The sequence below is a fragment of the Engystomops pustulosus genome, chromosome 8 (genome assembly GCF_040894005.1).
Source record: "Engystomops pustulosus chromosome 8, aEngPut4.maternal, whole genome shotgun sequence".
NCBI classification, from domain to species: Eukaryota; Metazoa; Chordata; class Amphibia; order Anura; family Leptodactylidae; genus Engystomops; species Engystomops pustulosus.
This window is the reverse complement of record NC_092418.1, coordinates 79,773,685-79,831,310: the sequence shown is the minus strand read 5'-3', so window position 1 is coordinate 79,831,310 and position 57,626 is coordinate 79,773,685. Positions and strand designations below refer to the sequence as shown.

At 43.2% G+C, this 57,626-nt stretch overlaps 1 protein-coding gene across 1 annotated transcript; it reads left to right on the top strand.

Annotated features, from left to right (window-relative positions):
• Nucleotides 1-11,768: 11,768 nt before the first annotated feature.
• Nucleotides 11,769-53,756, top strand: LOC140075452 (putative methyltransferase DDB_G0268948). The gene is made up of 7 exons (XM_072121397.1): nucleotides 11,769-11,871; nucleotides 16,171-16,320; nucleotides 19,598-19,761; nucleotides 21,690-21,903; nucleotides 25,606-25,721; nucleotides 40,269-40,406; nucleotides 49,165-53,756. Exons 2-7 carry the CDS (start codon nucleotides 16,210-16,212, stop codon nucleotides 49,250-49,252), a joined length of 831 nt encoding a protein of 276 aa, XP_071977498.1. The 5' UTR covers nucleotides 11,769-11,871; nucleotides 16,171-16,209; the 3' UTR covers nucleotides 49,253-53,756.
• The last annotated feature ends 3,870 nt before the right edge of the window (nucleotides 53,757-57,626 follow it).

Here is a 57,626-nt window from a genome sequence, read left to right as displayed (position 1 = left end):
TGGGAATTTTGTTAACCCTATGAGCGTTTCATGAGGGTGAAAGATAAATGAAAGTGAAATTACAGAAATGTAATTTTATCTTACTATTGATTCATTGAACACTAAAATTTGCACCTTCACAATGGGTTAAAAAGGAAAATGCATTTTACAATGTTTAGGGCAATTCCTCCTGAGCATGCCAATACCCATTTTGTCGCTGTACCCTGCTGTACGGGCACAGGGGGGCACTTGGAATGGAAAGAGCGTTGTTTCGTTTTTGCAGGGCAAATATGGCTGAAAAAGTTTTCATGTGTCAGGATGCATTTGGAAAGCCATAATGGTACCAAAACAGAGGAAAGCCCCAACAAGAGACACCATTTTGGAAAGTACACCCCTTGGAGAGTTTAGCAAGGTGTAATTTGTGTAGTTGCCCCAACAGGTGTTTGATTCAATTAGGCCCCAAAAGGGAAAAAAGGTGAAAATATTCTCAAAAAAGTCACTTTTACCCCAAATTTTTGTAAGCCACAAGGGATAAAAGATGAAACAACCCCCATAAATGTGTAAAACTATTTCTCCTAAGCACAGAACTGCACCACTTTTTCATATAAAGTGTTGTATGGGTACACAGCAGGGCTCAGAAGGGAAAGAGGGGCGTTGGCCTTTTAGAGGCCAGATTTGACAATCATCCTTTACATGTGTCAGGATGCATTTGGAGAGCCCTAGTGGTACCAAAACAAAGGGGAACCCCAACAAGTGTCACCATTTTGGAAAGTGCACCCTTTGGAGAATTTAGCAAGGTGTAATATATGTATTTTCCCCTACAGGTGTTTGCTTCAATTAGGTCCCTAAAAGGAAAAATATGAACATTTTCCCAAAAAAGTCACTTTTACGGCTATTTTTTATATCCCATAAGGCATTAAAGATAAAACAACCCCAAAAAATGTGTACTAGCATTTCTCCCGAGTATAAAATTGGCCCACACATGCAAATAAAGTGTTGTATGGGTACGCAGTGAAGCTCAGAAGGGAAAGAGGGGTGTTGGCCTTTTAGAAGCCAAATTTGACAGACATCCTTTACATGTGTCAGGATGCATTTAGAGAGCCGTAGTGGTACCAAAACAGAGCGGAACCCCAACAAGTGTCACCATTTTGGAAAGCACACCCCTTAGAGAATTTAGCAAGGTGTAATATGTGTATTTGTCCGTAAAGTTGTTTGATTTCATTAGGACTTAAATAGGAAAAAGGTGAACATTTTCTTATAAAGGTCATTTTACTCCTAATTTTATATAGCCACAAGGGATAAAAAAATGTAATAACCCCTCAAAATGTGTGAACCTATTTCTCTCGAGTGTAGAAGTACCCCACATGTGTATATAAAATGTTGTATGGGCGCACAGTAAAAGGAAAGGGGGATGTTTGCCTTTTAGAAGCCAAATTTGACAGAAATGTTTGACATGCATTTGGAGAACCCTAGTGGTATAAAACAGATAAGAATCCGAAAAGTGACCCTAATTTTTGAACGCACACCCCTTAGAGAATTTTGCAATGTGTAATATATGTATTTGCCCCTACAGGTGAATGATCCAATTAGGCACTGAACATTAAAAAGGTGAAAATTTTCCTATAAATGTCACTTTACCCCTAATTTATGTAAGCCACAAGGGATAATACATTAAATAACCCCAAAAAAGGTGTAAAACTATTTCTCCCGAGTGTAGAAGTACCCCACATGTGCATATAAAATGCTTTATGGGCGCACAGAAGAGGAAAAGAGGGATGTTTGTCTTTTAGTGGCCAAATTTGACAGAAATCCTTCACATGTGTCAGGATACATTTGGAGAGCTGTAGTGGTACCAAAACAGAGGAAAACCCGAAAAGTGACCCTAATTGTTGAATGTACACCCCTTGGGGAATATAGCAAGGTGTAATATGTGGTGTAGGGTAATACACGTGGTGAAATGAGCATTTTGAACATACAGGTGGTTTCCAAATATGATGTGCAATGGAGTCCAAGATGGAAATTGCAATTATTTCTGCAAAGTTCAGTGCCCGTTATGTGGCGCCCCTTATGAAATAATGGAGGGGTAAAGGGAGCAACGGGACATAACAGTTGTTACAATTATTAATTTTACCTAAATGAATTCACAACAGCTTGGGCGTGAATTGTGAATGTGTTGCGTATAAGGAGATAGAATATACCAGGGGACCAACTAAACTTTTGTCACTCTGGAGTTGTCGCAGGTCTCTTAGTAGTATATAGTGTCCATCCTTAGTATATAGTGTCCATCCTAACTCCTCTTTTGGAACAGACTCTTTATTGAGTCCTACCTTTAGAAGCAGCAGAATTCACCGGGAAAATGCTGTCCTGGAACATCTAAACCAGAGGCACTGGGGCCGCGTCCTTCTTGTCCCAATATTAGTTTCCTAATATCTTCCTCTTGAAAACAGAGAAATGATACGGCAGGACATGCACATTGGAACAGCTCGTAAGAGTTGTACAGCATAATCTGTACAATGTGCACGGCCAGCGCTTTTGTACCATATCTTCGTTTTCGTAGGGAAATTATCACCAAGTGTTGCTCTTATTCACCCTAGCGATGCCCATTGTGACGAATATTGCTGCTTTTGGCTGGACCAAATCGACCAGCCAATAGCGGCAAACATGGACAGAGGGGGGCAGCAAAACCCTTCTGGACCGCAAGGCAAAATTGGTGGCAGTCAGGAACAGCCGCCACCCTGCCCGATCACCGTGTCCACAGACATGGTGATCGGTATTACTGACGTCATAAGTAAATTCGCTGCTACTGGCTGGTCTGAATTGATGAGCCAATAGCAGCGATCATGAACTGGAGGTGTGGGGGGGACGGAACCATTCTGGTCCATGGGGCAGGATGGATGGCTGTCAGGAACAGCCGCCGTCTTACCCCGATCACTGTGTCTGACCGGTGTTGGAAAGTCACTACCCGCCGCACCGTTAAATAACAACGCGCGTTGGGAATGGGCTATACAATCTTTACTTATTTTTTGAGCAATTTAGACAAATAAGGGCTTATTTTTTGCGGGACGAGATGCACTGTAAAAAAAACCCTTCATTTTAGTGGGTTTTTAGTTTATTGAAGCAATTTTATTAACTTTTTACGTGTGGAGGAAAATAAAATCATCAATTCTTGTTTTGGATTTTTAGCATTTTTTGGGGGGGATGTTCACTGTAGCATAACAATAATATATTATCTTTATTCTACGGATCACTACGATTACGGTGATACCTCATTTATATAGTTTTATTTATATTTGTCCAATTTTATTGAAGGAAAACTAGAATAGAAAAAATTGCATTTTTTTTAGTATTTCCATTTTTATAGCAGCATAACTATAGTATTTTTTGATTGACAGAGCTGGTTGTGAGCTTATTTTTTGTGTGAAAAGTTGTTGGTATCATTTTGGAAGTATTGCACTGTGTATTGTAAGACACTGAGCATGCTGCGCCAGGAGGCACGGACCCGGCACCAGGAGGAAGATCGCGCAGCCCCGGGCACCGGCAGTCCGGGGGCTGCGATCGGAGCTGCGAACCCCCCCCCCGGTAAGCGCCGCGGGGCGGTCCGATTCACTTGCAATGCTTTTTAGATGCCTCTAACACGCCGCGGTCAGCGCTACCGCGGCGTGTTAGGGGTTAACACCCGCGATCGGAGAAATCTAAAATAGGAGCCGGCGCCAGAAGCTTGACGTAATAGTACTACATTTTGCGGGAACGCACCTCCCGCCATGCAGTACTATTACGTCAAATGTCGGGAAGGGGTTAACATAGGGCATGCGACACAATTTGCATGTTTAATACTGCGCTGGGTCACATTGAGCGACAGAACACACCCTCATTTGTGTCGCATGGTGCCTGGTGCAGCCGCACCACAAAAGGGTCGCGTGCGACACAAGCCCAGCACAGACATTTTTAGCCGTTCATACTAGAAAGAACGGGCAAAGTCCATCAGAAATGCGCCGCAAAGCCCTTAGTAAATGTTCCCCACTTTGTCTAATATTAGTCAGAGCAGTAGACCTTTGAGATAGCACAGCTCATACTCCCATTTATGAAGCATCTAACTCTACAACAAAAAGTTTATCAAAGTAAAGACTGGAGTAGTAAAAGTAAAATCTTTTAGGATTTGGAAAGCATGCACAGCCTCAGAAAACTAGTGAAGAAGATCAGATTCTTCCTTGTTAGCTCTGTCAGGTGCTCGGTCACCACTGAAAAAATGTTAATGAATTTCCTGTAATAATTTGCAAAAATTAAAAAGGGCTGGGGTGCCTTCAAGGTGGTAGTTTGCGCCCACTCCAACATGGCCCATACTGAAATCATTGGGGTCAGTATGTATTCCAAAACTGAAACCTTTTGTACACCAAAAAGACATTTTTCAAGTTTTCAATAGTTTAAAGATGTTTATTATGGAAAGGATTGTCTAGTATGCCTTACATGAGAATCCCAATCAGAAGAGTCTAGACTTCTAGACTGGAGTATCTGGGACCCACCAGAGAAAATGACATCTGGGGCCCATCCATTATAAATAAAGAATGCAAGACAATGCATTGCCTTCAGAACTGCCTCAATTCTTCGTGGCATAGATTCAACAAGGTGCTGGAAGCATTCCTTTTTGGTCCATATTGACATGATGGCATCACACAGTTGCCGCAGATTTGTCGGCTGCACATCCATGATGCGAATCTCGCGTTTCACCACATCCCAAAGATGCTCTATTGGATTGAGATCTGGTGACTGTGGAGGCCATTTGAGTACAGTGAACTCATTGTCATGTTCAAGATACCAGTCTGAGATGATTCCAGCTTTATGACATGGCGCATTATCCTGCTGAAAGTAGCCATCAGATGTTGGGTACATTGTGGTCATAAAGGGATGGACATGGTCAGCAACAATACTCAGGTAGGCTGTGGCGTTGCAACAATGCTCAATTGGTACCAAGGGGCCCAAAGAGTTCCAAGAAAATATTCCCCACACCATGACACCACCACCACCACCAGCCTGAACTGTTGATACAAGGCAGGATGGATCCATGCTTTCATGTTGTTGACGCCAAATTCTGACCCTACCATCCGAATGTCGCAGCAGAAATCGAGACTCATCAGACCAGGCAACGTTTTTCCAATCTTCTACTGTCCAATTTGATGAGCTTGTGCAAATTGTAGCCTCAGTTTCCTGTTCTTAGCTGAAAGGAGTGGCACCGGGTGTGGTCTTCTGCTGCTGTAGCCCATCTGCCTCAAAGTTCGACGTACTGTGCGTTCAGAGATGCTCTTCTGCCTACCTTGGTTGTAACGGGTGGCGATTTGAGTCACTGTTGCTTGAACCAGTCTGCCCATGCTCCTCTGACCTCTGGCATCAACAAGGCATTTCCGCCCACAGAACTGCCGCTCACTGGATGTTTTTTCTTTTTCGGACCATTCTCTGTAAACCCTAGAGATGGTTCTGAGTGAAAATCCCAGTAGATCAGCAGTTTCTGAAATACTCAGACCAGCCCTTCTGGCACCAACAACCATGCCACGTTCAAAGGCACTCAAATCACCTTTCTTCCCCATACTGATGCTCGGTTTGAACTGCAGGAGATTGTCTTGACCATGTCTACATGCCTAAATGCACTGAGTTGCCGCCATGTGATTGGCTGATTAGAAATTAAGTGTTAACGAGCAGTTGGACAGGTGTACCTAAAAAAGTGGCCGGTGAGTGTATATATATATATATATATATATATATATATATATGTACAGTAAAAATCATAAACACATTAGGTATTGCCGCGTCCGAAAATGGCCGATCTATCAAAATATAATAACGGATTTTCACTGTGTTTAATAGCGTCCAAAGTTGAAAATGGCCCTTTTTTGCCATTTTGGAAAATATTACAAATTTTATAAAAAGTGATCAGAAGGTCGTACAGTACTAAAAAAACTACCCACAGCTTCATGCACTGAAGTATGAAAAGGTCTTTAGCAACAGAAGATGGCAAAATAAAATAACATTTTTTTTTGTACAGAAGGTTTTAATTTTTTAAAACCTTCTGTACAAAAAAAAATGTTTGAAAACATTATAACGTATACAAATTTGTTATCCCCGTGGTAGTACCGACCCAAAGAATAAAGTAGATATATCATTTGAGGCCATAAAATCCAAGTCCACAAGAAAATGTTTTTTTCACCAATGGCATGGAATATTTAATACTCTCACTATGAAGTGCAATTTGTTACACAGAAAACAAGCGCTCACACAGCTCTCTACATGGAGAAATAAAAAAGATATAGATTTTTGATGGTGGGGAGTGAAAAATGGAAATGAAAAAAACAAAAAAGAGCCAGGTTGTTAAGGGGTTAAAGTCACAGGACTCCCTTCTTCCCACATCTTCCATTACAGGGCCCCCCAGAACTGCCCTTACAGCGGCCTCTTTTCCCCCAGTCAGAGCTGCTATTTCATAGCCCCTTCTCCCCAGAGCTGCTATAGAAAGGGCCCCTCTTCCCCCAGAGCTGAAATCACAGGGGCCCCTCTCCCCCATCCCAGAGCTGCCTTTACAGGGCCACCAGTCCCCTCACCTCCTCAAATGGTTGCTGATGGGCAGCCCTGCATTCTGATCCGGATTCCTCTCATGCAGCACACTGCTGGTACCCAGTCAGGCACTGCACACTTCCTCTGCGAGTCCACGCTCTGATCCCGGCTGTGGCGGCTCGTAGAATAACGTCATTGTGTGAGCCGCCACAGCCGGCATCAGAGCGTGGACTTGCAGAGGAATTGCGCGGTGCGAGTGTTGGCCCTGCTGTCAAGTGCCCGGCTGAGGTCGGGCGCTGGCGGAAACAGCGTCTGTCAGCGCCCGATCATTGTGAAATTAGGCATAGGCCTTACTAGGGCCTTACTTCTAAATATAAGTGTCGGGGTTCAGGGCCCACCAGAGGTTTCTCCGGTAATCCGGTGGTCCAGTCCGACGCTGCTCGCTCAAGATCTCATTTACCAAATGCTGAAACTCATTTTACCAGATGCTGGGGAATTGCATTAACCAAAAGGCATAACAGAGTACTCAAAATGTCTCTTTGGTGTGCTAAAGGGCCACACTTTAGTAAAAGATTTCTTGACATGCTACATACTGCACAATTTGTCATTAATCATAATTCAATTTTACTTAGACTTTACTAGTTGAAGAGGTACTGTAGAATTTTTCGAAGCTGATTTTAGCTGCCAAAAATAGATAATATACAAATCTGTCTTGAGGAGCTGTTATCCTCGGATGGCCCCATTTAAAAGGGGTTTGGTCATGAGAATGTTTTTTTGGGTTTTAGAATATAACATGTTAAAGGATATCCACCACCAGGATTAGGGTTTGTAAACCAAGCACACTGACATACTGGTGTGTGCCCCCTCTGTCAGGATCTGCTCTTCTTTTACGAAAGAAGCCCCTTGAGCTCATTTGCAGAATCTTTTTTTTTTTTTTTTTTTTTTATAAAAAAAGGTGTTTAAGAAGCTAAAAAACTAGTACACACACTAGTATGTCAGTATGCTTGGTTTCCAATCCTTCATCCTGATGGTAGATGTCCTTTAAAAATGCATCACCAAAAATGTTAAATATTGGGGCAATCCCACCAAATATGTGCATGTAAGCCTTTCATCCTACAAACCCTGAAGCATAGTGAGGAGGCTGTTGGGAACATTTTTGCCAAACAGAAAGTCACCATGTACCACCTAGCTAAAAACTTAGAATTCTCTTCAACCAGAACGGTTTTGATGGAAACTTTTAAAGCTCATTTAGCTACATCCTGCCATTCCCTTAAATGAGATCTACCATTTGCTTTTATCCATTGTGAACCAAACATACCTTGAGAATGCTGTAGCTACACTGATGCAGAAGCATATCTTGTTCAATCCCTGAACTGAATGGTTTTGCTGAAAAAACAATTATACAATTATGGCGCTAACGTGATGCTACTAGTACGTGTGACCGCGGCCATACACATTCTGCCTATTTGGCACGGAAAGCTACCTTGCTGATTTCTAGTACATTTAGTACTGAATTGTTGAATATGTTGAATATGCACTGCTGAAGTTTCAACAAGGTTTTTTTTCCAACTTCCATTATAAAACATGCTTGAAATAGGGTGGATTTTCAGGGTGGCATTTTTATAAGAATAGCTGCATGGTAACCCTGTGTCATACATGAAAATCCGTAGTGCAGGGTTAATATACGAAAAATCCTGGCATTGTAACACAGTGGTAATAGAGTTTCTACGATCCGCTGTGTAGCTGCTCTGCAAGAATGCAAAAATTTTCTGTACTGCAACACATTTTGGTATGTTACTTATGCAGACCATAGACTGCGAATACATAGCATAACCAGCTTTGTCTGGGTCAGGGACGTATATATATATATCATTCAAAGATATTTCTGCATTTTCATGACTATAAAAGTAGTAGCTTCACACTTAAAGCATATATTTAACACAAAAGTGTGAAACAACTGAAAAAATGTCTTAAATTCTAGTTTCTTCAAAGTAGCCACCTTTTGCTTTCATTGATGCTTTGCACAATGACATTCTCTTGATGAGATTTAAGAGGTAGTCACCAGAAAAGGTTTTCACATCACAGGTGCCCTGTAAGGTTTAATAAATGGGATTTCCTACCTGGGGTTGGGACAATCAGTTGTGCAGTTGTGCAGAAGTCAGGTGGATACACAGCTGATAGTCCTACTGAATAGACTGTTAGAATTTGTATTATGGCTAGGAGAAATCAGCTAAGTGAAGAAGTAAAAACGAGTGGCCATCATTACTTTAAGAAATTAAGGTCAGTCAGTCCAAAAAATTGGGAAAACTTTGAAAGTGTCCCCAAGTGCAGGTTCAAAACCATCAAGCGCTACTAAGAAACTGTTTCAAATGAGGACCACCCCAGGAAAGGAAGAGCAAGAGCCACCTCTACTGCTGGTGACACTGTTGGAGATTTATTCAAAATTGAAGGTATACTGAACCAGCATAGTGATTGTGCATATAGTGATTGTGGGGGAAGTGTATACAGTGACTGGTGGGGGAGCTGTATATAGTGGTTGCTGGGAGAGCTGTATATAGTGGTTGCTGGGGGAGCTGTATACAGTGATTTCTGGGGGGATGTATATAGTGGTTGCTGGGGGAGCTGTATATAGTGATTGCTGGGGGAGCTGTATATAGTGATTGCTGGTTGAGCTGTATATAGTGATTGCTGGGGGAGCTGTATATAGTGATTACTGGGGGAACTGTATATTGTGATTACTGGGGGAACTGTATAAAGTGATTGCTGTGGTCTGTGTACAGTGATTGCTGGGGGAGCTATATAAAGTGATTGCTGGGGGGGCTGTATATACTGATTTCTGGGGGAGCTGTATATAGTGATTGCAGGGGAAGCTATATATAGTGTTTGCTGGGGGAGCTGTATATAGTGATTGCTGGTTGAGCTGTATATAGTGATTACTGGGGGAACTGTATATTGTGATTACCGGTTGGAACTGTATAAAGTGATTGCTGTGGTCTGTGTACAGTGATTGCTGGGGGAGCTATATATAGTGATTGCTGGGGGGCTGTATATAGTGATTTCTGGGGGAGCTGTATATAGTGATTGCAAGGGAAGCTATATATAGTGTTTTCTGGGGGAGCTGTGTATAGTGACTGCTGGGGGAGCTGTGTATAGTGGTTGCTGGGGGAGCTGTATGTAGTTATTGCTGGGGGAACTGTATATAGTGATTGCTGGGAAGGAAGAGAGAGGAGAGAGAGCGCGGGGGCGCTCGATGTGTAGGATTTCTCAATAGTTAGTGGGTGCATATGCTGATTGCGCACTTACCTTATCATGTTGTGCTAATGGCACAACTCATATATGTCGCATATCGGATGAAGAATGTAACTGGATGCAGCCTTCCAGGAGTTAATCCGGTCTGGGTGCCGGTTAGAACAATGGTGCAGATTGGACTCTATTGCTAGAGGCCCTTTAGGCTCCTGTTTGGACTTGGAAAAAACCCCGGCGCACTTTGTTCCAGTTTAAGGAGGTTTTATTAATAAAAAAGCATAAAATATATTTCAAAAATATATATATAAAAAGGACAAGACGCGTTTCGGATCCGGACTGGATCCTTCTTCAGTTGTAATGGATATGTTAGTTCCGGATGTTTTATATATACATCACTTTTTGGCGCGTTACCGGTAACGAGACCGGGAAGCGTCATACAGGATAACAAATAGATGGCAGGTCTGATCGATAGCACAAACTTAACTGATAGTGAAAAACTGATAGTAAAAAACAGTTAAAAGAAAACAGTACACGATTGTTGATACCAAATATATACATATTTTATAGAGTAAATACCTTATCTACTATTGTGGAGTTACTCAATAGTAGATAAGGTATTTACTCTATAGTTTTAAAATATGTATATATTTGGTATCAACAATCGTGTACTGTTTTCTTTTAACTGTTTTTTACTATCAGTTTTTCACTATCAGTTAAGTTTGCGCTATCGATCAGACCTGCCATCTATTTGTTATCCTGTATGACGCTTCCCGGTCTCGTTACCGGTAACGCGCCAAAAAGTGATGTATATATAAAACATCCGGAACTAACATATCCATTACAACTGAAGAAGGATCCAGTCCGGATCCGAAACACGTCTTGTCCTCTTTATATATATATATTTTAAATATATTTTATGCTTTTTTATTAATAAAACCTCCTTCAACTGGAACAAAGTGCGCCGGGGTTTTTTCCAAGACCAAACAGGAGCCTAAAGGGCCTCTAGCAATAGAGTCCAATCTGCAACATATAGTGATTGCTGTGATAGCTGTATATAGTGATTACTATGGGCTGTATATAGTTATTTCTGGGGAGAAGTATATAGCGATTGCTGTTCCCTGTCTGGACTAGATTCAATGGGCCCCCACCAGATTTTGCACCCAGAGCCATAAACAACCTTAATCCAGCCCTTTTGTGGACACAGATGTCTCCTGCACAGAATAGTAAGGTACAAGATCTCCCCTGTTCCCTATCAGTTCCTCCATCCCAGTCTGTGATTCTAAAGAACTTTCTTTGTCTGTCTCTGCACCTCATGCTGCTCTCCTCCACCACCTGTCATCGCCACTTGATGTGCACTGTGCAGATAAGCTATTACACTTAGTTCTCACACAGCACAGCCTATAGACTTCATGTAACACTTTTACTTATGATTACTACCACTTACACATGTTCCCTGCTCCTCCATGTGACCGAAGCTGCCAGGCTGGTCGCCATATACATCCTGTATGTGCACAGTGGAGTGTTCAGTGGATTTACTTGTTTGAAACTAAATGGATATAATGCTAAATTTACGTGAGAGAGAACACAAGGCATCATGGGATCTGTGGGCAAACTAACAAGCCTCAGCCTGAGGGCATAGACTGACAGATGTTAGTTTCCGTCCACTTTACCTTTGGTGAGAAAAATTTTTGTCAAACACTTTTAGAACAGAAAATGCCATAACTTTGGAAAGAAAAGGGGCAAGCAGCACAAAGTAGGCATTGTTCTGTTTGTATTTAATGTGGGAATCACATATAATAATTATTAAAAATTATTTAAAATAATTATAGTTATGCTTTAAAGTATGATATTTCCTTATTTCCCATTCTGACAACGTGGAAATCTGAGCCTTCTTCTCTGGATTGATTTGCATTCCCTGATTATGCAGGATGAAGTAGTGCTTTGGATTAGGTGTAGGCTTAGTATGTAAATGTGGAATGAGTCATTCATTTATATTCCATCCAAAACTCATGGAACAAGAGAAAAATTATTGAAGCCTCCGAACAGGTTTTATCCGACTTGAACTGCCTATGTAACAGCTGAATACAGAACTCCCTGGCATTGTACAAGGTAAGACATACTTATTTCTATTTGTGCAGTGTCAAACTGGGGCGCCTGGAGATCACCAGTTATATTGATAGTTATATTGATTCTGAGGGCCCAACCTAATGCTATTTCAGGGTGATTTATCAGAAGTCTTCTAGATGATTCAGTGTTCTAGTTGTCCATGGAAACCAATCAGAGCTTTGCATTCATTCTCCCTCTGTTGTTTATAAAATGAAAGGATGTAAAATAAAAAATCAATAACTTTTTTTTATTTTTCCATGTACAGAATTGAATTAGGACTTGTTTTCTGCATAACAAATTTTTATTCTTAGTGACTGTATTTTATATTCCATGCCGTGTACTAGAAAGTAGGTAAGTGTGGTGAAATTGACAAAGAAACACATTTTTGTCATTTTAATAATAGTATAATAATTACTTGTCTGTTACGATTTACAGTTTTCACATGACACCTCCCCTTTACTCTTTGGGGCAGATTTACTTACCCGGTCCATGCACAATCCTGCGGCGCATTCTCCAACGCTGATTCGGGTTCTGCCGCGGTTCACTAAGGTCGTGCGCCTGATGTCCACTAGGTGTCACTGCTGCGCTAAAGTCTGTCGGAGTTCACGTCCTCTATCTCGGTGTATGTGAATGCTATTTTTGCGACACAATTTTTTCTTTAAATTCCGCGTTTTTTCCGAATCCATCGGGTTTTGTGATGGCCACGCCCTCCGATTTCTGTCGCGTGAAACCCAGCGTCGATGAGCCACAATCCGATTGCGTGCGCCAAAATCCCGGGGCAATTCGGCGCAAATCAGAAAAATTCGGGAAACCCGGCTTAAAAACACGATTCGGACCCTTAGTAAAAGTGCCCCTTTGTGTCAGTACAATTACAGCGTACCAAATTTATATTGATTTTATTTATATTATTTATTTACTTATCCGTCCAAGGAGTTCACAGAAAGTGCATTGTCCAACGATAATGCACTCTACCGCGATTCACTAAGATTGAGCATCCAATATCCTGCATGTGTCGCTTCCCCTCTCATGTATCTGTGAAATGCTGTATTTTTTGTTAATAATAGTGAATTAGAGAATGGGGCACATTTACTTACCTGTCCCATTGCGTCCGTCGATCTGTAATGTCCGCCGAGGATTCGGAGCTGCCCCGATTAACTTACAGCGTGCACCCGATTTCTTGTATGTGTCGCTTTCCTGCTGAGGTCCGCCGGAGTTCACCTTCTTCTTTCCGGTGTATTTAAGTGCTGATTTTGCGACACAATTTGAATTTTGAATTCCGTGGTTTGCCCGAATCAGTTGGGTTGTCTGACAGCCACGCCCCTGATTTGTGTCGAAAGCAAGCCAGCGCCTATGCGCCACAATCCGATCACGTGCAGCACAATCCCCTGTATGATTCAGCGCAGAACAGAAATAGTCGGGAAACCCGACACAATCGTGGTACGCGGACCCTTAGTAAATGTACCCCAATGTGTTATTTTGTTATCCTGAGTACATATAAGAAACTCTTTTGTGGAAATACCCCTTTAATATATATAGCCTCAATATAAACTGTGAAAAATGACTCAGTAAAGTTACTTGATATCATAGTTCTGTTGTTTCTAAAGGCCAGTAAATACACAAATCTCCAATATATATTTATATATTATATTCCACAGTCCTCATTATAGGAAAATATTTTAAATACAGGCAGTCCCCTACTTAAGAACACTCGACTTACATACGACCCCTAGTTACAAACGGACCTCTGGATATTGGTAATTTATTGTACTTTAGTCCTAGGCTACAATAAACAGCTGTAACAGTTATCAAATGTGTCTGTAATGAAGCTTTATTGTTAATCTTGATTCTTATGACAACCCAACATTTTTAAAATCCAATTGTCACAGAGACCAAAAAAGTCCTGGCTGGGATTACAATGTTAAAATATACAGTTCCGACTTACATGCAAATTCAACTTAAGAACAAACCTACAGACCCTATCTTGTATGTAACCCGGGGACTGCCTGTATATAAAAGGGTTTTGCCCATGAAAGATAATTCTCAAATTTCAATCCCCTATTGATGTTTACACAATAAACATCATTTTTAATCCCATATAATTATACTCTGTTTTATTGCTGTTTTAGCTCCTATCACTCAGTGATGGTCAGTGTAATATTCTAGAGTATGGGTGGGAACTCTCTAAGCAGACACTTCATGATTCCTCAGTGCTATGAGATTCTATGTGCTGACACTGGTTAAATTACCAGGGTACAGGGTTTATATACACCTTCCTATAGCTTCTAAAGAGATGAGACAGTTCAGAGATGATGAGATCCATGAGATCCATGCATATAACACACAATTATAATCACAGCTCTGCTACATATCAGCCGTAACATACACTGTCTCATCTGCTGTGCCTCCCTCTTCCTCCCCTGGATAAAGACCTGTAGCTTGTAGATTTTCTCTTCTCACTGTTTGCTGGCAGGAAGTCTGTATGTGTGAGATCGTTTAGGAATGCAAGGGTGGGGGCTGAAGGTAGAGAGCATCTCACTGCAGCATCAGACAGGAGAAGAATATGTCCTACCCCACCCTAAAGTCAGAAGATTAAAGGTCGGATACCGGGGCTAACTAAATTGTGTACATCAGGGCTGATAGAGACTTGGAATTATATCTGTGCAATTCTCTATTTTTGTTAATAACAGTAAATTATTAAATTAGAGCAGCTCAATGTTAACACTATTGCAACATAGGAGACACCATATGTAGCAAGTATAAATGTAGTTCTTTTCTATCACACTTGGCACTTGCATTGGCAATGTTCATAAACTCACACCAATTAACAAACTCATACCAGTCTACATAGAGCACAAAGAATGGAAAATTCATGCAAGGCATAGATCGTTCATGGCTTTTGACTTTATAATGGAATAGTTATAGTGTGCACATTTTGTTGCTTACCTCAATAGATTGCAGCTTTCACAATTGGTGGACTTTACAGCAACTTTGTAGGGCCATTGCTGTTTGAGCTGGCAAGCTGTTATGCTGCCAGTCAGTTCCCTGAAGAACCAGAATTAACTATGTGCTGGAGAAACACGTAGGAAGATTGTAGGTCTAGCTGTAGCAGACTTACAATAGGGCACAGATTAGTAGTGTGTTTACTCCTGTACCGTATAAAGGTTGTCTCATAAACCAAAACACATCCTTAGTATGGAAAGGACCATTAATAACGTGGTGGAAGTAACTTGCTGTGTGAAATTAGAAACATTTAGCTAAGAAATCACACAATGTATGCCTTCTCACCCACCTGTAAGATTTTCAGAGCAAAAATTACTCTCATTACACAGTCCACATATCTAAAAATCTTTGGGGCACATTTACTTACCTGGCCGACGGAGTTCACCCGAAGTGCATTGTCCGGCCGGAATGCACTGTGCAACGATTCAATAAGATCGTGCACCAGATTTCCTGCATCTGTTGCTTCCCCACTCAAGCCCGCCAGTGTTCACCTTCTTCTTCCCGGTGTATGTAAGTGCATTGGATGCGAGACAATTTGAATATTAAATCCCACTCTCAGTCCGAATCCGTCAGATCGTCTGATGCCCCCCCCCCACATTTCTGTCGTATGAAAGCCAGCGCAATTGCGCAACAATCCGATCACGTACAACACAATCCCCAGTTAAATACTTGTCACAGCAGCGCAAATCCCGAAAATTTTGAAAAGCCAACGAATGTGTGATCTGTGGACCCTTAGTAAATAAGCCCCTTTATGTCTTAAAACACTCAACGAACAACCCCATCATACCAAATATGTTTTACACAGTATAGGGCTTTCATCAGGTGATGTAGAAGCATAATCACCCAGTGAATCAATTTAAACTTTGTAGGGTAAAATACAGCACTTACGGTTAGTTGGTGGGCATGACACACATGTTGCAAAGTGTGCGTATTCCTGGAGGGTGAACTCTTTGGAACACCATAGTTCACTAACAGAGTGGTGTACGGATGCGCACAATGGTTGTCTCACACGTACCTATGTTACCAATAGATCAGGTGAGGTTTCGCAGAGTGGAGTTAGTGCATATATGTAGACTACCCCATAGACAGTAACAAGCATACAGCGGCTGTGCCCAGCCACACGTGTGGCACCGTATTTATTGCAACATACACAAGAAAAAGATAGAACATGCTCTATCTTTTTCCGTCTGTACGGCCGCGCACTGATATACCATATACAGTATACGGATTAGTAACCTCTTTTCCATTACAACAGAAGCAGCTGATGGATACCTAAAGATAACATTTTTATTCATCTGACAGGTTTCCATATTTGAACTGCCAACAATCAAAGTCGTCATCATGGTAGTCCACCTGTACAAGAAAATAACATTTTCTTTAGCATATCAAAGGTATATGATTCCATTCTCCAATGAAGTCATGAATTTGATTTTTTCTTATGTCAAAGAAAAAGTAAGTAAAACATGAAGTTATGTTTCTGTGTGAACTTTTCCAGCTCTATTATATTATGTTGATGATAGAGTAAGGCCTCTTCCACACTAGCGTTGCGTTTCACGTCAGGGTGCAATGCGTGAAAAACTGACGTTTTTGGCTGCGTTTTTGTTCCATTTTTCCTTGGAGTAATTAGCGTTTTTGCGTTTTTCACGCACGTGTTGTTAGCGTTTTTTTGCGTTTTCGGCGCATTTTTCACGCGAGAGTCAATGGGAGAATCGAGCATTTTTCAAAGGGACCATGGTTTGGGATTAAAATGGGTTATTTAATTAAAAAATAATGTCTTCTGATAAGTTGCGAACATCTGGGATCTATTCTTCACTGTTCCCCGTGTATATTATCTCCCGACAAGTTAGCAGATGTGAAGAACAGTGAAGAATAGAATAAAAACAGTGAACACAGTGAACACAGTGAACACAGGATCATTTAAGAGAAAAACACAGTGCAGAACACAGTGCAGAATAGATTACAGATGTTCGGCACATCTGCTTACTTGTCGGGAGATACGCGCGGAACGGTGCACCCAAAATAACATGTGAAGAACAATATATATCTGTGTGAAGAACACATTGCAGATGCTTAAATACATCTGCAATGTGTTCTTCACACATATATATTGTTCTTCACATGCTATTTTGGGCGCACCGTTCCGCGCGTATCTCCCGACAAGTAAGCAGATGTGCCGAACATCTGTAATCTATTCTGCACTGTGTTCTGCACTGTGTTTTTCTCTTAAATGATCCTGTGTTCACTGTGTTCACTGTTTTTATTCTATTCTTCTCTGTTCTTCATTGTGTTTTTTTAATTAAATGATCGTTCGCGAGCAGGGGAAATACTGTTATTCTGGTCACCTAGCAACCCTTACGTTTAAAACGCATTGCACTCGCATTGCACTTGCAATGTTCGCGACTGCAATGCGTTTTTGATACGTCCCCATAGACTTGAATGGGGCGTGAAAAACGCGCGTGAAACGCAAAAATAGAGCATGCTGCGATTTTGACGCGCGTGCAAACGAACGCAAGCATGCGCGTGAAAAACAACGCTAATGAAGAAAGAGCCATTGAATACAATGGGACAGAGTGCAATGCAAGTTCTGCGCGTCAAATGCACGCGCAGAACTCGCGCGTGAAAAACGCCAGTGTAGAAGGGGCTTAAATGTTTCTTCACCTGGTACGTGCTCACCCGGGATCCAGTATGAGCAAACAATATTGCTGCAACCATGGTTTGTTACGACCTACAGGATGTCTACTTCAAGAACGCACCAAATACACCCAAACACACAATGCCGACAACCATAAGAAAGGCACAGACATTTAAAGGGTAAGCCTTCCTTTTCACGTCTGTGTCCTTTTCACAGGCTGCAAACGCTGGCAATAATCTATTGTTTGCAGTCAATGGGAGACAGGTATCTTTATTTCTGCTAGTTTAGTTGTCTCGTTTTTGCAACTTTTGTTGTTTTTACGACTTTTCTCTGCAACTTTTGTTGTCGTTTTATGCACTTATGCAGTTATGCAGTGCTTTATGCATCTTTATTTTCCAGATGTTCCGTGCAACTTTTCACTTATGTATCAGTTTTTTTTGTTTTTAGGTGCAAATCTGCACCTCATCCAACATGTAAATTAGAATTATTCCACATGCTTTAAAATTATGCACTTAAACCTGTTGGGCATTGAAAGTTTGAGGTGTTTTTTTTAAAATTCATACATTTTTGCATATACTTTTTTAAACAATTGGTTACTTTTAAGGGTTAGGTCACAACTAACACATGCGTTAACACATGTTAACACAACAGTTGAGAAGAGCAGATTTGCCTAATTACATAGCTTTGAACATGGCGTTTACAAAGTGCAATTGTTAACATGATGTTAACCACATATGGTAATGCTGTGTTAACAAACATGTTTGTGTAACACATGTACTGTGTAAACAGCAATGTAATTAAGCAAATTTCCTCTTCCCAGCTGTTGTGATGAGTTTGAAAAGATTACCTGTAACCGCCGTCTCATATGTCGCCATCTCTCTGGGGTGTGACTACAGTGTCTCAAATCCAGAACTTGCAGTAGTGCCCACTCCTGTATTTAACCCCCCTCACATGGCTTTTGTCCATGTGGATTTGAGACATTTGCAGCAAAAAGTCTAAAAAAAAAGGCAAAAGTTGCACCTGCCAGGATAGGAAAAATTAAACATGTAAAAAGACAGGATCATACATAAGGTGCAAAAAAGAGCTTCCAAAATCTCAATTATACACGAAAGAAAAAAAAACAAAGATACATGTCCGGCAATGTGTCATCGGCAATGACAATAGAAAAGACTAAGCAGATGGAACCTGCTCTATATTATGCGGTTAGGGAAGTCAGCTCATGCAAGAGGCCATGGAAATCATAACCATGTGCAGGAGTCCATAACATTTTGAACATGCATGTTGGTTAAGGGTATACTGTACAAATATTTGTGTAAATCATTATTGTTGACCTTTAATACAATATAACAATTTTAGAACATATAACATCAATAACAAGAAAAAGAAGGATTTTATGGCACTCGTCAATCTTCTTAAAATCTTGAAACTTTATTCCATAAATACTCACATATACATTACAGTAGCATTAGGGAGGGAGTTTAAGATGCCGGTAACCCATAGAGGTGATGGCTTTTTCACGCTGGTTGTAAGTTGTTGTCCATGAGTTGTACCGCACACCAGTGGCTTTGTGTATTCAAGTGCTCTGAATAAGGACCAAATCCCATGGGCAAATAAAGATGTGGAATCCAGTCACACTGATTATGAATTAAAGTGATTGATATCTTTATTCAGCTCTAGCGGTTAAACAGCCAATTCTCCAGTGCTGAACCTGCATAGCAGTCATGTATCTCCTATACCTTTGCAAACTGAGTCTGATGAAGGTCAGAGTTTAACCAAAACATCACTATATTTGTTTGCTATGTGCGATACCACACAGAACAGGATCGAAGTATAATATCTTGTAAAATTAATTTTATTATTCCTAAAAATAAAAATACAGATCCACAATCCATTTGGGGGATTATAAACTACCCCTTTGTCAAATGGAAATTCTCCTTGGCAATGTCCTGCTGAAAGCTGAGGGAAAAAAATTCTCACATATGCGTGTAGACCAAATCTAGTGTTTATGTTTTTAGGTATTTTTTGTGATAAATTAAATTATGTATCTATGGTATGAAATGTAATGTTTAATAAATGTAAATCTGTCCTTATCTACAGGCAAAAGGTCAATCTCTTGATATGGCGTTGGATGTTGGCTGTGGGACTGGACGTTACACTCTTCCTCTATCTCCTCACTTCAAGAAGGTCCTAGGAATAGACATCAGTGAATCTCAAATAAATGTGGCTAAACAGTATAATACAGCAAACAATGTGTCATACATGTGAGTATTGTTGGATTTACCAATTCTGATGATATTATTAAGGTGGGAGTGGGGGTTAAAATCATTACTAATACCTAATGATTTTAAGATTTGATGTTTTAAACATTTTAGGTAGGTTCACTGCAATAGGAAAGGACATTCAATACAATGAGATTAAAACAACTAATTTTGTAATTATACTTTAAAAACCAACAATTCTAGTTTGACAGTTTCAAAAACTGTGTAAGCCAAACAGGGTTACTCCTTTATTATTCTGTATGTCAGGAGACAATTCTTCTTAATTGGATACAAAACTTCATGATGAATTCTCTTGTTTATGACATATAGTACAATACAGCAACACCCCAAGAGTTATATGGTAGATTTCACTCAAAATCAACATAAAAATAAGCATAATAGGTATCGAGTGTAAAAAGTAACGTTACATTTTCAAGTGCCTAACTGCTTGTCACTAAAACCGAACCAAAAAAAAATGCACAATGTGAACTGGAGTGCTACCCAGGCAGGGTATAATTACTTACCCTCAAATCCCCAAATGACTCCCACCCTTACATGGTCAGTCCTGTTACTAACCCTACTTCTTTTAGTCCCCACACACACACCTCCCAAACTCTAAGTCTTTAAGTAAATGGGTACTTAAAATGTAAGCTAATATACAATACATTGTTTTATAAAATTTGGCTGGACATAGACTACAATAAAGAAGTAAAATGCTACTGCAATTTAAACAGTCTATTGATTTTATTCCTGTGGAAGGGACACAAAATAGAAGATGGCAGCTGATCACATGTCCACATCACATGTTGTGCACCTACCTGAGCAGATCATGTGATGATCACTATGTTTGGCTGTAGACGGTTGCTTGCAATACATACTGTATGGCCAGTGTTGTGGTGGGATGTCATCTCAATGGGGCAATTTGCAGTGCCGTCAGTTACATACATTATTACTATGGTAACAGAGCAAGACAGACTGTTAGATAATCACTGGGATGAAAGCATAAGAGGGTGGAGATACTAAGAACTGAGATATCATGGGAGTTGTAGTATCCTGTGGCGGCCATTCTGGAGCTACCTCTACCCACTTGAGAAAAGCCATATAATTTTGTGAATCAATAAAACAAATCATTTAAACTCTATTAATCCAATGATTAATGACATTGAGTTTTGTTGTATTCATTTATTTATAGCATAATGGGATTTTGTATCATACATTCGCACTCCCAGAATACTCCTTAAATGAATTTATGTACAACTCCTTCTCCTCAATAATTTAGAGTAAAATTGTACTTACAGCACCCCTTTATTAATTAATTTCCAGTGTTCAAACTCCCAAGTCATTATCTTGATAAGAATCTTTTCATTAAGTCATGTGTAGCACCATCACCACCTATTAATTTATATACAACACACCCTCATAACTTATAAACAATAGCACACTCCAGGACTATGATAGGGCTCTGCAAAAGTACCCAATTGGTAGGATGTCATCAAGGGGACACAGAAAGTCTTATCTCTGTTACACTACTTTCATAGTTAATTGTATCTGTGTCTTGAAGATCCATACATAATTGATTTCTATAACCTTGTAACACTTTTGTCACAGCACTAAGCAAAGGGGGCCTAATACTGGTACATTACTCCTCTGATGCAGGCCCTGCTAACAAGTTATTCTAATACTAGTGAGTTTCCACTGATTCACTTGCTGGCTGAATCATATACTGTATGCAGACACTTTAGCTATTAATCAGGGGTCTACATTAGATCTACGATTATGATGATGAGCCCAGAAAGCCATTGGGCAGCTTTTCAGTCTGGTGTTGATAGCCTTTATTGGTGGTTGCTATCAATTGAAGGTGCTCGCCTCATTTAATGCCTTTTAAAGTATTAGAAAAATGGTCACACTGGTATTTATATGTCTCTGTATAGGGTGGCTCCGGCTGAGAAGTTGCCCATGAAAAATGATTCGGTGGACCTGGTAAATGCTGGTCTAGCTGCTCATTGGTTTGCTATAAACAAATTTGGCAGTGAAGCAGTGCGTGTCCTGAAAACGAATGGATGCTTGGCTCTACATGGTTTTTATCCAGCCACCGAGATTAAATATAAAGATCTGTCACACGATCTGAACAAAGCAATGTCAGAGGTAACATACCGGTGAATTTATGCGCCTTTCATGTTTCATGTATATAGTTTTATTCAACATTATTGGCATCCCTGAATACTAAGTATACCTTAAAAATAAGTCCAGAATCCTCCAAACATAGACAAACACTTTATAGAGACAAAGAAAATAAAAAACTTTATCTTTATGGAGGTATCCAACATGTAGACATTAAATGGATGAAGCATTTGGAACACTGAATACCGTCTTACATGTATAAATGATGTAGGACTCTTAATTATATGATCTATGATCAGTGGTGTAACTAGAATCCACAGAGTCAAGGGGCAAAATTCCTAGGTGGGCCCCTACCAAATTTAAGTTAACCATAAGTACACCCTCTGCCATATTAAAACTTGAGTGTATCGCTATTTTTTTTATTTAAAACTGAGAAGGGGATACTCTGCTATTGACCCTGGTACCAAGCTAAGGACAAAGAGATAAACAGCTAGTCCAGAACCTTCCTCAGCATAGTACACTTCTTCTGTCAGGGATGACATTGGAGAAGTCAGCGCTATGCTTTGCTTGTATTGCTTTGTACCTGAATTTCTTCAGTAAAGAAGGTAACTGTTCACTGCAGACCATGACTCTCTGGACCCATTTGGGTTCACAATGCTTAACCATCCCTTTTGGAGAACAGCAACATGTGGTGACACCTTGATGGTGCCTGGCAGATCCAGCTGCTAAACGCCAACTACAACAGCTTTTAAAAATATCTAAGCGCCTCATGACATAGCTGAATTTTAATGTATGCTACACCTACCTTGCTGTAATAGTACCTCCTAGAAGAAAGCACAGCCCCATTGTCTCCACGCTCTTGCCCTCTGACGTCAACAGCCGGCTCCATCTCATTTACATATTTTGTAAAAGTTGTTTTAGCAGCAAAGTTGCTGTTTCTTTTTGCACAAAAAACTGTTCTGATTAGTGCACAAATAAACAAGCATGTCAAGGTGGATATATACCATTAGTCAAACTGACCTTTAAGAGTCAGTGCGAGTCTCAGAACGGAAGGGAGAGGGAGAGAGCAGCAATGTTCCACGTCCAGTGAGGTATGTGCAAAATGGCAGTGTAATGAGTTTATTACTCCCTGCTCTGCCGCTGCTGGTTTCAGCTGGAAAGCAGACAGAGAGCCTGTGGCTGACGCAATTCAATGTAACAGTATCTGCCGTGAGCACTGCGCTAATACAGTCCTTTTTCTGTAGCAGTACAGCGTACCCAGCAGGTTCTGTTATACTGAATTGTAACACCCATGGGCCCACCTCTACCTGCAGGCATGGTTGTGGTCACAACTCCTGTGACCGTGATTGTTACGCCCCTGCCTATGTTATATGACTGAGAGGGATGGGTAGGGAAAAACAAAGTACAATTATTATAGCATTCAAAAACAATGAACAGTAAGCCATAGTCGGTAAGAACGAGATAGGGAAGGGGTAAAGAATAAATTGCTTCATTCAGTGTCACTCAAAGTTTAGCCGGATACAGTAGGTGGAATCGTATATTTCTTTCAATCAGAGTCTTGCAGATTGAAGAGAATAATCTACGTTTCTGTGATACAGAGGCCAAAAAGTCCTGAGCCACTATCATTTTGTGGCCTCGTACTTTCAGATGTGCCACTTGTCTGAAGGCTCAAAGGATGCTCTCCTTGGTCAGGTATTGATAGAATTGAGCTATCGTGAGTCGTGGTCTAGCTGCACGGTCTCCCTGAATACTGAGGAATTGCAGATTAGATTGTCTGCTTCCAACTTTTCTTGTTTTTAGCGTAGTTGCTCATACGGTTTCTGTACCGATGATTGAAGATTGAGTGTTTGCTGTTATTTGTGCTAGAGCATTTGTGCAATACCTCCAGTCTCTTATCCAGAAGTGGCATAATGACTCTTGTAACTTCTTCTGTTGTGGCCTGGCTTCTATCTGATAACATGTTGGCACCAGGGCTCATTGGAGGGGGGGGGGGGGGGGTTAGTAAGTGGCAAGTCCGAAAGAGTTTCTCTTTGTTGGTGTTTATGTTGAGTTCATCCTGCTTGTTTAAGTTTCATCTTATGTGACTTTTGGACAGACTGAGAGGTTGTTCTGCTGGTGCAGCTTTTATTGACCATCTCTGAAGGCTTTTCCTGCAGAAATGTATCCATGCCTGAGATGAATGAATGCTTGTTGTCAAGTTATCTGTACCCGTCCCCTCTACTCTCACCCTACTGCAGGTTGTGATGTGCAGGGGGTTTAAGCAAAGCAAGGTAAGGTATGGTATGGGCTGTATACTGTATGCCCAGACACCCAGTTGATTGGTGGCAAGTATCTCTGCTAATTGAGGCCCCTTCTTTTGGAGGTAGGCCGTGGTAGGATGGTCCTGGGACACTATAGGGGCAGGATGACAAGGTTGTAGCGGGGAGATTTCACATAAAAGAGGGAATTCTAGGAAGGACATTTCATACCCTACTTGAGGGGGGATATAAGTTTAGTGGGTTTAGTGTGGAGTACACAGAGAAAACCTTAAAAACAGGGCCCAAAAAAACAAGGCACAAAATGTGTTTTTTGTCAATTTCACTGCATTTGGATTTTTTCCTTAGCTTCCAAGTACATGGCATGGAATATTAAATACCATAACTAGCAAGTACAACCAGCCTTTATTCAGCTCTGTACTTGGAAATATGAAATAGGTATGGAATTTTGAAAGTGGGGTATGAAGAAATGTAAAACAAAATTCAAGAACTGTGTTCATAAGGGGTTTATAATATCTTACTCAGGTGTTTACAAAATAAATAAGAAGGGATACCTACAGATACAGATGTGTCTTATTTATTATGGTATCAGCCAGCGTACCGTATGCTTATATATATATATACATATATACTTATATTACAATTCTGTAATTATTCTCTAAACCTGGTCATGGTGTATGACATTGGTTTCAGTGCTTTATTTATGGTATGAGCTTGGTTCTTGAGTTGTATTTATGGCAAGAGCTTGTTTGTATCCCTGGAGCTTTGTGTTGGACCTATTTGTATGGTGTGAGCTTCATTATGATGCTGTACATTATTTTCGCACAGAGTTTGGTTGTGTATTGAGTACTCATTCTAGAAGATGGATCTAGCGCTTTATTTATGCATGTGTCTAAGTTCTTTGCGTGCATTTAGAGTTTAAGCTATTTTTAGAGCTGTATTTATGTACTGATATACTATATTCATATAGCAAATTTGGTTTTCACTATGTGACTTTGAGGGCTGTTTTAAAAGTGACACATTGGGGCTCATTTACTAAGGGTCCGAACGCCGCACTTTCGTTGTGTTTCCTGAATATTTCCATTTTGCGCCGAATTGCCCCGGGATTTTGGCGAACACAATTGGATTTCACGTGACAGAAATCGGGGGGCGTGGCCTTCGGACAACTCAACGGATTCGGGAAAAACCGCTGAATTTAAAAAACAAATGTGTTGCAAGATCAAGCACTCACATTCACCGAGAAGAAGAAGGTGAACTCCGGCGGACATCGGCGCAGCAGCGACACCTGCTGGGCCCACGACCTTAGTGAATCCCGGCAGAACCCGAATCCAAGTTGGACAACGCGCCGCGGAATCGCGACAGGACCGGGTAAGTAAATGAGCCCCATTATTGTGTTAGATCCTTGGCTTGCTAAGATTCTGTTATCTAAAAATTATTTTATTTTTAATGATCTGCATATGTACTTTTCCAGATGTGGGATACATTGTTCCAGCATCTTTATGCATTAAAGCTGCCATCTGCATCAGATCACATGTTCACCCAGTACCAAAATATCTATGAGGCTATTCCACTAACAGACAAGGAATGGTAATGTATACATATTCAATTTGCTGTTTATGAATATAAGATTAACTGTTGTCTTGCCAGTTGAGTTTCCACAATGTATTGATGTTTGATAATATAAAATCATGTGGCAAGAACAAGAAGAAGTGTCATAACGACAATGAATTGTTAACAATCTTTATTAGAATACATACAAAGAACAAGAGACCAAAAATATAGATAAAAACACTCAATATGCCTTGTAGACACTTGAAAATCTGAAGGCTAATAACTCTACGATATATGTCAGAGTTGCTTCAGGAACTCACATAAATGAGCAGAAACACAAGAGCAAGAGAATTGTTTTCGGTAAATGCTGTGATCTTCTCGCATTTTTGTTCATTTGCCCTATATGCAAGAAGTAATTGGTGCCCTCAGGGCATATAATGCATGTCATTATTTTACGGTTAGGAAAATAATAACAACTGTTTAAAAAAAAAAAAAAAGTATACTGGTATACACTGCAAAGACTCAGTGAGGTGAAGACAATACAATTACCATCACAAACCCCTCTGGCTGTAACAAATTCAAGCTGTGTTTATGTAAACAATTTTTGTAAATAATGTAAACAGATGATGAGATACATCACAAGTAGAGATGAACGAGTATACTCGTCCGAGCTTGATGCTCGTTCGAGTATTAAGGTACTCGAAGCGGCTCGTTGCTCGGACGAGTATTTCCCCTGCTCGAGATCGAGCATTTAATTAAAAAACACAGTGAAGAACAGTGAAGAATAGAATAAAAACAGTGAACACAGTGAACACAGGATTATTTAAGTGAAAAACACAGTGCAGAACACAGTGAAGAATAGATTACAGATGTTCGGCACATCTGCTTACTTGTCAGAAGATACGCGCGGAACGATGCGAACAAAATAGCATGTGAAGAACAATATATATGTGTGAAGAACACATTGAAGAACACGGGGAGTAGCACAGAGACACCGGGGAGCAGCACGGAGACACCGGGGAGCAGCACAGAGACACCGGGGAGCAGCACAGAGACACCGGGGAGCTGCAGCACGGAGACACCGAGGAGCAGCAGCACGGAGAGACACCGGGGCGGCAACACGGAGAGACATCGGGGCGGCAGCACGGAGAGACATCGGGGCGGCAGCACGGAGAGACATCGGGGCGGCAGCACGGAGAGACATCGGGGCGGCAGCACGGAGAGACATCGGGGCGGCAGCACGGAGAGACATCGGGGCGGCAGCACGGAGAGACATCGGGGCGGCAGCACGGAGAGACATCGGGGAGCAGCGCAGAGAGATCGGGGACACCTCAGTGGAAGAAGAGGAGCGGATCCCCGACAAGTAAGCAGATGTGCCGAACATCTGTAATCTATTCTTCACTGTGTTTTTCACTGTGTTTTTCACTTAAATAATCCTGTGTTCACTGTGTTCACTGTTTTTATTTTATTCTTCACTGTTCTTCATATCTGCTAACTTGTCGGGAGATAATATACGCGCGGAACAGTGAAGAATAGATTGCAGATGTTTGCATACATCTGCTAACTTATCGGAAGACATTCTTTTTCAATTAAATAACACATTTTATTCCCGAACCATGGTCCCTTTGAAAAGCATCAGGAAAGTTTGTCTCGAATAACGAGCACCCGAGCATTTTAGTGCTCGCTCATCTCTAATCACAAGTCAATTGGATAGATAGGTATATACTAAAAGCCCTCTCTATACAACCTGTCAGATGAAAAGGTTTGCAAGGTGTGTCAGTCAATAAACGGACAAAGGAATGCGCGAGCGGTAATGAACACCTAACTCAGCCAGGAGGTGTGAGAATTCACCCCATGCGTTACGTCACACGAGGTGACTTCATCAGGGGAAAAGTTGTTTATGTAATATAAAATCACATAAACTCTGACAGCAATTTGAGATGTTTTTTCGAAAAAATCTGCTTTAGGCCACGGACTCATTGGACATAATTGCTCTAGTGAATTTACAGCTACCCAGCAGCAATTTACATTGATAGAATAATGGATGGGTATTATATGTGCTGCAAAAAAATTCAATGCGTAAATCAGAATATTAATTATAAGCTGCACCTTTTTGAACACATCTAAAATAACAATATTCTTCTAACCTAAGCAGTGAGATTGAACTATTTACTCAATAAAATGTGAGTAAAAATTTAGCTTCAGTGCTTTTCCATTTTTGTATTTCTGTTCAAAGGGTTCTCCGTTCTCAGAATAGGGCCTAACTTGCTGATCCACTTAGCATAGAGGTGGTGTAAGGGTGAAATAATCGATTATTGTAAAACTGTTTCTTGGCTCTCGCACATGTGTTCATATATTATCAAGCAGTATAGACAACTATACGCCGCTATTGGTCTACGCTCTCAGACTGGGGCCACCACATGTATTTAAGGTACGCTCCCTTTGGATCTAGTGATGCAGCTGTATATGATTGACTTGATGAAGCCTTTTTCTTTTCTCTTTTTACTCTAGGGTGCCACAGTATATAAACACAGTGGTTATATGTAATAGTATCACTGTAGATATAAAGTATTACACACAATGTATTTGTTTCACTTTTGATATAATAGTAAATATATGAATTTGTGATAAAAAGAAAAAAAAGCTTGTATAACAGGAAATGATGTCACTAAGAAATGGGTGTATATTAGAGATGAGCGAACACTAAAATGCTCGGGTACTCGTTATTCGAGACGAACTTTTCCCGATGCTCGAGTGCTCGTCTCGAATAACGAACCCCATTGAAGTCAATGGGAGACTCGAGCATTTTTCAAGGGGACCAAGGCTCTGCACAGGGAAGCTTGGCCAAACACCTGGGAACCTCAGAAAAGGATGGAAACACCACGGAAATGGACAGGAAACAGCAGGGGCAGCATGCATGGATGCCTCTGAGGCTGCATAATCGCACCATTATGCCAAAATTATGGGCAACAGCATGGCCATGACAGAGTGACAGAATGAAGCTAGATAGCATCTAAAACATCCAATAATTGACCCTGACACTATAGGGGACTTCATGCAGAGGCAGCGGCAGCAGCGGCAGGCTAGAGAGTGGCATGGCGACATACCCTAAATGGACTCAGGCTTCAAACCAATGGGTGGCAGAGAGGAACCAAAGGAGGTGAGCAAGAAGCGCTCAAATAATATCGGTACATGATAAAAGTTTGCCAGTATATTTTGTGGATTACACAGCAGGGTGGCGACAAAGTTAACATGGAAGCCATGAAAACAACCCAAAATTCTGCCTGACACAGCTCGTTTGATAAGGGGACCATGTATGGAGGCAGTGAACTAGTAGTAGATTAAAGGTGCTGCAGTTAAAACTATGTTAGTTGGATCTTGGCATGGAGCTGGCGCTCCGCTGCCAGGCGAGCTTTCGCCAATCCAAGCCCCTGTCTCTAGGCTACTCCCCAAACAGCACTTCTAAGAACCTTTTGTATAAGATCAAGTGTAGTAGCGTTCTTATAAGTTTAGGATATGCCGGGTGAGGGGAATGTAAACAGATGCGCAAGAAGCGCTGAAATAATATCCCTAAATGGTAAAAGTTTGCAAGTATATTTTGGGGATTACACAGCAGGGTGGCGACAAAGTTAACAACTTTGATGTGGAATGCCCTGTAATAGCTCTTGGGCGGTGTGCCTTTTATCGCCTAGGCTCAGCAGTTTCAGCACCGCCTGCTGTCGCTTAGCGACGGCACTGCTGCTGTGCCTAGAGCTACCGACTGATGGCGCCATGCCCACGGATGGTAATTCGGAGGAGGAGGAGGTGGAGGAGGGGTGGGAGGAGGTATAGTAGGCCTTTGAGACCTGGACCGAGGTAGGCCCCGCAATTCTCTGCGTCGGCAGTATATGACCAGCCCCAGGGTCAGACTCGGTCCCAGCCTGCACCAAGTTAAGTGTAGTAGCGTTCTTATAAGTTTGGGATATGGCGGGTGAGGGGAATGTAAACAGATGCGCAAGAAGCGCATGATGCGCATGGAGCTGGCGTTCCGCTGCCAGGCGAGCTTTCGCCAATCCAAGCCCCTGTCTCTAGGCTACTCCCCAAACAGCACTTCTAAGAACCTTTTGTATAAGATCAAGTGTAGTAGCGTTCTTATAAGTTTAGGATATGCCGGGTGAGGGGAATGTAAACAGATGCGCAAGAAGCGCTGAAATAATATCCCTAAATGGTAAAAGTTTGCCAGTATATTTTGGGGATTACACAGCAGGGTGGTGACAAAGTTAACAACTTTAATGTGGAATCCATGAAAACAACCCAAATTTCTGCCTGACACACCTCGTTTGATAAAGGGACGATGTATGGAGGCAGCTATATGGACGACTTTTGGAGGTAGCAATGGAGACAACGTGTGGAGGCTGCTATGGAGACAATTTAATTTGGATAGTGCCTGTATGTGGCAGTCCCAAACATTTTTCAAACCAGAGGAGCAGGTAGGTGGCCCTCCAGTAAAATGGGATAGATTGAGTGCCTGTATGTGGCAGTCCCAAAAATGTTTCAAACCAGAGGAGCAGGTAGGTGGCCCTCCAGTAAAATGGAATAGATTGAGTGCCTGTATGTGGCAGTCCCAAAAATTGTTCAAACCAGAGGAGCAGGTAGGTGGCCCTGCAGTAAAATGGAATAGATTGAGTGCCTGTATGTGGCAGTCCCAAAAATTGTTCAAACCAGAGGAGCAGGTAGGTGGCCCTCCAGTAAAATGGAATAGATTGAGTGCCTGTATGTGGCAGTCCCAAAAATTGTTCAAACCAGAGGAGCAGGTAGGTGGCCCTGCAGTAAAATGGAATAGATTGAGTGCCTGTATGTGGCAGTCCCAAAAATTGTTCAAACCAGAGGAGCAGGTAGGTGGCCCTGCAGTAAAATGGAATAGATTGAGTGCCTGTATGTGGCAGTCCCAAAAATTGTTCAAACCAGAGGAGCAGGTAGGTGGCCCTGCAGTAAAATGGAATAGATTGAGTGCCTGTATGTGGCAGTCCCAAAAATTGTTCAAACCAGAGGAGCAGGTAGGTGGCCCTGCAGTAAAATGGAATAGATTGAGTGCCTGTATGTGGCAGTCCCAAAAATTGTTCAAACCAGAGGAGCAGGTAGGTGGCCCTGCAGTAAAATGGAATAGATTGAGTGCCTGTATGTGGCAGTCCCAAAAATGTTTCAAACCAGAGGAGCAGGTAGGTGGCCCTCCAGTAAAATGGAATAGATTGAGTGCCTGTATGTGGCAGTCCCAAAAATTGTTCAAACCAGAGGAGCAGGTAGGTGGCCCTGCAGTAAAATGGAATAGATTGAGTGCCTGTATGTGGCAGTCCCAAAAATTGTTCAAACCAGAGGAGCAGGTAGGTGGCCCTCCAGTAAAATGGAATAGATTGAGTGCCTGTATGTGGCAGTCCCAAAAATTGTTCAAACCAGAGGAGCAGGTAGGTGGCCCTGCAGTAAAATGGAATAGATTGAGTGCCTGTATGTGGCAGTCCCAAAAATTTTTTAAAACAGAGGACCGGGTAGGTGGCCCTCCAGAAAAATGGAATAGATTGAGTGCCTGTATGTGGCACTCACAAAAATTGTTTCAAACAGAGGACCGGGTAGGTGGCCCTCCAGAAAAATTAAATGCATGAAGTACTATAGCAAGAGCCAGTGGGCCCTGTCAAAAAATAGCCATTTTCCTCTGCTTTACTGTACAAAGAGGAGGAGAAGGAGGAAAATGAGGAGGAGGAGGAGGAGTGGATCAATTATTCAGGTTGAGCTTCCTTCACCTGGTGGAGATTGGAAATTCTGAGAAATCCAGCCTTTATTCATTTTAATAAGCGTCAGCCTGTCAGCGCTGTCAGTCGACAGGCGTGTACGCTTATCGGTGATGATGCCACCAGCTGCACTGAAAACCCGCTCGGACAAGACGCTAGCGGCAGGGCAGGCAAGAACCTCCAAGGCGTACAGCGCCAGTTCGTGCCACATGTCCAGCTTTGAAACCCAGTAGTTGTAGGGAGCTGTGTGATCATTTAGGACGATGGTATGGTCAGCTACGTACTCCCTCACCATCTTTCTGTAAAGATCAGCCCTACTCTGCCGAGACTGGGGACAGGTGACAGTGTCTTGCTGGGGTGACATAAAGCTGGCAAAAGCCTTGTAAAGCGTACCCTTGCCAGTGCTGGACAAGCTGCCTGCTCGCCTACTCTCCCTCGCTACTTGTCCCGCAGAACTACGCGCTGTCAGAAGGGAAATACTGTTTCAGCTTGTGCACCAGGGCCTGCTGGTATTCATGCATTCTCACACTCCTTTCCTCTCCAGGGATGAGAGTGGGAAGATTTTGCTTGTACCGTGGGTCCAGGAGAGTGAACACCCAGTAATCGGTGCTGGAATAAATTCTTTGAACGCGAGGGTCACGGGATAGGCAGCCTAGCATGAAATCTGCCATATGCGCCAGAGTACCAACGCGTAAGAATTCACTCCCCTCACTGGCCTGACTGTCCATTTCCTCCTCCTCCAACTCCTCCAACTCCTCTTCTTCTGCCCATACACGCTGAACAGTGAAGGACTCAACAATGGTCCCCTCTTGTGTCTCGCCAACATTCTCCTCCTCTTCCTCCTCATCCTCCTCCACCTCCACCTCCTCCGATATGCGCTGAGAAACAGACCTCAGGGTGCTTTGGCTATCAACAAGGGAATATTCTTCCCCCGTCTCTTGTGACGAGCGCAAAGCTTCCGACTTCATGCTGACCAGAGAGTTTTTCAACAGGCCAAGCAGCGGGATGGTGAGGCTGATGATGGCGGCATCGCCACTGACCATCTGTGTTGACTCCTCAAAGTTACTCAGCACCTGACAGATATCAGACATCCACGTCCACTCCTCATTGTAGACTTGAGGAAGCTGACTGACCTGACTACCAGTTCTGGTGGAAGTTGACATCTGGCAGTCTACAATCGCTCTGCGCTGCTGGTAAACTCTGGATAACATGGTCAGTGTTGAATTCCACCTCGTGGGCACGTCGCACAACAGTCGGTGAGCGGGCAGTTGGAGGCGGCGCTGCGCTGCCCTGAGAGTGGCAGCATCTGGGCTGGACTTCCTGAAATGCGCACAGATGCGGCGCACCTTCGTGAGCAAATCAGACAGATTGGGGTATGTCTTGAGGAAACGCTGCACTATCAGATTTAACACATGGGCCAGGCATGGCACATGTGTCAGTCTGCCGAGTTGCAGAGCCGCCACCAGGTTACGGCCGTTGTCACACACAACCATTCCCGGCTTGAGGTTCAGCGGTGCCAGCCACAGATCAGTCTGCGCCGTGATGCCCTGTAATAGCTCTTGGGCGGTGTGCCTTTTGTCGCCTAGGCTCAGCAGTTTGAGCACCGCCTGCTGTCGCTTAGCGACGGCACTGCTGCTGTGCCTAGAGCTACCGACTGATGGCGCCGTGCCCACGGATGGTAGTTCGGAGGAGGAGGTGGAGGAGGGGTGGGAGGAGGAGGAGGCATAGTAGGCCTGAAACACCTGGACCGAGGTAGGCCCCGCAATCCTCGGCGTCGGCAGTATATGAGCAGCCCCAGGGTCAGACTCGGTCCCAGCCTCCACCAAGTTAACCCAATGTGCCGTCAGCGATATATAGTGGCCCTGCCCGGCAGCACTCGTCCACGTGTCCGTGGTCAGGTGGACCTTGTCAGAAACGGCGTTGGTCAGGGCACGGATGATGTTGTCTGACACGTGCTGGTGCAGGGCTGGGACGGCACATCGGGAAAAGTAGTGGCGGCTGGGGACCGAATACCGAGGGGCGGCCGCCGCCATGAGGTTGCGAAAGGCCTCGGTCTCTACTAGCCTATAGGGCAGCATCTCCAGGCTAAGCAATCTGGAGATGTGCACATTAAGGGCTTGGGCGTGCGGGTGGGTTGCACTATATTTGCGTTTCCGCTCCAGCGTCTGGGGTATGGAGAGCTGAACGCTGGTGGATGCTGTGGAGGATCGTGGAGGCGACGATGGGGTTTTTGTGGCAGGGTCCTGGGCAGGGGGCTGACTAGCAGCTGACACAGGGGAAGGAGCAGTGGTGTGCACGGCCGGAGGTGAACGGGCTTGTTGCCACTGAGTGGGGTGCTTAGCATTCATATGCCTGCGCATACTGGTGGTAGTTAAGCTAGTAGTGGTGGAACCCCTGCTGAGCCTGGTTTGGCAAATGTTGCACACCACAGTCCGTCGGTCATCCGGTGTTTCCTTAAAGAACCTCCACACTTCTGAAGATCTAGCCCTCGCCGCAAGAGCCCTCACCACGGGAGCTTCACTAGTTGACAGTGGCGCTGATGCACCAGCTCTGGCCCTGCCTCTCCGTCTGGCCCCACCACTGCCTCTTCCAACCTGTTCAGGTCGAGGACTCTCCTCCGTCTCAGAAGCACTGTGTTCACCCGGCCTCTCAACCCAGCTTGGGTCTGTCACCTCATCATCCTCCGATCCCTCAGTCTGCTCCCCCCTCGGACTTCCTGCCCTGACAACAACTTCCCCACTGTCTGACAACCGTGTCTCCTCATCGTCGGACACCTCTTTACACACTTCCACTACGTCAAGAAGGTCATCATCACCCACAGACTGTGACTGGTGGAAAACCTGGGCATCGGAAAATTGCTCAGCAGCAACCGGACAAGTGGTTTGTGACTGTGGGAAGGGTCCAGAAAACAGTTCCTCAGAGTATGCCGGTTCAAATGCCAAATTTTCCTGGGAGGGGGCAGACTGGGGGGGAGGAGGCTGAGGTGCAGGAGCTGGAGGAGTGGCGATTTCGGTGACATGGGTGGACTGCGTGGAAGACTGACTGGTGGTGGACAAATTGCTCGAAGCATTGTCAGCAATCCACGACATCACCTGTTCGCACTGTTCTGGCCTCAACAGTGCTCTACCACGAGTCCCAGTAACTTCAGACATGAACCTAGGGAGTGTAGCTCTGCGGCGTTCCCCTGCTCCCTCATCAGCAGGTGGTGTCTCACCCCGCCCAGGACCACGGCCTCTGACCCCTGCAGTAGTTGGACGCCCACGTCCCCGCCCTCGTCCTCTACCCCTAGCCCTCGGGTTAAACATTTTTAAAATGAGAGTTATAACTTTATTTTTTTTTTTACTTTTTTTTGTTTTTTTTTGTGTTTTTTTTTTTTTTTTTGTGTTTTTTGTTTTTTTTGAGTTTTTAAAACCAAACAATGCTATCCTATTGCTATGGCTATTTTCTAGCCAAGTATCAAAGGAAGCACAGTACTATGCCAGATGAGATGACACTGAGTTATTGCCTAATAGAAATCCAACCCCTACTGAATTTTGCCACTTCGGCCTTTGCTATGGATATGTGCGCCACTAAGCGCAGAACACAGCGGTCGCAAGTCCCACTACAAATTGCTCAGAATTGGCAAGTACATGCACTGCAGAAACTACAGCCACCAGCAGATCAACCAGAAATCAAATATATAGAACGCTACTGTAGGCTTCAAGATCAAGAAGCTGTTTGTATTCTCCTATGGCTATTTTCTAGCCAAGTATCAAAGGAAGCACAGTACTATGCCGGATGAGATGACACTGAGTTATTGCCTAATAGAAATCCAACCCCTACTGAATTTTGCCACTTCGGCCTTTGCTATGGATATGTGCGCCACTAAGCGCAGAACACAGCGGTCGCAAGTCCCACTACAAATTGCTCAGAATTGGCAAGTACATGCACTGCAGAAACTACAGCCACCAGCAGATCAACCAGAAATCAAATATATAGAACGCTACTGTAGGCTTCAAGATCAAGAAGCTGTTTGTATTCTCCTATGGCTATTTTCTAGCCAAGTATCAAAGGAAGCACAGTACTATGCCGGATGAGATGACACTGAGTTATTGCCTAATAGAAATCCAACCCCTACTGAATTTTGCCACTTCGGCCTTTGCTATGGATATGTGCGCCACTAAGCGCAGAACACAGCGGTCGCAAGTCCCACTACAAATTGCTCAGAATTGGCAAGTACATGCACTGCAGAAACTACAGCCACCAGCAGATCAACCAGAAATCAAATATATAGAACGCTACTGTAGGCTTCAAGATCAAGAAGCTGTTTGTATTCTCCTATGGCTATTTTCTAGCCAAGTATCAAAGGAAGCACAGTACTATGCCGGATGAGATGACACTGAGTTATTGCCTAATAGAAATCCAACCCCTACTGAATTTTGCCACTTCAGCCTTTGCTATGGATATGTGCGCCACTAAGCGCAGAACACAGCGGTCGCAAGTCCCACTACAAATTGCTCAGAATTGGCAAGTACATGCACTGCAGAAACTACAGCCACCAGCAGATCAACCAGAAATCAAATATATAGAACGCTACTGTAGGCTTCAAGATCAAGAAGCTGTTTGTATTCTCCTATGGCTATTTTCTAGCCAAGTATCAAAGGAAGCACAGTACTATGCCGGATGAGATGACACTGAGTTATTGCCTAATAGAAATCCAACCCCTACTGAATTTTGCCACTTCGGCCTTTGCTATGGATATGTGCGCCACTAAGCGCAGAACACAGCGGTCGCAAGTCCCACTACAAATTGCTCAGAATTGGCAAGTACATGCACTGCAGAAACTACAGCCACCAGCAGATCAACCAGAAATCAAATATATAGAACGCTACTGTAGGCTTCAAGATCAAGAAGCTGTTTGTATTCTCCTATGGCTATTTTCTAGCCAAGTATCAAAGGAAGCACAGTACTATGCCGGATGAGATGACACTGAGTTATTGCCTAATAGAAATCCAACCCCTACTGAATTTTGCCACTTCAGCCTTTGCTATGGATATGTGCGCCACTAAGCGCAGAACACAGCGGTCGCAAGTCTCACTACAAATTGCTCAGAATTGGCAAGTACATGCACTGCAGAAACTACAGCCACCAGCAGATCAACCAGAAATCAAATATATAGAACGCTACTGTAGGCTTCAAGATCAAGAAGCTGTTTGTATTCTCCTATGGCTATTTTCTAGCCAAGTATCAAAGGAAGCACAGTACTATGCCGGATGAGATGACACTGAGTTATTGCCTAATAGAAATCCAACCCCTACTGAATTTTGCCACTTCGGCCTTTGCTATGGATATGTGCGCCACTAAGCGCAGAACACAGCGGTCGCAAGTCCCACTACAAATTGCTCAGAATTGGCAAGTACATGCACTGCAGAAACTACAGCCACCAGCAGATCAACCAGAAATCAAATATATAGAACGCTACTGTAGGCTTCAAGATCAAGAAGCTGTTTGTATTCTCCTATGGCTATTTTCTAGCCAAGTATCAAAGGAAGCACAGTACTATGCCGGATGAGATGACACTGAGTTATTGCCTAATAGAAATCCAACCCCTACTGAATTTTGCCACTTCAGCCTTTGCTATGGATATGTGCGCCACTAAGCGCAGAACACAGCGGTCGCAAGTCTCACTACAAATTGCTCAGAATTGGCAAGTACATGCACTGCAGAAACTACAGCCACCAGCAGATCAACCAGAAATCAAATATATAGAACGCTACTGTAGGCTTCAAGAAGCTGTTTGTATTCTCCTATGGCTATTTTCTAGCCAAGTATCAAAGGAAGCACAGTACTATGCCGGATGAGATGACACTGAGTTATTGCCTAATAGAAATCCAACCCCTACTGAATTTTGCCACTTCGGCCTTTGCTATGGATATGTGCGCCACTAAGCGCAGAACACAGCGGTCGCAAGTCCCACTACAAATTGCTCAGAATTGGCAAGTACATGCACTGCAGAAACTACAGCCACCAGCAGATCAACCAGAAATCAAATATATAGAACGCTACTGTAGGCTTCAAGATCAAGAAGCTGTTTGTATTCTCCTATGGCTATTTTCTAGCCAAGTATCAAAGGAAGCACAGTACTATGCCGGATGAGATGACACTGAGTTATTGCCTAATAGAAATCCAACCCCTACTGAATTTTGCCACTTCAGCCTTTGCTATGGATATGTGCGCCACTAAGCGCAGAACACAGCGGTCGCAAGTCTCACTACAAATTGCTCAGAATTGGCAAGTACATGCACTGCAGAAACTACAGCCACCAGCAGATCAACCAGAAATCAAATATATAGAACGCTACTGTAGGCTTCAAGAAGCTGTTTGTATTCTCCTATGGCTATTTTCTAGCCAAGTATCAAAGGAAGCACAGTACTATGCCGGATGAGATGACACTGAGTTATTGCCTAATAGAAATCCAACCCCTACTGAATTTTGCCACTTCGGCCTTTGCTATGGATATGTGCGCCACTAAGCGCAGAACACAGCGGTCGCAAGTCCCACTACAAATTGCTCAGAATTGGCAAGTACATGCACTGCAGAAACTACAGCCACCAGCAGATCAACCAGAAATCAAATATATAGAACGCTACTGTAGGCTTCAAGATCAAGAAGCTGTTTGTATTCTCCTATGGCTATTTTCTAGCCAAGTATCAAAGGAAGCACAGTACTATGCCGGATGAGATGACACTGAGTTATTGCCTAATAGAAATCCAACCCCTACTGAATTTTGCCACTTCAGCCTTTGCTATGGATATGTGCGCCACTAAGCGCAGAACACAGCGGTCGCAAGTCTCACTACAAATTGCTCAGAATTGGCAAGTACATGCACTGCAGAAACTACAGCCACCAGCAGATCAACCAGAAATCAAATATATAGAACGCTACTGTAGGCTTCAAGATCAAGAAGCTGTTTGTATTCTCCTATGGCTATTTTCTAGCCAAGTATCAAAGGAAGCACAGTACTATGCCGGATGAGATGACACTGAGTTATTGCCTAATAGAAATCCAACCCCTACTGAATTTTCCCACTTCGGTCTTTGCTATGGATATGTGTGCCACTAAGAGCTAAACACAACGGTAGCAAGTCCCCCTGCTAATTCCTCACAAAATGGTAAAATATGCAAATTAAAATAAAAAAAGTAGAACGTTATTGTAGCCCTAAGAAGGGCTGTTGGGTTCTTTGAGAATCACTCCTGCCTAACAGTAAGCTAATAGAACACCCTAACGCTTTCCCTGAGCAGCAGCAGCTCTCTCCCTAGCGGCATCCAGAGACAGAATGATCCGAGCAGCGCGGCCAGCGGCTAGTCTATCCCAGGGTCACCTGATCTGGCCAGCCAACCACTGCTATCGACGTGTAAGGGTACCACGTCATGCTGGGTGGAGTGCAGAGTCTCCTGGCTTGTGATTGGCTCTGTTTCTGGCCGCCAAAAAGCAAAACGGCGGGAGCTGCCATTTTCTCGAGCGGGCGAAGTATTCGTCCGAGTAACGAGCAGTTTCGAGTACCCTAATGCTCGACCGAGCATCAAGCTCGGACGAGCATGTTCGCTCATCTCTAGTGTATATATATGTGCATGTGCACACTATGTATGCTTGACAAAGATTCATTGTGAAACGAAACGTTGAACTTTTTTCTATGCCTGTGTGAATAAAGGTTTAACCTTTTTTCATCATATTGGATGCTGTGGCCTTCCCTCCTCTTTTTATCCTTTTTTAATAATTTTTTTTAATTGCACTTTTTTACTGTTTTATTTCGGCCCAGGGTGGGACATGAACAAGTGATCATTTGATAATTTGATAATGTATTGCAGCATATTAGATAGTCAACTTATGCATTCTGCATATGCTGACAGCTGCACTGTTAGATCATGCAGAATGCACAATCCTAACAGGCTGCTACTGAAGGCAGCCCTGGGGTCCTTAGGGTTTTCCATGGCTACAATCAGCACCTCCGTGCCCTGCATGGAGGGTCCCAATCATCGCGGTGATGCACTATAGACACTGCGGTCACTATGAGAGTTAAGCAGACTATGTGCAGTTTGCCTGTAGAGTGCGACAGATAAAATGTGTGACACAATCTTCATGGATCTGGTGCCCCATGTACTTCCCCGGCAGAGTGCACAGTTCTTTCTGGTGCACTTTCTTCATGCTTTAGAATAGTACAGAACAGCACATTGGACAGATTGTGGCGCACAATCCAACTGTGCACTGGAACGCTCCGTTTGGTTCCCCCCTTTTTTGGCTTGTCGGTCACAGTGCAGCTTCGATATAAAACACTTCTTAAATAAATGTTCAAGCTGTTTGCACATTCTTTCTAGTGCAAACACTTTAATAAAGGTGGGCAGATATGTTTATGCTCTGGGCACAATGTTTCCTATAATTGTGAATACAGGCGGTCCCCTACTTAAGGACACCTGACTTACAGACAACCCATAGTTACAGAAGGACCCCTCTGCCCTCTTTCTGCCAGCTTTCTGGATGCTTTACTATAGTCCCAGACTGCAATGATCAGCTGTAAAGTGTCTGTAATAAAGCTTTATTGATAATTCTTAGTCAAATTAAATAAAACATTTTGAAACTCCAATTGTCACTGGGGCAAAAGAAAATTTTTTTTCTAGAACTTCAGTTATAAAATATACAGTTTCGACTTACATACAAATTCAACTTAAGAACAAATCTGCGGACCCTATCTTGTATGTAACCTGGGGACTGCCTGTACATGAAATTGAAATATACCATTTGCTATATTCTCCAAATATAACTGGCACATACTCTTCACTTACAGGATCACAGATATACCGGTCAAAATTCCAATGTCTCTTCCTGAAATTATTGGATTTATACAGTCATTCTGTCCATTCCAGATACTATTACAAAATGATGTGAAGAAAGCGGAACAATTTCTTATACAAACTGAAAAAAGGTCAGAATAATTAAATACACCCATGATTTAAAAGACATCACCAGGAAGAAGGATTACAAAACAAGTGTGCCCCCTCAGAAGGATTTGCTCTTCTTTAAGGATCTTATGCCCTTGTTTTTAAGAAAAAAGGCTTTAAAAATGATGCAAATGATCCCGAGAGGCTCCAGGCTGCATAGATTCTCATTTGTATAATTTTAAATACTTTTTTTTGTAAAAACCAGGGCATAAAAAGCTGAACGAAGAGCAGATCCTTCCAGAGGGGGCACACATCAGCATGTAAGTTCACTTGGTTTACAATCCCTCATCCTGGTGGTAGATGTCCTTTAAATTCAGATTTGGCTATGGATAGTGGTAATATTTGATGGGTGTTGCACTACATTATGCAGCACTTTCTGGTCAGTAGAAGAGAAAGCAGTAAAAGAGAAAGTAGCACACAACAGCATTTGAAGATTTGTAAGAAGTCCCATTTTTGCTGGTATTGTCTAAAAGTTGCAGAAGCTATCCTGGCAAAACAATCATGGACAGGACTTGCAATATTCCCTCCCCCTGACTGCTTAAAGCAAGATATGAATATGTCCCCTGCACCCTCCATGGAGCAAAACACATGGGGGTGGGTCAAAGTAATACATTTTATATTTAGACTAAACTGTGCCAAATTTATCATGATGTCTTATGCTGGATGATATGTCTAGTGAAGTTTAAAAGGGTTGTACCATGAAGACAAGTTTCTTAAATATACTCAGTGGACAATATAACACATTCTCTAATTCAATGTTGTTAACAAAAATACAGAATTTCACAGATTTAAGTCTCTCCATCAGTCCTGGTGTACACAATTTCAGTTGCCCCTAGACATGACCCTGTAACTTCTGACTTAGGGTCGGGAACGCCATCTTGGAATTCTGTGTGACGGCCATGGAGCTGAGATTTCTCTCTCTCTGCTGCCTGCACTCTAGCCCCTCCCCCTGCAAATCAGGACCAAGCTCACAGACACTTACTTCCTGCCAGCAAAGAACACAATGGGGCAGATTTACTTACCCGGTCCGTTCGCGATCCAGCGGCGCGTTCTCTGCGGTGGATTTGGGTCCGGCCGGGATTCACTAAGGTAGTTCCTCCGCCGTCCACCAGGTGGCGCTGCTGCGCTGAAGTTCCCCGGAGGCGCGCTGGAATGCCCTGAAATTCACCGGCCTATACCTGGTGAAGGTAAGTGTAATTTTCGCGACACATTTTTTTTCTTAAATGCGGCGTTTTTTCCGAATCCGTCAGGTTTTCGTTCGGCCACGCCCCCCGATTTCCGTCTCGTGTATGCCAGCGCCGATGCGCCACAATCCAATCGCGTGCGCCAAAATCCCGGGGCAATTCAGGTACAATCGGCGCAAATCAGAAATATTCGGGTAACACGTCGGGAAAACGCAAATCGGGCCCTTAGTAAATGACCCCCATTGTGAACAGAGAGAAGCTGCAAGCTACATGCAAATAAGTTATCTGGAGGAAGGGGTAGGCAGGCACAGGAGATCTCATAGTGTAAGAGCAAATATGTAGCAGAGCTGAAAGTATGTAATAGACATCTCATGCATCTCATCTCTGATCCATCTCATCTCTATTTCTATGTGTCAGATACTAGTACAATGTCCAGAAGGTAAATGAAAGTGCACATAAACCTTGTACACTGATAATGTAAGCATAAAGTGTCTGCTTAGAGAATCCCTGCTCACACTCTGGAATATTACACTGACCATCACTGATTGAGAGGAGCTAAAACAGCAAAAAAAACGAGAAAAATTGTAAAGGAAGGGGTTAAAAATTATCTTTGTTGGGTAAACATCACTAGGGGATTGAGATTTGAGAATTTGTGGGAAAACCCCTTTAAGACTATTTACAGTACAGATACAAAACAGATACAGATACAGTACAAAAGTTTGGACACACTTTCTCATTCAAAGAGTTTTCTGTATTTTCATGACTGTAAAAAGTGTATATTTCCATTGAAGGCATCAAAACTATGAATTAACACATAGGGAAATATATACTTAACAAAAAAGTGTGAAACAACTGAACATATGTCTTATATTCTCGGTTCTTTAAAGTAGCTACCTTCTGCTTTGATTACGGCTTTGCACACTCTAGCACTTGATGGCCGTTTTGCCTTCACTCTGTGGTCTAGATTGGGTTCAGGTCTGGTGACTGTGGAGGCCATGTCATCTGTTGTAGCACCCAATCTCTCTCCTTCTTGGTCAAATAGCCCTTACGCAGCCTGGAGGTGTGTTTGGGGTCATTGTCCTGTTAAAAAATAATTGATGGTCCAACTAAACGCAAACCTGATAGAATTTCATGCTGCTGCAAGATGCTGTGGTAACCAGGCTGGTTCACTATACCTTCAATTTTGAATAAATCTCCAACAGTGTCACCAGGAAAGCCCCCCCACACCATCACACCTCCTCCTCCATGCATCACAGGGGGAACCAGGCATGTAGAGACACGGTGGTTGGAACCAAAGATCTCAAATTTGGACTCATCAGACCAAAGCACAGATTCTACTGGTCTAATGTCTATTCCTGGTGTATGGAGGCAGTGAACTAGTAGTAGATTAAAGGTGCTGCAGTTAAAACTATGTTAGTTGGATCTTGAGATGGAGCTGGCGCTCCGCAGCCAGGCGAGCTTTCGCCGATCCAAGCCCCTGTCTCTAGGCTACTCCCCAAACAGCACTTCTAAGAACCTTTTGTATAAGATCAAGTGTAGTAGCGTTCTTATAAGTTTGGGTTATGGCGGGTGAGGGGAATGTAAACAGATGCGCAAGAAGCGCTGAAATAATATCGGTAAATGATAAAAGTTTGCCAGTATATTTTGTGGATTACACAGCAGGGTGGCGACAAAGTTAACAAGTTTGATGTGGAATCCATGAAAACAACCCAAAATTCTGCCTGACACAGCTCGTTTGATAAGGGGACCATGTATGGAGGCAGCTATATGGACGACTTTTGGAGGCAGCTATGGCGATGACGTGTGGAGGTAGCAATGGAGACAACGTGTGGAGCCAGCTAAAAAGACGACATGTGGAGGCTGCTATGGAGAAAATTTAATTTGGATAGTGCCTGTATGTGGCAGTCAAACCAGAGGAGCAGGTAGGTGGTCCTCCAGAAAATTTAAATAAATTGAGTGCCCGTATGTGGCAGTCAAAAAAAGTTTTAAAACCAGAGGAGCAGGTAGGTGGTCCTCCAGAAAAAATTTAATAGATTGAGTGCCTGTATCTGGCACTCCCAAAAATTGCTTAAAACAGAGGACCGGGTAGGTGGCCCTCCAGAAAAATTAAATACATAGAGTACTATAGCTAGAACCAGTTGGCCCTGGCAAAAAATAGCCAGTTTCCTCTGCTTTAGTGTACAAAGAGGAGTAGAAGGAGGACAATGAGGAGTGCATACATTATTCAGGTTGAGCTTCTTTCACCTGGTTGAGAATGAAAATCCGGAGAAATCCAGGCTTTATTCATCTTAATAAGCATCAGCCTGTCAGCGCTGTCAGTCGACAGGCGTCTACGCTTATCGGTGATGATGCCACCAGCTGCACTGAAAACCCGCTCAGACAACACGCTAGCGGCAGGGCAGGCAAGAACCTCCAAGGCGTACAGCGGCAGTTCGTGCCACATGTCCAGCTTTGAAACCCAGTAGTTGTAGGGAGCTGTGTGATCATTTAGGACGATGGTATGGTCAGCTACGTACTCCCTCACCATCTTTCTGTAAAGATCAACCCTTCTCTGCCGAGACTGGGGACAGGTGACAGTGTCTTGCTGGGGTGACATAAAACTGGCAAAGGCCTTGTAAAGCGTACCCCTGCCAGTGCTGGAAAAGCTGCCTGCTCGCCTACTCTCCCTCGCTACTTGTCCCGCAGAAGTACGCCCTCTGCCGCTAGCGCTGTCAGAAGGGAAATACTGTTTCAGCTTGTGCACAGGGCCTGCTGGTATTCATGCATTCTCACACTCCTTTCCTCTCCAGGGATGAGAGTGGAAAGATTTTGCTTGTACCGTGGGTCCAGGAGAGTGAATACCCAGTAATCGGTGCTAGAATAAATTCTTTGAACGTGAGGGTCACGGGATAGGCAGCCTAGCATGAAATCTGCCATATGCGTCAGAGTCCCAACGCGCAAGAATTCACTCCCCTCACTGGCCTGACTGTCCATTTCCTCCTCCTCCAACTCCTCCAACTCCTCTTCTTCTGCCCATACACGCTGAACAGTGAAGGACTGAACAATGGTCCCCTCTTCTGTATCGCCAACATTCTCCTCCTCTTCCTCCTCATCCTCCTCCATGTCCTCCGATATGCGCTGAGAAACAGACCTAAGGGTGCTTTGGCTATCAACAAGGGAATCTTCTTCCCCCGTCTCTTGTGACAAGCGCAAAGCTTCAGACTTCATGCTGACCAGAGAGTTTTTCAACAGGCCAAGCAGCGGGATGGTGAGGCTGATGATGGCGGCATCGCCACTGACCATCTGTGTTGACTCCTCAAAGTTACTCAGCACCTGACAGATATCAGACATCCACGTCCACTCCTCATTGTAGACTTGAGGAAGCTGACTGACCTGACTACCAGTTCTGGTGGAAGTTAACATCTGGCAGTCTACAATCGCTCGGCGCTGCTGGTAAACTCTGGATAACATGGTTAATGTTGAATATCTCCTCGTGGGCACGTCGCACAACAGTCGGTGAGCGGGCAGTTGGAGGCGGCGCTGCGCTGCCCTGAGAGTGGCAGCATCTGTGCTGGACTTCCTGAAATGCGCACAGATGCGGCGCACCTTCGTGAGCAAATCAGACAGATTGGGGTATGTCTTGAGGAAACGCTGAACTATGAGATTTAACACATGGGCCAGGCATGGCACATGTGTCAGTCTGCCGAGTTGCAGAGCCGCCACCAGGTTACGGCCGTTGTCACACACAACCATGCCTGGCTTCAGGTTCAGCGGTGCCAGCCACAGATCAGTCTGCGCCGTGATGCCCTGTAATAGCTCTTGGGCGGTGTGCCTTTTATCGCCTAGGCTCAGCAGTTTGAGCACCGTCTGCTGTCGCTTAGCGACGGCACTGCTGCTGTGCCTAGAGCTACCGACTGATGGCGCCATGCCCACGGATGGTAATTCGGAGGAGGAGGTGGAGGAGGGGTGGGAGGAGGAGGAGGCATAATAGGCCTTTGAGACCTGGACCGAGGTAGGCCCCGCAATCCTCTGCGTCGGCAGTATATGACCAGCCCCAGGGTCAGACTCGTTCCCAGCCTCCACCAAGTTAACCCAATGTGCCGTCAGCGATATATAGTGGCCCTGCCCGGCAGCACTCGTCCACGTGTCCGTGGTCAGGTGGACCTTGTCAGAAATGGCGTTGGTCAGGGCACGGATGATGTTCTCTGACACGTGCTTGTGCAGGGCTGGGACGGCACATCGGGGAAAGTAGTGGCGGCTGGGGACCGAATACCGAGGGGCGGCCGCCGTCATGAGGTTTCGAAAGGCCTCGGTCTCTACAAGCCTATAGGGCAGCATCTCCAGGCTAAGCAACTTGGAGATGTGGATGTTGAGGGCTTGGGCGTGTGGGTGGGTTGCGCTATACTTCCTTTTGCGCTCCAGCGTCTGGGGTATGGAGAGCTGAACGCTGGTGGATGCTGTGGAGGATCGTGGAGGCGAAGATGGGGTTTTCGCACGGGAGGTGTTTGGGCCGTGGTCCTGGGCAGGGGGCTGACTAGCAGATGACACAGGGGAAGGAGCAGTGGTGTGCCCGGCCGGAGGTGAACCCTTGCCACGGGAGATTGACTACGGGCAACATTTGGCGCTGATGCACCAGCTATGGCCCTGCCTCTCCGTCTGGCCCCACCACTGCCTCTTCCAACCTGTTCTGCTATAGGACTCGCCTCCGTCTCAGAAGCACTGTGTTCACCCGGCCTCTCAACCCAGCTTGGGTCTGTCACCTCATCATCCTCCGATCCCTCAGTCTGCTCCCCCTCGGACTTCCTGCCCTGACAACAACTTCACCACTGTCTGACAACCGTGTCTCCTCATCGTCCGACACCTCTTTACACACTTCTTCCACTACGTCAATAATGTCATCATCACCCACAGACTGCGACTGGTGGAAAACCTGGGAATCGGAAAATAGCTCATCAGCAACCGGACAAGTGGTTTGTGACTGTGGGAAGGGTCCAGAAAACAGTTCCTCAGAGTATGCCGGTTCAAATGCCAAATTTTGCTGGGAGGGGGCAGACTGGGGGGAAGGAGGCTGAGGTGGAGGAGCTGGAGTAGTGCTGATTTCGGTTACATGGGTGGACTGCTTGGAAGACTGACTGGTGGACAAATGGCTAGAAGCATTGTCCGCAATCCACGACATCACCTCTTCGCACTGTTCTGGCCTCAACAGTGCTCTACCATGAGTCCCAGTAACTTGAGACATGATGAACCTAGGGAGTGTAGCTCTGCGGCGTTCCCCTGCTCCCTCATCAGCAGGTGGTGTCTCACCCTGCCCAGGACCACGGCCTCTGACTCCTGCAGTAGTTGGACGCCCACGTCCACGCCCTCGTCCTCTACCCCTTGCCCTCGGGTTAAACATTTTCAAAATTAAAGTGTAAACTTCAAATTTATTTTTTTTTGTGTTTTTTGTGTTTTTTTTTTTAAACAAAACGATGCTATCCTATTGCTATGGCTAGTTTCTAACCTACACTGACAGCACACAACTGGATTTTGTGCTGTGCCAGATGACTTTGAGTTATAAGATAAATAAACGTAAAAAATAAATAAATCAGCAGACTGTGCCTAATTCAAATCAAACCCCTAATAAATTGTCCCACTTCGGTGTTTGAGGTGGATATGTGTGTCACTAAGAGCTAAACACAACGGTCGCAAGTCTCCCAGCAAATTCCTCACAATATGGTACTAGCTGCACTAGTAATGCCAGCAAGCCCAGCCACAAGCAAACAAAAAAAAGGAAAATATAACGCTATTGTAGGCCTAAGTAAGCCGTTGGGGTTCTCCTATGGCTATTTTCTAGCCTACACTCAAAGCACACTGCTTTGCCAGATAACTTTAAGTTATAAAAAGAAATAAACGTAAAAAAAAATAAATCAGAAGACTGTGCCTAATTCAAATCAAACCCCTAATAAATTGTCCCACTTCGGTGCTTGAGGTGGATATGTGTGTCACAAAGAGCTAAACACGATGGTCGCAAGTCCCCCTGCTAATTCCTCACAATATGGTACTAGCTGCACTACTAATGCCAGCAAGCCCAGCCACAAGCAAACAAAAAAAAGGAAAATATATAACGCTATTGTAGGCCTAAATAAGCCGTTGGGGTTCTCCTATGGCTATTTTCTAGCCCACACTCAAAGCACACTGCTTTGGCAGATTACTGTAAGTTCTAATAAGAAATAAACGTAAAAAAAAATAAATCAGCAGACTCGGCGTAATTCAAATCAAACCTCTAATAAATTGTCCCACTTCGGTGTTTGAGGTGGATATGTGTGTCACTAAGAGCTAAACACAAGTCTCCCTGCAAATTACTCAGAATATGGTACTAGCTGCACTACTAATAGCAGCAGGCCCAGCCACAAGCAAACCAAAAAAAAGGAAAATAAAACGTTATTGTAGCCCTAAGAAGGGCTGTTGGGTTCTTGTAGAATCACTCCTGCCTAACACTATTCTAATAGAACACCCTAACGCTTTCCCTGACCAGCAGCAGCTCTCTCCCTAGTGGCATCCAGACACAGAATGATGCGAGCAGCGCGGGCAGGGGCTAGTCTATTCCAGGGTCACCTGATCTGGCCAGCCAACCACTGCTATCGACGTGTAAGGCTACCACGTCATGCTGGGTGGAGTGCAGAGTCTCCTGGCTTGTGATTGGCTCTGTTTCTGGCCGCCAAAAAGCAAAATGGTGGGAGATGCAATTTTCTCGAGCTGGCGAAATACTCGTCCGAGCAACGAGCAGTTTCGAGTACGCTAATGCTCGAACGAGCATCAAGCCCGGACGAGTATGTTCGCTCATCTCTACTCTTGATGGCTTTTGCAACTGCACTCGGATACACTTTCAAAGTTTTCCCAATACTAAGGACTGACTGAGCTTCATTTCTTAACCCTTTCACAACCCGTGACGTAATAGCACGTCACGGGTCGGCTGCGGGTGCATGGAGAGGGCTCATGGGCTTACGGGTGCCCGTGACAGTGGCTGCTGGGGGAATCCCTGTTGTTGCTACTGGTGGCATTCCTGCTGTGACTACTGGCGACAAACCTATTAACCTTTAAAAAAGGCAACAAATTAATATTAAAATGGTTTTGCCAAAAACATCAGACAATACTACTCATTGCTATAGTATCTAACATACAGGTAGTTACATTTGGGAATGGGATCCTTAATTGCAATTCAAATCCCAGCATAGTTCAAAGTCCTGTAGAGCCAAAAGGGCAAAATTAGCCCTACTCACCAGCCTCTCTGTGTGACTCATCTCATGCTGAAAGAGACTCTTTTCAGCTTTGCCCTTTAGAGAGAATAGTTTTTATAGGAAAATTGGTTTGTTTTAAGATGAAATGCTAGGTTCCCCTTTAACAAACTGCATCTAAACTGGTTATCTAAATATCCAAGAAAATCATCCAATAACAAAATACTGTAGTCCAAACAAGATGGGGAAAGATGATGTTTTTTTGGATTTGTAATAAAAAGGTATAATGATAGAAAGCCAATATAAGCATAAAACAGCCATATAAAGCTTTTGACTACATTTTAAGATTTTACTTTTTGTTACAGATTCCGGGATATCCTTGGAGAAGAGGCAGATGTTGCCCAGCTGAATGCATTTATAAAGCATTACTGTGTCCTTGCTTGCAAACATTAGGATAAAGTTCTGCTTATTTCATATATACATCTGCAAATAATATTACTTTCAAGAGGCATTACATAGGAATAATGGCAATGTCAACGCAAGTAATACTTGTACATATATAAAAAAGCATAGAATGTGGTCTTAACTTCTAATACTATTTTGGTTTTAGGCAGTGGCGATTAAGACTGCCATGGGCCCTGGCTGTATGAATATTATTGTCTCTACAAGTTCATAATTTGGTACTAGAATCAAGATTCTTGGAGATTTAGTGGGTGAAGGTCCTTTGGATGTGGTTAGTTTGGGTGTTCATGGGCTTCCTAGAAAACTTAGGCATCTATATTATAATCCACTACTGGTTTTAAAGTTTTACTACACATCCAACTTGCATCACTTTAAAAATAATTTACACATGCAGGCTGCTTACATGAAATATAGTTGGTTGTGGTATTAGATTTCAGAATATTACAAAAATATTGCCATCTACAGTATCATTACTGGTGTTGAGCTGACCTGAACTGTAAAGTTTCGGGAAGTTGTTGAGGGGATGCGCAACAAGATGATTGATTGACCTCTAAGCAGCTAATCAACCTGCTTACAGCCCCTTTAGCAACCACAGCTATGCCCACATCTAGCATAGCTGCGATTGGGTAGGTGGGATATGTGACCCTGCTGTACAACACTTGCCCTTTTAAGGGCACTAAGGTTCGGAGAATAAGCTGCTGTGATTAGAGAGCCAGCGTCAATTAGCATTTTCATCATCCTACAGTACTGCTTAAAAGGAGCATTGTTAGTAGTATTTGCATTTCCAGCATCATACAGCAATACCATTAAGCGAACCTGAAACCAATAATGTCATTTTTTTGCTGGTGACAGGTTCCAATAGTATATGTTATGCTGATTTTAAAAATGCCTTTGTAAACATTCTGAATACTACCACCTACTACCTGGCTCTCTGCCAGCAGTGTGTGGTGAGCCCCTGAGTGGTCCGGAGCGCAGCTGTAGCAGCCTGAGTCTTAGGCTCCTTGATGCATTCTTCCACTTCTCTACAACATTCCCTGGCCTCTCTGGCCTGCTCATTGCGCATAACAGGAAGAGGGGAGATCATGGGAGCTGTTTGAGAGTAGAGGATAGGAAGAATGTACAACATCCCCCACCGGGGCCTAGCCTTTTCTTGGGGCCTGGAGGCAGTTGGGGCCCAGAATACCACAGTGGCTGGCGATTTCGGCCAATGGCGCGCTGATGTCACAGTGGGGAACGGAGGGCTGTGCTACAGCCTGGCAGGTCTGCAGCAGGTGGTGTGTGCAAGAAATATGGAGGGAGAGGCTGTTGTACTGGTTCTCCCCGGAGCAACCCCTGAGTGTCTGTAAGATAGGTCCCTGGGCAATGGATGGGGAGCCCGTGGTGGTAAAAGCCGTATCCAGGGATCAGATGGAGGCAACATTGTGCAAATTAACTCACGGTTCTTTATTGAACAGGTAGCATGCAACGGGCCTAAATGGTTAACAGCAGATTCTGGTACTGGAGTGGTCATGGCCGTGCATAAAGATACTAAGACACAGCTGCTGCAGCTTCCTTCCCTCCATCCTTGGACGTACCAGAATGACTCAGAATGCTCACAAAGACATTTTTAAATTCAGTACAGCATAGGCTATTGAAACCTTTCACCAGCTAAAACTTACATTCCTGGTGACAGGTTTGCTTTAATTGGCCAGTCTTAGTACTATTTGCATTTACAGCATCATGCATCAATACCTTAAAGGAACTGTCTTATTACTATTTACATGTACAGTATCATACAGTAATAACTTACAGTACCAGTCTTAGTACTATTTAAAGTTACAGCATCATACAGTTATACCTTAAAGGACCAGTCTTTGTACCATTTGCATTTACAACATCGTACAGCAATACCTTAAAGAAACATTCTTATTGCTATTTGTTCTGTCCTCCTTATGTGTGAGGGGCATAAACTATAGGCTGCTAAACTCCCCCCTACCAACTCATTTCTATCTCCACGGCAGGTTCTTCAGAAAATGGCTAATATATAGCTGAATGATGATGTCAGTAGGTCAAGGGGTGCTTCCCAATTGGTATTTTATAAAAACACATAATGAATAGAGATGGCGAATTTGTTGAAATTTGGTTCGACCTGATTCACCGATTTTTAAAAAAAATTTCTGTTTCGAATCGAATCATGACAAATCACATTAAAAAAACGATATTTCCTGGCTGCAGAGAGCGTGTAGGGTGTTGTGCCATGCTTAAATTTGGACCAAGATCCCACTATGACATCAAAGAGTGCACTATTTTTACACTGACATCAGATGATTCCATAGATTACGACAGAACCTGTTCTGTTGAACGCGGATACATGTAGAAACTCCCCCAAAAGTGGAGAGGGTGTCGGCAGTAATTCTGCATTGACGTCACCAATCATTTTGCCCTTCGTTGCATCCATCAGTGTTTGCTTTCAATCGATCAATAATCCATCAGTTATTGCTAAAGCCCAAAACAAATAGGAGTCGATCCAAAACAGAGATGACCAGTAAATGGGATGTTTGCATGTCATCTGTGTACTGTATCCAATCCTGCTTTTGGCTATCAATCCTGAGGCTTTTCATTCCTTCTGACAGATGAAATGAAGGGGAAAACTAAACATAGTGGCAACGTCATAGGGCGATGGAGGGTGAAAACAGCATCATGGAAATCACAGGGTCATCCAGGAAGACAGCGGTCAGTTGGCAGCAGTGGCACAATGACAAATTATGTAGGTGGTGAAAACATGGTGGGCTACAGAGTGGCACAATGACAGAGTGTGGAGGTGGCAGTAACCTGGTAGGCCACAGAGTGGCACAATGATGGAGTGTGGAGGTGGCAGCAACCTGGTAAGCCACAGAGTGGCACAATGATAGAGTATGGAGGTGGCGGCAACCTGGTAAGCCTCAGGGTGGCACAATTAAAGAGTGTTGAGGTGGCGGCAGCAGAAGCAGCAGCCGAGCTCACAGGTGGCAGCAACACGGAAAGCCACGGAGTGGCACAATGATAGAGTGGGGAGGTGGTGGACAATTCCAGTCCTTGGTAAAGATGGTAGGAGGCAGATGGAGCAACTGGCAGCAGATGTGTGGCATCAGGAGGGTGGCAGCATCAGAATAGTTGCTGAGGCAGGTAGTTATTCATTCAGTCCTGTTGACTGACAAATTATGTGGCCTCTTCAAAGGGCATGAGCAAACGGCAGGTGTCACGCATGAGCTGCCAGTGGCTGACATCAAATTTACACAGGGGAATACTCCGATCCGCTTGCATGATCAAAAAATCATTAATGGCTTTTCTCTTCATACTGCCGAGCCAAAGTATGGGAATTTATATTATACAGATACTCCACAACGGACACCCTGTAATTGGAGCGAAAATCACTCTATAAAATACGTGGATATGACACGTATTTCTTGCTCTCAACTTTAGCAACACAAAAAGTATGGGAATTTGCATTATACACAATGGACACCCTTTAATTGGAGAGAAAATCACTCTATAAACTACGAGGATTTGACACATATTTCTTGCTCTCAACACAAAAGTATGGGAATTTGCGTTATACAGATGCCCCAAAACGCACACCCTGGGAGAGGAGCAGAAATCACTACAGGAGCTATGTGGATATGAAACAGATTTCTTCCTAGTGGCTACAGTAAAAAAAAAGAACTGCTATTTGGGGTATACAGATCCCCCTAAACACACACCCTGGGATTGGAGCACAAATCGCTACAGCATAGTAAGGTAGCAGCAGCTAGACGCTACAGACAGCACATGCAGTGTGAAATGCCGAGATTGCAAATAGCTGACAGTTTTTTTAGGGCTGTGACAACACAAAAGCCTGCCGGTTGCTGATTGGTTTACAGGTCTGCAGATGTAATCAAGGGTGTTTCATTCTCCTTCCCAGAGTTCTCTGCCCCATGTAACACGTTGTGCTTGCAGCCATTTAGCTAAAAAAGCGGGAAAAAACTTTGTTCCCATGAATCAGCGTTCATCTCTAATAATGAACAATTAAGGCCACTAGATGGTGCTGTAACAATGATCATTTAATGCATATTAAATTAACATTACAAATAGCTGAAGGCATGACACTATTTGAATGTACAGCATCATACAGCAATCTTATTCTATTATGTTACCTGCCCTGTTACCTACCCTGTTACTACCCACATTTTAGTGTTACAATTCGGGTCTTTATTGTATATCAATGGGGTTTGTGTTCAGGGTCAAGTTAGAGGTCCAAAATCAATTTTTTTTCACATTCTTCAGACAAACTTGATGAACCCAAATTTGGACCAAGAAGCTCGTCACTAATCATGACAAATTTTTTGGTGAAGGTCTTTAGAAAACTAAAACAATGCACCACATTTATCAAAAACATTGTATGCAGTTTATTAACTCCTTAATGACGCAGCCGGTTTTTAAGTTAATGCTCAGACCTTTTTCTTAAAATTTGACCAGTTTCTCTTCCTGTGGTAATAACTTTTCAACACTTTAAGATATCCTTGTGATTTTGAGATTGTTTTCTCGTGAGATATTGTAGTTTATGTTAGTATTATCATTTCGGTGATCAGTTTTTTTGGGGGGGTAAAAATTCAATAATTTAGGAAAAATTTGAAAAAAAATGACAATTTTCGAATTTCAAATGTTATACTTTTTAGACAAAAAGTCATACCACAAATTTTTTTTTGTAGAAACCTTTTGCCATTGGTCTTATTTTTATTTCCATAAATTGTTTTACATTTCCATTTTTTTTATGGATCTGAGAAGGTTTAAAGTTTTAGTAGCAATTTCTCTACTATATACCCCACAAGTAGCACCATTTTATGGACCTAACATCTCAAACTATTCAAATCAGCATTTGAGAAGTCTGTTAACCCTTTAAATCTTTCTCTGGAAGCAAACAAAAATGGATTGAAAATTTTTAAATTTCAATTTTTGAATAAGATTATTTTCATTTAGCCCTAAAATGGACAAATTCAGAAGGAATTTGAGGTAAATATACATCCCAAAATTTTTGCCCTGCTTCTTCCGAGTATGGCAATACCAGACATGTGGAAGTCAACTGCTCTTTAGTCGTACAGTAATATCCAGAACAGAGTTTGTACCATTGGGTTTTTGGAAGGCCAATTTGACTGCAAATGTTTTGTGGTGCCACAATGTACTTGAAGAGCCCCTGAAGTAACAGTATAATAGAAAACTCCCAAAGATGTCACCATTTAGGAAACTAGACCCCTCAAAGAATTTATCTGGGGTTGGGGGTGAGCATTTTAACCCCCAACATGCTGGCCAAAATCTAATGCAAAGTAAATGGTGCAGAGTAAAAGATGCATTTTTATCTCAAAAATGTCACTTTAGTTCCTAATATATTGTGCCCAACCCATGCCACTTTAGACAAACACCCCAAAAATCATTCTGCACGTTGTCCCGAGTATGACAATACCACATATGTGCCAATAATTGACAGGCTGGGCACAAAGCAGGGGTGAGAAGGGAAGGAGCGAAATTTTGCAGCTCCGTTTTTACATGTTTGGATTTAGAGTGCCATATCATGTTCGCAGGGCCTGTGAGTTACCAGTGCAATAGAAACCCCCGAGAAATTATACCATTTTGGAAACTACACCCCTCAAAGACTTATCTGGGGTTGGAGGTGAGCATTTTAACCCCCAACATGCTGGCCAAAATCTAATGCAAAGTAAATGGTGCAGAGTAAAAAATGTGTTTTTATCTCACAAATGTAATTTTACTGCCTAATATATTGTATCCCACTGATGCCACTTTAGACAAACACCCCCAAAAATCATTCTGCGGGTCGTCCCGAGTACGGCAATACAACACATGTGCCAAAAATTGACAGGCTGGGTACACAGCAGGGATGGGAAGGGAAGGAGCAAAATTTTGCTTTTGGAGCTCCATTTTCAAGTGTCTGGATTTGGAGTGCCATGTCATGTTGGCAGGGCCCGTGAGGTACTAGTGCAATAGAAACCCCTGAGAAATTATACCATTTTGGAAACTAGACCCCTCAAAGAATTTATCTTGGGGTGTGGTGAGCATTTTAACTCCCAACATGATGGTCAAAATTTAATGCAAAGTAAATGGTGCATTTTAAAAATTGCGTATTTATCTCAAAAATGTCATTTTAGCACCTAATATACTGTGCCCAACCCATGCCACTTTAGACAAACACCCCAAAAAACATTCTTTGGGTTGCCCCGAGTACGGCAATACCACACATGTGCCAAAAAAATGACAGGCTGGGCACACAGCAGGGCTGAGAAGGGAAGGAGCGAAATTTTGCTTTTGCAGCTCCTTTTTCACACGTTTGGATTTAGAGGGTCATGTCATGTTCGCAGGGCCCGTGAGGTACCAGTGCAATACAAACGTCCAAGAAATTATACCATTTTAGAAACTACACCCCTCAAAGAATTTATCTTGGGGTGCTGTGAGCATTTTAACCCCCAACATGATGGTCAAAATTTAATGCAAAGTAAATGGTGCTTATTAAAAATTGAGTTTTCATCTCAAAAATGTCATTTTAGCACCTAATATACTGTATACTTCAGACAAACACCACAAAAATAATTCTTTGGGTTGTTCAGAGTACGGTAATATCAGACATGTGCCAAAAATTGACAGGCTGGGCACATGGCAGGGCTGAGAAGGGAAAGAGCGAAATTTTGCTTTTGGAGCACCCTTGTCACTAGACTGGTGTTGGGGTGTACCAGTACAATAGAAACCCCCAAGTAGTGACCCCATTTTAGGAAAGGGCACCCTTCAAAGAATTTATCTAGGGTTGTATGAACATTTCAACTCCTGAGATGCTGTGTCAAATGTAATACCAAATGATGAGGGCAGTGTAAAAATTGCATTGTTTTCTCAACTGTGCCAAAATAGGAAGAAATGTATTCAGCCCAACTCATCCCACTGTGGATAAACACCCCAAAAATCATTCAGTGGGTTACTTCGGGTATGGCAATGCCCCATGTGTAGCAATAGTCTACAGGCTGGGGACACAGCAGGCCAGAGAAGGGACAAGTAAAATCTAGCTTTTGGAGCACCCGTTTCACTAGACTGGTGTTGGGGTGCCCCTGAGGTACCAGTACAATAGAAACCCCCGTGTAGTGACCCCATTTTAGGAAAGAGCAACCCTCAAAGAATTTATTTAGGGTTGTATGAGCATTTTAACCCATAAGCAGGGCCGGTTCTAGACAAAGTGGGGCCCTGGGCAAAACTAAACGTGGGGCCCCAAAATAAAACTATTTTATGACCAGTCACAGTCAGCAAGAGGCTCCCTTTAGTAAGGTAAAACTGTAACTTTGGAGAATTTTATAGGTGATAGATAGCTCAGTGGTTAGCACTAAAGCCTTGCAGCGCTGGTCGACATCTGCAAAGAGTTTGTATGTTCTCTCTGTGTCTGCGTGGGTTTCCTCCGGGTCCTCCGGTTTCCTCCCACACTCCAAAAAATTACTGGTAGGCTGATTAGATTTGTGAGGCCCATTGGGAAGAGGGACCGATATTTTCTGAAAGCAGACACTTGCCCCATTTTCAAAATAGCATCAAAGAGTTTATAGACATAAGCGCCTTCATGCAACTTTGATTTGAAATGAAACATTTTACAGAAAAATACTTAAAATTTGACTTTGATGGCAAACAATGTGCTCCAAACACAAACTATTTACCTTCACATCTCCTAAATGTAATAGATGGACATGTGTAGAGTTCACAAATGTCCCATATTGATATGTTCACATAAATAAATCATCATAATATCACTAACACTGTAATAACTAGATATCTGCTTTTCAGCTAGAAAATTCACACAAATCTATCATTGTCTGTTCCTTACACAATGGTCACCCAAATAAATAACTATATATCCATAAACCAAGCTAATGAGATAATAAGTCACTTTTAGATGTGCGCCATTGTATTAGCCGCACAATAACAGAACCCTCCGCGTATCATAAGAATGAGAGTGAAAACATGTGGAGAACATGTGTGTGTTTTTGGTGTTACAATGTTTGAATGTTCATTGTATCAGTCAATTTTCCCAACAACAAAAAACTATCACAAAATAAAAGGGAATAAGAGAGAAAGTGTGTTCTTAGATAGTTCTGCATAGAGAAGGGTTAAAACATGAATATTAGGTGATATTATTCCTTCTCAAAATGTAGTAACATATAAAGTGAATATTTCCATTATCTGTGAGGTGCAGCAGCTCCTGTGTCCAGCAAATGCTCCCTGCAGCCTGATGGCTAAGAATCGGGAGGGGGCTACACTTCAGAGGGCTGTATCTCTGTCTCTGTGACACATAGAACCTCACTTCTTTTTTCCTATGAAAGAAGAGAGTCTC

Excerpts from the sequence above, each read along its gene's own strand:
- LOC140075452 (XM_072121397.1), top strand. The coding sequence starts at position 16,210 with ATGGTAGTCCACCTGTACAAGAAAATAACATTTTCTTTAGCATATCAA. Across the intron at positions 16,321-19,597 it reads TTTCTTATGTCAAAGAAAAA|GCAAAAGGTCAATCTCTTGA; the intron begins GTAAGTAAAACA and ends CCTTATCTACAG. Across the intron at positions 19,762-21,689 it reads GCAAACAATGTGTCATACAT|GGTGGCTCCGGCTGAGAAGT; the intron begins GTGAGTATTGTT and ends GTCTCTGTATAG.